Source organism: Hyperoodon ampullatus (assembly GCF_949752795.1).
Source record: "Hyperoodon ampullatus genome assembly, chromosome: 4".
Taxonomy (NCBI): domain Eukaryota; kingdom Metazoa; phylum Chordata; class Mammalia; order Artiodactyla; family Ziphiidae; genus Hyperoodon; species Hyperoodon ampullatus.
The window spans coordinates 37,315,573-37,375,953 of record NC_136917.1 but is presented as its reverse complement, the minus strand read 5'-3'; the positions used below and the strand labels follow the sequence as shown (position 1 = coordinate 37,375,953).

At 53.8% G+C, this 60,381-nt stretch overlaps 4 protein-coding genes across 11 annotated transcripts in view; 2 read left to right on the top strand and 2 right to left on the bottom strand.

The window, feature by feature from the left end:
- Positions 1-10,788: 10,788 nt before the first annotated feature.
- Positions 10,789-32,457, top strand: FCHO1 (FCH and mu domain containing endocytic adaptor 1; the record flags this gene model as incomplete). Of its 8 annotated transcripts, none has more annotated exons than XM_079702753.1 (26): positions 10,789-10,815; positions 15,389-15,480; positions 16,768-16,842; positions 17,970-18,111; positions 19,324-19,437; positions 19,679-19,783; positions 20,827-20,925; positions 21,018-21,114; positions 22,201-22,245; positions 22,360-22,438; positions 23,177-23,201; positions 23,593-23,677; positions 24,146-24,318; positions 24,401-24,425; positions 24,734-24,785; positions 25,352-25,443; positions 25,832-26,107; positions 27,983-28,095; positions 28,202-28,289; positions 28,445-28,553; positions 29,273-29,428; positions 29,746-29,878; positions 30,320-30,519; positions 31,145-31,200; positions 31,714-31,878; positions 32,435-32,457. In XM_079702753.1, 26 exons carry the CDS (start codon positions 10,789-10,791, stop codon positions 32,455-32,457), a joined length of 2,646 nt encoding a protein of 881 aa, XP_079558879.1. The 8 variants fall into 8 exon arrangements, with proteins under 8 accessions (XP_079558879.1, XP_079558881.1, XP_079558878.1 ...); XM_079702755.1 differs by having other exon boundaries at positions 19,285-19,437; positions 25,949-26,107; XM_079702752.1 differs by having other exon boundaries at positions 19,285-19,437; positions 30,341-30,519.
- Positions 32,458-48,243: 15,786 nt separating this feature from the next.
- On the top strand, positions 48,244-51,667 carry B3GNT3 (UDP-GlcNAc:betaGal beta-1,3-N-acetylglucosaminyltransferase 3; the record flags this gene model as incomplete). The annotated part of the gene is given in 8 exon segments (XM_079701513.1): positions 48,244-48,309; positions 49,355-49,490; positions 49,492-49,585; positions 49,587-49,632; positions 49,635-49,762; positions 49,766-49,891; positions 49,895-49,972; positions 51,410-51,667. Coding segments are annotated over 7 exon segments (816 nt in total). The 5' UTR covers positions 48,244-48,309; positions 49,355-49,404.
- A 2,854-nt stretch (positions 51,668-54,521) lies between these two features.
- Positions 54,522-55,737, bottom strand: INSL3 (insulin like 3; the record flags this gene model as incomplete). The annotated part of the gene is made up of 2 exons (XM_079702851.1): positions 54,522-54,733; positions 55,548-55,737. The coding sequence occupies 2 exons, from the start codon at positions 55,735-55,737 to the stop codon at positions 54,522-54,524; spliced, it is 402 nt and encodes a 133-aa protein (XP_079558977.1).
- A 3,792-nt stretch (positions 55,738-59,529) lies between these two features.
- The window catches only part of JAK3 (Janus kinase 3), a gene marked incomplete at both ends in the record, with an annotated part of 14,430 nt that continues 13,578 nt past the window's right edge, over positions 59,530-60,381 (bottom strand). Inside the window, one exon of the mRNA XM_079701512.1 lies at positions 59,530-59,637. Within this exon, the coding sequence (XP_079557638.1) occupies positions 59,530-59,637 (108 nt within the window). The remainder of the gene's footprint in view (positions 59,638-60,381) is intronic.

The following is a 60,381-nucleotide window of genomic DNA, read 5'->3' as shown; positions in this document are numbered from 1 at the left end:
TTCCACTCTCCTTTCATTGGCCAAAGCAAGTGACATGACTCTGCCTAATTCAGAAGCTGAAAGGTATACTCCTCCCTTGTACGTGGAAGGAGGAGAATCAGAAATAGTGGTGAAAATCAATGAATAACCACTGACACATCCCCCCAAAGAGATAGTTTTGTCCTGGCAGGAGGTTGGCAAGCTCATTCTGTAAAAAAAAAAAACAACCACAGATGATTTTTTTTGGTGGTGTGGGCCATAGAGTCTGTCCAGACCTCAACTCTGCTGTTATAGCTGAACAAATGGAAATAAATGGCTGAATTCCAATAAAACCTTATTTACGGAAAGAACCCAGTGGGCTGGATTTGGCTTATGGGCTGTGGTTTGCCAACTCCTGGTCTAGGGCATTACTCTGACTCTTTCCCATCTGCCTCCCAGAACAATTTGGGGCCTGGAGTTCCCCGCCCCCTCTTTCTCCTCTCTCTTTCTCTTTCCTCTCTGTGCCTCTCTTCTTCCTCTCCCCCAGTCCCTCCTGACAGCTGTCTGGCCCAGCCTCTGCGGAGCATGCGCTAAAAATATCCCGTCAGTAGCCGAAACACCTGGGGACCCTGGAGCATGCGGCAGGAGCCAGATGTGCGATCTTGACCTGGGCACCCACTCTCTGCGCTGCCTGCTCGTCGGCAGCCCCTCCCCGATACTCAGCCAGAGCCCGATCCGCAACCGTCCCCTGATTTCTCTGTGTTGCTTCTACATCCACATCCCGCCTCCAGGCCTTTGCACCCGCGGTGTCCACTCCCTGGAATGCCACCATCCAGCCATTCATCAGTCAGCACCTACTGGATGTTGCCCTCGCGGGGCAAACAGTGTCAAGTAGGGGAGTCAGACACATAGGTGGGGACAACAACCCACGATGACGGGTGTGGTGGGTGGCACGGGGCGCCAGAGGAGCCCCCCAGGCCTGGGGGTCGGGGAAAGCTTCCTGAGGATACAAAGGATTAAGCCAATGTTAGGGGATGACAGCATGGCTGGTGCAGGGACCCGCAGAGGCAGAGGCTTGGTCTTTTAGAGGAACCGAGAGGAGACAGAAAATTGAAGCTCCCGGAACACTGGCAGGCCGGGGGCGGGGCCGGCCCTACAGCTGCGTGGACACCCCACTGAGCAGTTGGGACTTCCCCTTCAAAAGACTGGGAGTCAGGGAGAGAAGGGTCCAAGCTGGGGAGCTGTGAGCATGCCAGGGTTGGCGCTTGGAGTTGGCAGGGGTTCCCGAGGGGATAGAGATGGGTCTGAGGGGACCGGGTCCCTCGTGGGTTGTGGCCAGGGCACTTTTCTGGAAAGATGTGGACTCTTTGAAGGCCACGATGGAGGAGGAAAGGGTAGCCTTTCTCTGAAAGAGCAACGCAAAGCCTCTATATCTTCCCAACCCCACCTGCTAGGGGCCCTTCTCCAGGAAGCCCTCCCTGTTCTTCTTCTGGTCCCCACGTCCAGCCCAGGCCCTTCTCTGGCTCTTCCTGACCCACTCCCTTTAAAATGCCACCCTGACCACCAGTGAGTCACCCTCTTGTGCTGCCTTCTGGTCTGTAAGCTGGGTTGCTGCTGGGACAGGACAAGGTCGGCACCCGCCTACACAGTATGTGCCGTTCCCCTCCCTGGCACATAGTAGGTGCTCAGGAAATGTTGGTTGTGTCCCAGCTTGGCATCACTGGGAATGTGACCTTGGAAACGTTACTTAACCTGTCTGGACCCCACCGACCCCCCACCCCACACACAATCTCAGAAAACTGGCCTGAACCTCCAGGTACCCTCGGGCTATACTGGAGGTGACTGTACACCTGAGTTTCCTTCCCCAACCCCAGACAGGCCTGTTCTGCATCCTGTCTTCCCCATCCTCACAGCATCTTTTGGGATCCAAGGTCAGGCCAGGCGAGAGCTTAGGCATCAGTGCACCTGGGTCAAGCCCTGCCTCTGACATGTCTTCACTCTCTGACTTCAGAGAGTAGCCTCTTGTCCACCAGCCTTGGTCCCTTCACCTGTAAAACAAGAATCAAAGCCCCCTTCCCAACCTTGCCCCTGGCCCAGGCTTGAGGGAGGCTTGTATGGGGATATGAATGCAGTTCAGACCCCACCTGGCTGGTGTGGGTGGTGCCGGGCCCCCATGGATCTCCCAGCTTCTGGCAGGGAGAGGGCCAAGCCTAACACAATACCCCAGCCCTGGGGGTTATCACTGGGCTGAAAGGAAGCCAGACCAGAGCTTCCATGCAGGAACTGAGAGCTAAGTTACCAGTCAGATGGGGAACTGGGAAGAGAGCACTCCAGCTGGAGGGAACAGCAGGTGCAAAGGCCCTGAAGTGGGACTGATGGTGGTGGGACTGCTGCAAGGGGCGCGTGGCCAGACTGGGCTGGCCTGGAGGGCTTGGCGTGTGTGTGGGGGGGGGGGGTCTTTACTGAGGGTGCTGGGCAGGGTTTGGAGCTGGAGAGGCAGGTGATCAGTTTCTGTTTGAAAACCGCTCTGTGGGTACAAGTTAACATCCTGAAGCCACTATGCCTGTGCCCCTGAATGGAATAATTAAGCGAATGGAGAGCGGTTGGTGGGAGCCAGGTTTCTCACTACTGGAGTGGGAGGTTACAGACAGGCAAGGGAGGAGGCTAGGAGGATCCATTTGGTAATGGATTAGGTATAGACATATCTGTATGAACTCATGTTTAACTTAATATAGATACAGTTACATATGGAAATATTTACAGATCTGTGTATATACACAGGTTAGTATACAAACATATATGTCCTTGCTCTGTCAGCCGCCTAGAAGCAACTACACCCCAGGAGTGATGAGCAAACCTACTACCCAGATCTTGGTTTCTAACAGTATTCTCCAATAAAAGACACCAGGGCTGCTCCTTGGAGAAAGGCTGATTCTAGGACTGGGGCAGGAAATATACCAGATGAGCTTGGAGCATTTTGTAGTGACAACGTAAGGGAAGTGCTAAAAGAAAACAAACCAAGGATGCGATGGATGGGGGCATGTCAAAGGGACATGAGAGCCAACTGAATGAGCTTCCGGGGGCCAAAGCTGGAAAAATTTGAGTAAGAAAATCAATAAATTAGTATTGGATTATAACCCAAAATGTAGAATAAATATCCATGAGTCCGTACTGATATGAATGACTGAATAGATAAATAAATGGGGAGAAGAGATATATTTCCCATCAGAGGAATTCCAAATAATTTTTGCCCTCGAGGTGGGGGAGAGTGAATCCTTATCCCTTAGGTGTGAGCTGTAAATAGTGACTTCCTTCCAAAGGGTACATCAGGGAAAGGAGGAAGAGACTAACTTGACAGTGGAGACACCTGACAGATGCTACCTCAGCCAGGTGATCTCAACATCAGAGTGAAAATTCACGTTGATGGCATGTGCCCCGGGAGTTTCACCTCTGTGATCCTCTCCAAACCTATCACCCCAGTCTAACCCAGAGAAAAACATCAGACAAATACCAATTGTGGCAAGCATATTATGGCATATAAATGTATCAAATCCACATGTTGTGCATATGAAATTTATACAACGTTATATGTCAAATATAGTTCAACTTAAAAAAATTTTTTTAAATCCTGATTGAGGGGCATCCTACAAAACACCTGACTAGTTCTCAAAACTGTCAAGGTCATCAATACCAAGAAATTCTGAGAAACTACTTAGCCCAGAGGAGCCTGAGAGACATGATGACGATCCCTAACAGGATCCTGGGACAGAAAAAGGACATTAGGGGAAACTGAGGAAATCTGAATAATGTATGTATTTTAGTTAATAATAATGTCTCAATATTTGTTCACTAATTGTGATAAATGTACCATATTAATGTAAGATGTTAATAGGGGAAATTGGGTGTAGGACACATAGGAACTCTCTGTATTAGCTTCACAATAATTCTGTAAATCAAAAACTGCTCTAAAATTAAAAGTTTATTAACAAAAAAACCCTGTAGTTGCCATGGGGAACAGGGACTGTCGGGGGAGGAGGTGGAGGCAACAAGAGGCCCAAGCAGAAGCCCAGGCAGCATCCAGGCTGGTGATGACTGGGCCCAGGCCACTGCAGGGTACAGGAAAGTTAGCAAATTGGGAGTGTTTCAGAGACACAGGGCCAGCAGGACCAGTGTGGATGATGAAGGGAAGAGAAGGCTCTCAGGGACTCCCAGGCCTCTGGCCAGCCTCCTGAGCGGCCTTTCTAAGCTGGGGAGGCTGGTGGAGGAGCAGGCCTGTGGGCAGGCAGATCAACCAGGAGTGGAGGTTTGAACGGAGGACCGGCAGGTGCTGTATAAATCTCATTTTATGAGGACTCACTTGAGGGCGGCTGGACCCTTTCAGACTTGTGACATGACAACATTCTTTTTTTTTTTTTGCGGTATGCGGGCCTCTCACTGTTGTGGCCTCTCCCGTTGCGGAGCACAGGCTCCGGACGTGCAGGCCCAGCAGCCATGGCTCACGGGCCCAGCCGCTCCGCGGCATGTGGGATCCTCCCGGACCGGGGCACAAACCCGTGTCCCCTGCTTCGGCAGGCAGACTCTCAACCACTGCGCCACCAGGGAAGCCCCATGACAACATTCTTAACGATGGTTCTCCCCACCTCTGGGACCAGATCCTGAGGCTGCCCTTATAAGGCTGTGGACTTGCTATGTGGCCTGCAGGAGCCTTCTCTGAGCCTCAGTTTCCCCACCTGTAAAATGAGGATCAATAATGTCCCGCTCACAGTCTTGTAGAGGGAATCAAATGAGTCCTTCTCAATGCTTGACACACATTGGGAGCTCAATAATCTATAGTCACCCTTCCCACCCAGTCTCAGGTGAAAGGAGCGGGACCTGTCGCTTTAAATTATGGAGATTTAAAAAAAAAAAAAGGAGCCGCTTCTCCGACTCAGCCAATCAGCGCGCTGTGCTGGAGGGGCTGGCCTCCTAAATGGTCCAATGGTTGGCGGCGGGCTCTCAGAGCCCGCCCCTGCCTCCAGGCCGCCGCGGAGGTGGGGACTCTCCCGGCCACGCCCCAAAGGCGGAGCCAGCTGGCGGCCGCGCCGCACCGCGGAGGGAGGGGAGAGGAGGGGCGGGGCGGGCTCGCGTGTCAGCGACCGAGCCGCAGGTGGCGGCGGGCGCGGGGCTCGACCCGAGCTCGGGAGGTAAGTGCTGTTCACCGAGACCCCCCCGAAGACCCCTGGTCCGCGCAGCCCCCCATTCGCACCGCGCCTGGCAGCCCGGCGGCCCCGGGGGTCAAAGGCGCGGCGGGGTGTGAGGGATGGAGAACAGGGGGTGGGGGGGCTGCGCAATGGGCGCCCCGTCCTTCCCCTCGCTCGCCCGTGATAATCGGGGATCCGCGAAGGGAGCTAGAGACCCCTCCCAAATCCTCCATCTCCTGGCCTAGAACTGGAGCGTGCAGCGGGGCAGCTATGAAGCGAGACCCCTCCCCAGATCCCTTTATTCTAAGCCTGGATCTGGGTCTAGGTTCCGGGGCAAAGATGCGGACGCCACTCTCCCTCCAGCCTGGGACCCAGGACAGCCGAAACGGGTCCCAATTTCCCCGTTCCCGGCTCTGGCCTGTAGACCCCTGGGGACCAAGACGAGGAACCCCTTTTCTCTGCTATGAACCCCGATCTAGGCCTGGCCGAGGAGCTGGGGGTCCCCTGGTCCCTCCTCTAGAGTGTCCTTTTCCAGCCCCCTGAGCACAAGGATGGGCGGTGGAGGGGCCTTTCACTGGCGTCCTCTGCAGGGACCCCAAGTTTGGAATTCTAGCGAGGGGTCAGTGTGGGGTCCCTTGCCTGGCAGGCCAGGCCGGGCCAGGCTTAGAGAGACTTAGAGCATGGACTTGGTGGTGGTCCCTGCTTCAGTGGGGTTGGGCAGCGAGCATCTGTTCCCAGGGATTAAAATAAATCGTAAATTAGGATCTTGCTGGAGGCTGGCTGCAAGTGGAGTGCGGAGGAGTGTTGGGGGGTGGGTGGCCCCTCCATCTGCCTCGGATCCCAGAATTCGCCTGCCCCAGCCGCAGTGGGGACCTGGAGGTGGCTTTGGATGGACCTGACTCACTGGTGACCTTGGGCAGGTGACAGACCTCCCTGAGCCTTGATTTTTTTTTATTTTATTTGAAAGTGGGCTTTGGAGCCTGTATTCTACAGATTCTGAAAACCACCCACCCCATCTTTTGCCACATGTAACTCCACCCTTTTGCTAAAGATGTTGGTGGTTGGAGGAGAGAGAGCAGTAGGTTTGGAGATCTCCCCATATGCCTTGCTGGCCTCTGAGCCTCAGTTTACTGCACTGCAAAATGGGTTGATGGTCACATTCTGGCATTGCTGAAAGGGTTGCTCTGCCAGACAATAAAACATATTGCCAAGCTGCCATCATCAGAACAGGAGCTCCTCCACCCTGGTCGCACCCGCTGGACTTCCCGGGGCACACCCTGACCCACATGCCTTCACCCACACCAGGGGCAAAGCCGGTACCTGGGCAGGATCCTGGGCAGGAGGAGGTGGGAGGCACTGGGCCAGTCTATCCCCTATCCCTTGGGGCTCTTTCCCTGTGGTGGGGCTGGGAGTCCAATGCTCTCAGGTTCAAATCCAGCTCTCCTGTGCATGGCTTTGCCCCTCTGCACCTTGATGTGTTCTTCTGTGAAATGGGCTGAATCCCCATTGGAAGATCAGAGCAGACTGTGAGAATGGGAGTGCTGCAAATGCAGACATGATCATTATAATACTACAATCATTATCATACAATATTATAATCATTATAATATTGTAATTATAATACTAATTACAAAATTAGTGAGCATAAATGGGGTCAACAGCTGACTCGGGTTGGGGCAGGGGTAGGAGAGAGGGGAGTCTGCAAGGGTATTGGCTGCTGTGTCTCCAGAGCTCGGTAGTCAGGTACACAGTTGGTGCTCAATAAGTGTTTTCCAAGTGAAGTGTTGGAGAGGGAAGAGACCAGGGCGGGAGGACTGAAAAATTCCTGAGCATGAGCTCAGATGCTGTTCACAACCCCGTCACTGTGTGACATGGGGCTGGTGCCTCAGTTGCCTCATTGGGGTAATGGCTGAGTTGAGACACTGCTTCCAAGTGCCACTGTGAGAATCAAGCCAGATTGTGTACATGGGCACAGCCCTGGTGGTCAGCCTTAGAGCGGAGGAAGCACATGACAGAGCTGGTCCTTGAAACAGCATAGCCAAGCGGCCAGTCACAGGAAAGGAAGAGAAAAACCCCAAACTGGCCCTACTGTGAGCAAATTGGAGTCCAAGGGGGAACAAAATGACAGATCCTGTTTCGCAGAACCTTAGAGGCCCAGAGAGGTGAGGGGCAGCCCAGGGCCACCAAGTGAGAGGTCAGGAGCTCCAGACAACCCATCAGGAACATGAGCCCTGCCTTCTTTGCTGACTTGGTTCCTGTCTTGTTTTATCTGCTCCGAGACCTGCTCTAATGCTGAACCGGCAAGAAGCCCCAAGGTTTTGGGAATTGGTGCTGGGGAGGGTGAATCTCTGGACAGCACCCAGAGCCTGTGTCAGCCACCTCCCAGAAGGACTCTTCCCCACTTCCAGCAGCCAGAGGATGGGGACATCCAGGTCCACTGACAACCTGCTCTGTGACCTTGGGCAAGTCCCTGTCCATCTCTGGGCTTTGCCCTGGCTCTGTGGAGGCTGGGAGACCTGGGTTCACGCAGGGCTGACTTCATCAGACACAGTGACCACCATGTCTCAGGCACAATATTTTAGGGATCTGTAAAGGTGTTTTAACTTCTTTTAAAATCAGAAGGGGAAAAAAAACAAGCTTTGGGGTTAAAGAAAACATTTAATATATGGTATTAATATATTCATCTCTATGCCAAATGTAATTGTAAAATATAGTTTACATTCTCTTTTTTTATTGGAGGAAGGGGCCCATGAAAGCAAAAGTGCCTCTGGCCTATGAACGTCCTCATGCGGCCCTGGGTTCGAGTCTTGGTGCTCCCATTCATGGGCTGTGCAACCTTGGGCAGGTGGACTCCCCTCTCTGAGTCTTGGGCTCCCCCCCAGTGAAGCAGGCATCATTGGCCTACCTCCCAATGGTGAGGTGTGGAATGTTTAGCCCAGGGTTGGTGCTCAGTTTGTGGGTACTATTATTTCACAATCGTTGTGAAGGTTATTTGCTCGGTAATAATAGCCCCGGCTAGGGGCCTCAGCTTACCCACCCAGGACCTGCACGGTGCCAGGGAGGTCCCATGGGTGCTGTCTGGAGGGGGAGGGGAGGTGGCGGTTGGGCTGTGGGCGGGGCAGGGTGAGCTTCCTGTCCCCCAGGCACAGGGGCCTCTGCTTGGTGCTAACGGAAGTGGCAGGGGCCACGTGGCTCTCTCCTGGTGCCTTCCCCAGCTGACAGGGGCTCTGGCCCCATTCACTGTCTGGTGAGTTTGAGCCCAGGCCAGGAGGCCCCCAATGCCCCCCGTTGCCCTGCCCAGGAGCAGAAGGGAAACCCTTCTCCCTGGCCCGGGTTTCAGGAGAAACAGTAGGTGTCACTTCCTGGGCCGGGCTGGGGCCTGCGCAGGGCCACCCTTTGCTCTGCCACCCTGACCCCCATTACGACTCTTGAGTGGCGGGAGGGATGGCAGGGTGGTTGGGGGAAGATGGAGATCCAGAGCCAAGTGTGGAAGTTTCGAACAGGAGTTCTTTTGCAGACAGGTCAGGGACAAAATCATAGTGACCTGGGGCCAGTGAGTGACCTCTCTGTGGCTCAATTTCCTCATCTGTAAAGTTGGGATTGAGCCTTGTGGTGTGGTTGTGAAGGCTGAATGAATGTGTGGTACCTGTGAAGAGCTGGGCACAGCGCCGCACACACACTCGTGCTCAGTGTATGTGTTGGGGGAGGGGCAATCTAATGGGAGTTGTAAAAACAGTAGCATCATGCTTGGTTTCTGGGGAACTTGGGCCCGGTGGCTCCTAGGATCCTCTAGAGCAGCACTGTCTAGCAGAACTTCATCTGTGCTTTCCAGTTGGGTGGCCACCGGCCCCATGTGGCTCCTGAGCCCTGGAAACAAGACTGGCACAACTGAGGAACTAGGGGTTTAACTGTATATAATTTTATTTAGTTTAAAATTAAGTTGCCACGTGGGACTAGTGGTTCCTTTATCAGTTAGCATAACTAAGGGATTTGGAGATGCTCAGGGTCTAGGTCATAGCCAGAAACTAAGAAATGAGGTGGGAATTTAGGGCTTTTCCCCCTTGGGATGTCAGCTTAGCATGTCCCCAGCTAGACTGGGTTTCCTCAGGGGCTACACTAGGAGCTAGAGTTTCTCAGGGGCCCCAGCATCACCCAGCACAGGGTGGTGGTTGGGAATGTTTGTTGAATCAAATAATTGTTTGCCTGGTGAATACCTATTCATGCTTTAAAACCCCAACTTCCATGCCCCCTCCTTTAGTCCAGGTCCCCCAGTCCTTGTTCCTCCATTTGGTTCAGCTTTGACCCTGCAGGACTGGGGTATCTGTGTTCAGCTCTGTTTTCCTAGACTGAGGGCTCCTCAGGGAGCAGGCCCAGGGCTGAATCATCTCATGGACCCTGGTATTGTCCAGGCCAGGTAGGCACATGGTGGGTGCTGGGTGACTTACAGAAGTCAAGTGACCAGGGGCTAGCTGATAATGGGTCGAATTAAACTCACTTTCAAGATTAGAAAACTGAGGCTCAGAAAAGGGCAGCTTTGTCCAAGGTCCTTGCTCAGTCCTTTCCTGGTGAGGCCCAGGGAGTTTTCCCATCCTGCGGTCACCAGCCCCGTCCCTGCTGCTACTGTGCCTCCTGGGCTCCCAGCTGCTGCTGAGCTGCCCGTGGGGTCATGAAATATGGATGAGGCTTGCGGGCTCCAGTGACAAGCCCAACCTCAAGAACATGCCAAGGACACCAAGTGTCCCTCCCTCGCCTGGTGGCTTGGCCCTGCCCCCTCTGCAGGGAGGCCTGGGGTCCTCCAGCAAGACCCCTTCTAGGCATTCCCTCTTGTTTTGCAGATGGGGAAACTGAGGCACAGAGCTGGACAGTGACTCAGATACCAGGTGAACATACTGGCTTCCAGGGGGTAGGGTTGGGACTCATGGGGCCACCAGTGTCAGCTGGGTCACCATGGTGAGGGATGAGCTTTCCATCACAGGAGTGTGCATGACATGGGGACTGTTGTAGAGGGATTCAGGAGACCCCAAGGGAACCTTAGGGACACTTCAAGGACCCCGACTGCCATGTGGCCGATCACAGTCCCAGTGTCCACCTCTCACCAGACCCTCTTCCCACAGGAGCTGCCCATCGTGGGGCTGAGTGCTCAGGTTGGGACTCAGCTGGCCCGAGTGCAAATCCACTGTCTCCTGGCTGTGTGACCTTGGCAAGTAGCTTCCCCTCTGGGCAGGGCTCAGTTTTTCCATCTGTGAAATGGCCTAGAGCTTTTCTACCCATCCCCGACCGTGAACTCCTATTCATGCTTAAAAACCCCAACCCCTATGCCCCTTCCTCTAGTCTAGGCTCCCCTAGCCCATATCTCTTCATTTAATCTGACCCCCCAGGGCTTGGGCATCTGTATCCAGCTCTGTCCCCCTAGGCTGGGAGCTACTTGAGGACCATGCCCAGAGCTGTATCATTTCAGGGGCCCTGGCATACTCCCAGCCTTGGGATTTTTGGTTCATTCTCCATCCTCTTTCTCCCTCCTCCACAAGGAGAGCAGTTGGAAATTCCCTTCCTCAGGCCCGAGCTGGCTATGACTACAGCTCAAACTTGCCTCTCTCTTCAGACAGGCACCAGACGGGAGCCTTCGGGGGTCTCCATAGAGGCCATCAGGATGTCGTATTTTGGGGAGTATTTTTGGGTAAGTAAGATCCGCTGTTACTTTGGTGGGGGCTCCTGGAAGGGCTGTGGGTGCTTTTATGGAGATGGAGGGACCTGGGGGCTTGTGGGCAGAGTCTTGGGCAGATGGAGGGTCTGCAGGGGGTAGAAGTTAAGGTGGGAAAAGTCAGGCTGGGTTTGAATCTATACCCCCAGATGTCATAGGCCTTGTGATCTCGGGCAAGTCACAGGTTGAACGGGAAGACTGAGGCCCAGAGTAGGAATCTCTCACCTGAAGTTGCCCAGTGAGAAAGTGCAGAGTCAGGGCTCAAACCCAGGGTCAGACTGAACTTTCAGGATCCAGGATCATTCCAGCCAGGGAATTTCCACATCTTGCCCATCCTGGAGAGTTGGGGGGTTTTCTTCACTTGACCCCTAGGGACCCGCTCACCTGTCTGCCCTCCAGGCTGGGGACCACATACTGTGACTCAAGGAGCCAAGTGAGACAGACTTGTTTTTATTCACTCCCTCCCTCCCTCCCTGTCACCACCACCCCACACCCAGCCAACTCTGGGAGATGCTGGAGCCCCCAAGAGATTCCATCCAAGCCCTGACCCTGAGAAGCCCCCAGTCTGGGGGACACAGAGCCAGTAAGATACACCCAGCCTTGTAGGGTCAGGGCTGAACCCAGCCTTGGGTATGCCCAGAGGAGGAGCAAGGACACAGAGCTGTGTTTGCCATGGGCTTTGAAGGCTGGTTTTCCAGGATGTCAAAAAGACATTCTGGGCAGGGGGAACAGCCTGGGCAGAAATCCAGAGGTGTGACACTGGGTGGCCAGTTGAGGGCACAAGGACTCCTCCCGCAGAGCTAGGCTAATGGGGAGCCACAGAGGATGTGTGAACAGGAGAATCAGGGAAGGACCAGGGCAGAAAGCCCCTTCCTCAGTTGCAGGCCCAGAGCTTGCAGAGGAAGCCCAGTTGCTAGGCAACTGGTTGCCCATGGCAACAGGCCATTCTCCCTCCCCAGCTGGGGCTCCTCTTACTAGCACTTGCTTTCTTAGAGGGGCTGCATCCCCTTGCCAATTGCGGGATGGGGTGGGGACGGATCTCCACCTCCTTCCCAAGGGTCAGAGTCCCTGGATTTGCCTCTGAACGGCTGTGTGACCCCATCAAAGGGCTGCCACTCTCTGAGGCCCTGGTGGCGTTCTGTGTAAGTGTGTGTGTGGGGGGGGGGTGTTGAGCCGTTTGAGGATCGGTGGTCGCCCAAGTATTGGAACCCTGACAGCGGCACCTACATTTATTTTAAATTTCACTTAATGGCACGCAGCACCTACATTTCTTTTAAATTCTTTTTCATTGTATGAGGTATGCAAGTTCGCTGCAGAAAATTCAGACCAGCAAAGAGAAAATAGAAGCCACCCCCAACTCCTCCTTCCAAAGATAGCCTGGTACACAGTGGATAAGAGCTTTGAGTTTGGGATTTGAATTGGGCTCTTCTGGGAGCCCTTGGGCAGGTGGCTTTGTATCTCAAAGCCTCAGGTTCTGCATCTGGGAAAGAGGGATGAAACTCCTGCTTCCCCAGGACTAAGGTAGTACCCTTAGAATGTCTGTTTCTTTTAATTAATGTTTCTTTTTTAATCTATTGTTAGTATTGGTGACTCTTTGCTGGGTGACGCTGGGGCCCTGACTGGCCTGAAGGAGGCTCCAGTCAGGGGAAATCAAGCCAGACAGGGATGCCCCAGTCTTGTTGGACCAAGTTAGGTCTGGAGGCATGGACGGCACTGGGGAGCCACGGGGGAAGTGTGAGCAGGAGAGGGACATGATCAAGCTGTATTAGAAAGATCTCTCTGGGGCTGGCGTGGGAGCAAGATTGGAGTCCAGAAGTTCTGAAAGAAGACACAGGCCCGACACAGCCCCTCCCAGGACCCTCGGCTGCCAGCCCAGCCTGAGGGAGCCAGACACTGCTGGGGGCTTTGCCAGGTCTGGGAAACAGGCCAGCAGTTGGCTCTGAGTCAGCTCCAGATGCTGGCCTGGGCAGTGGTGCCTGGTGCAGCCTCACCCGAGGATCCCCTGGGCAGGGTGGGCGGGGGCCTGCTGGGGCTGTTTGCTGAGCCCTCAGCACTGTGCAGGAGGCCCTGTGTCTTGTACCAGCCTCATCTCACCAAGACCTTTGGGAGGTGAGTGCTGTCATTGTCCCCATTTGTCAGATGAGAAAACTGAGACCCAGAGAGGTGAAGTCACTGGCTCAGAGTGACCCAGTGCATAAAAGGAGGATTTGACACTTGAGCCTTGAAAATACGATTCTAGGGAATTCCCTGGCGGTCCAGTGGTTAGGACTGTGTGCTTTCACTGCCGAGGGTGCAGGTTCAATCCCTGGTCAGGGAACTAAGATCCCGTAAGCCGAGGCCAAAGATAAAATTAAATAAAAAAAAAAAAAGAAATATAATTCTAGACATGAGAAGAGAGAAAATATATTCCTGGGGAGCTGGAGGGATCAACAATGAATGTTGGGAAGTGGGGGTCTGAGGAGAGTCTAAGAATGTTCCTGAAGGAGGAGGGCCTGGCAGTGATCCTTGAGAGGTGGAAGAATTTGGATGGGTTGAAAAAGTTGCAGGCTAGTGAGCCAGGTGACAGTAACAGCCCCAGCAAAGATACCGTGGTGGGAAAGAACAGCATGTCTGCACCATTTGCTGTTTGCTGGCGAGGCCAAGAGGCTGTCCTGGGTCTTCCCAGTCTTGGCCTCCATTTTTCCATTTGCACAGCAAGAGGGATTATCTGATGGTGACTTCTGGCTTTATCCTTCAAGCTTCCAGGTAACTGGGAGGGTGAACCCCTCAGGTTGGAGGAGGATGGCGGAAACCATCATTTCCAGAGGGTCTGTGAAGTGCTCCCAAAGGGGTCACTTTAGTGATTTGTGTTGGGAATTAAATAACATTGGTTCCCTCCACGAGCTTCCTCTTTCAGTCTAATTACAAGGCCCCATTTGGTGCTAAAATATCTCTACTTCCCTCCGACCCCAGCTGATCACCCTTTTTAACTGACAGCTCAGTGTTCAGACATGTTGCCTTTCACGTGTGACAGGTTCTGGCTGGCATTAAAACATAGTCGTTGCCTTATTTTTTCCCGTCCCCTTCATTATGGCAAGGGGTCCGGGCTTTCCACTTAGAATAGTGGTAGGGACTTCCCTGACAGTCCAGTGGTTAAGACTTCATGCTTCCACTGCAGGGGGCATGGATTCGATCCCTGGTCGGGGAGCTAAGATCCCACATGTTGTGTGGTGTGGCCTAAAAATAAGAAAAAATTTTAAAAAAGAAAAAGAAAAAAGAGAATAGTGGTAAGCATTGCCCTTTTAAATCAATATATTTGGAGAAGAAACGAGCAACCTTAAAGCAAAATGATAACTAAGTAATACCATGAATCAGCAAAAACTGGGGTTGCCTTTGGGGCTTCAGGGGACCGTGATGTGGATCATCTTGGTGTTTACTTCATCCCCATATGAGAGGTAGGTGACTCCCTGCCCCCATCTTAATGAGGAGCCACTACAAGTTCAGAGAGAGTCAGTGACTGATCTGGATCACACAGCACAGCCCTGGCCTCTCCCACCATGGTGACCCCAGAACTAGGAGGAAAGAGGTTTGGTGCAAGGCATCAGCAGGCACCAGGGTAGAGGCTCTGTTCCCACCAGTCCCAGGTAAGAGCAAAATAACTTTTGTCCACCTATTCAACAATCTGAAATGCCCTTTCTGTGCCCCACCCTGTACTGGATATTGCTGGGTCCTGAGAGAGGTGTCAGACCTGCATCCTGCTTTGTGGAGTCCTTAGAGAGGGAGTTTTCATGTTGAAGAGAACAGAAAACACAACTACAGTGACTTAAGCAACAGGGGTCATATTAGTTCATAAAATTGAAAAGTTGTGCAGTAGTGTGGCTTTCAGGGTTGGTTTGATCCAGCAACTCTACTTGACACACTTTTTATTCAGACCCTCTCAGGTTCAGCTTCTTTCCAAAGTTCATGGTTTCCACTTGGTTTCCAGTATCTCCTGTGACCACATAATCATTTATGGAAAGATAGAGAGAAAAACAGGGGAAGAGACTGATAGAGAAAGGAACAAACAGAGGCAGAGATACACACACACACAAAGACAGAAAGATAGTGACAGAGAGAGACAACCAGTGAATGAGAATGTCTCTCCCTCAACTATGGGAAAAAAATCCCAGGATTCTTTCTTTTTTTTAATTTTAATTTTATTTATTTTTAAATTTTGTTTGTTTATTTATTTATTTATTTATTTATTTGTCACACCTTGCGGCTTGTGGGATCTTAGTTCCTTGACCAGGGTTGGAACCCGGGCCCCCTGACGTGGAAGCGCAGAGTCCTAACCACTGGACCGCCAGGGGATTCTCCCAGGCTTCTTTCTGATTGGACCAAATTAAGGCCCATGAACCAATCCTTGTGACCAAGGGGAAATGCAACAGGCTGACTGGCTCAGGCCTGAACCAATCCCTACAACCAAGAGGATGGACTTCTTCTGGTTAGCTCCTCAGCCCAGCCCCTGTTGCTAGGTGACCTTGATGTCCTCTCCATCCCCTTTCTCAATCTCCACCCCCATTCCCTGCAGGGAGAGAAGAACCATGGCTTTGAGGTCCTGTACCACAGTGTGAAGCAGGGACCCATCTCCACCAAGGAGCTGGCCGACTTCATCCGGGAGAGGTGAGGTCCCCAAGCCCCACCCACCCCATGGCCATGTCCCACAGTCCACACAGCCATGCTCATCTTGTGCCCCAACCCTGGTGCCCCCTTTTCCCTTGCCCATTCCATCCTCCCACCACACCACACCCTGCCAGAAAGGATCCAGGCCCCTGGGGTCTCCAGGAACCAAATGGGCTTGAAGACCCTCCAAACCAACGGTTCTCAACACTGTCAGCCCCATGGCCCATCTTAAATGACAATCACCAGGTTCTAACGCCTCCCGCTGAAGAGACGCTAATATGACCTACTTACAAGGAGAATTTTGAAAACTCAATCTTGGGCCCTGGGTATGATAAAAGAAAAATCATGTATGATGAAATAATCTACATCTCAGCATGTCAATGCTCCAACGTCTGAGAAAACATAATAAACTCAAATTGCAAGGCAGCCTCTGCTCCCCAGCTTCTCAGCAGCTGAACGCCCGTTAAATCTGGGCAGAAAGTCCAAAGGATTATTAACCAGGTTTTTCTCTTTGTGGCTGTCTCGTGGGACCTGTCGCAGCCATACAGGACAGGGGCCACTCTTTATTTTATGGGCCTTCAGACCCTGGATCCATCCACTGTTGCTTATGCTACCCCATGGGTGCCTCTCTCAGAAAATACCCCAATGGGCTTCCCTGGTGGTGCAGTGGTTGAGAGTCCGCCTGCCGATGCAGGGGACATGGGTTCGTGCCCCGGTCCGGGAAGATCCCACATGCCGCGGAGCGGCTGGGCCAGTGAGCCATGGCCGCTGAGCCTGCGCGTCCGGAGCCTGTGCTCCGCAACGGGAGAGGCCACAGCAGTGAGAGGCCCGCGTACCACAAAAAAAAAAAAAAAAGAAAATACCCCAATGGGTAACTGGTTTTAACTGGGCACACTGCTACCCCAAACAAAACTGAGGTTCTATTAGGATGAAAATGTGAGTGGATATTAGGTAGGCATTTAGCAGTGTCTGTCTAGAGGGAAAAAGGAAATATGAGTTTGTCTTCTGCAATTAAATGAGACAAAGCATATAAAACATTTATATTATGTGCTTAAAAATATGTTTATTTGCTGTTGCTACTGCTGCTACTACTACCGATGTTTTACTTAAGGATTAAAACCTCTCCCATGAATTTCCAGAACACCTCCCCCTGTCAGGGGACTGTATCATTCTCCTGGAGAGACATTGCTCAGATGTTTGAGATGGGGAAACTGAGGCCCAGGGGTGTGGGGCCTTTTCCAAGTGTGCTCAGAACCTTCCCCATCCTTGCCTTGTCCTCCTACCCAGGGCCACCATCGAAGAGACCTACTCGAAGGCAATGGCAAAACTTTCCAAGCTGGCCAGCAATGGGACCTCGGTGGGGTGAGTGGGCTCTGGGTGGGGCAGGAGTGGCCAAGGGTGTGGTGCACTGGGGGGGGCAACAGGAGCCTGCCGTTGGGTGGACATCTCTTCACGCTTGTGATATGTGGACCAGGGAGTCATCCTCCTGCTTATGGGGCTAATTGGACCGAGGAATATAGTTCATTCATTCACTAGTTCATTCATTCATTCACTGGATATTTACTGAGCACCTACTGTGTGCCAGGCACTGTTCAAGGCACCAGGGGGCCCGGGGCAATCAAGACAGATAAAGCCTCCCGTCACCTTCATGCCCTGTTCATAGGTGTACATCTGGGATGTGTGACGAGATGGTTGTACAAACATGAACAAAATCCTTTCCCAGGGAGAAAAGTGCTAGGAAGAGAACAAAATAGGAGCATTAGAGGCTGGACACTATCTCTGGAGCCAAGACCTCAATAATGCAAAGGAATCAGCCATGGGGGTGTCTGCGGGACAGAGACCCAGGCAGGTGGCTCAGCTAGTACAAAGGCCCTGAGACAGCAATGCACCATACATGTTCAAGGAAGAGCAAAGAGGCTGGCATGGCTGCAGGGCCTGGACAAAGTGGAGATGAAGTAGGGGAGAAATAGAGGGAAGGGGCCACAGGGCCCCAACACACAGGTGACTCTTAAACCAGGATGTGATGTGGTTCCATTGGCATTGCAAAGTTCCCTGTGGCTCCTGTGGGGCAAAGGTTCTGTCGGGGGCCGAAATGGCGGCAGCAGAGAGCGAAGGCAGTGGCGAGGCCAGAGGGGTCTTCTGTCGAGGTGGGAAAGCCCCGCAAACTTGATTTGGGCAGGTTGAGTCTCAGCTTCCTGTGAGTATCAGGCGGGGCCTGGAGTCCAGACAGAGGACTACGGGGCCTCGGCCTGGGTTTAAATTCCAGTTCTGATATTCATTTGCTGAGGGCCCTTGGGTGAGTTATGGAGCCTCCCATGCCTCAGTTTCCCCATCTGCCACAGGCCCACCTCACACAACTGCAGTGGGGATTAAATGAATTCATATGTGTTCATGCTTAGCAGGGCCCGGCACACATTAGATGCTGTATGAGGGGTCCCTGGGGGGCTGGGCCTGCTGGGCCCGGGATGTGTGACCCCACCTGTTTCCAGGACCTTCGCCCCACTCTGGGAGGTCTTCCGAGTCTCCTCAGACAAGCTGGCGCTCTGCCACCTGGAGCTGACACGGAAGCTGCAGGACCTCATCAAGGACGTGCTCCGCTACAGCGAGGAACAGCTTAAGGCACACAAGAAGGTGTGTGCTGTGGGTACCACAAGGCTGGTGGATGGGGGATGCCAGCGGCTCCCAGGATCCCAGGACTTCTGGGGCCTTGGAACCTCCAGCCCCTGGTGTGTGCCTCTGAGAATTCTGTTAATTCCACGACATCAAACTCAGAATCTCACAGACCTGAGCATTGGTGAATTTCAGTCTCAAAATTCAAGAGCAGGGATCTGCAAACTACGGCCCGCGGGCCACATCCAGCCCACCACCTGTTTTTGTGCAGCCCTCGAGCTAAGAATAGTTTCTCCATTTTTAAGTGGTTGAAAAAAAAATCAAAAGAAGAATATTTTGTGATGTGTGAAAATGACCCCTGATCTAGAGCATCAGGGGCTACAGATCTTGTTATTTGACGTTTCTAGACTCTGGAAGAGCCAGACCTTAGACTCTCGGGATCCCAAAATGTTTGAAGCTTATAATTCTAGAGTTATAAAGGCTTTGCATTTACAGATCCCTGGAATCTGCAGGGGTTTTTGTTCGTTGGTTTGTTTTGTTTTGTTTTCTGGCCGTACCTTGCGGCATTCGGGATCCTAGTTCCCTGACCAGGGATCGAACCTGCGCTCCCTGCAGCGGAAGTGCGGAGTCTTGACCACTGGACCGCCAGGGAAGTCTTGAGTCTGCGGTTTTTAACCCCTGTTAAAAAAGGGAGTTGGTAGTACTTCATACTGTACAGTTAAAAATGGTTAAGATGGCAGCTTTTATGTTATATGTATTTTACCACAGTTTTTTAAAAATTGAGGAACAAGGAAGTTTTCTACAGGCTGATATGGAACAATCTTGGGAATGAATTATTAAGTGGAAAAAGCAGTGAGTTTAACAGTATGGACTGTTGCCATTTCTCATAAAAAATGGGCACATTTGATGGTCCACGTGCCAGTTATTTCTGGAGAAGTATCATGGTAATGGAGGTTTTTACCTGAACTTATCCCTTAAAACTTTCTGAAATGTGAATTATGTGTAAATATTACCTATTTAAAGAGTTAAAAATTTTGAAATTCATAGAATACTCAGAAAAAGTATTCTCTAGGACCTGGAATCCCACAGAGTTTGGGAAGCTGGGAATTTCACGGCATACACCTGGGGTCTCCTCAGGTCCTGCACCCCAGCAGGGGCTTCAGGTAGCCCGCATGCTCTTCTCCACCCCCACAGTGCAAAGAGGAAGCAGTGGGCACCCTGGACGCTGTGCAGGTCCTTGCAGGCGTCAGCCAGCTCCTGCCCAAGTCCCGCGAGAACTACCTGAACCGTTGCATGGACCAGGAGCGGCTGCGGAGGGAGAGCACCAGCCAGAAGGAGATGGACAAGGTGGGCACACAGCTGCAGGTCCCCAGCCACCACTGGCCCACCCAGGTCAGAGGAATTTGCTGAGGGGTGACGGAGCTGCCTGCTGGGAGAGTGAAAACATATCACAGAGGGGTGGTCATTGAACCTGCATGAACCACATACATGCTGGGCACCCCAAGGAGTCTACGTGCTGGGGGATGGGGCCGGGGGAAGTGCCCTGAGTGTCACCCTCTCAACTCCGTCCCCTCCCTGTGACTCCTAGGCAGAGACCAAGACCAAGAAGGCAGCAGAGAGCCTGCGGCGTTCAGTGGAGAAGTACAACTCAGCCCGTGCTGACTTCGAGCAGAAGATGCTGGACTCAGCTCTGGTAAGAACCAGGCATCTGTACCTTGGAGACCTACACATTCCTGGGCCCAGGATGCTCTGGCCCCAAAAGTCCAGAACCTTCCAAACCCTCGACTCCAGAAGACTTAGAATCACAGGCTTAAAGCCGTAGAATTCTAGAGCCACTTAGCTATTGTTACTGTTATTATTATTTCAAAAAACAAATCAGTTTTGTGCCTTAGTTTCCCCACCTGTAAAATCGGGGCAGTAATAGTACCTGACTCATAGAATTGTTGTGAAGATTAAATGAGTCACCATATGTGAAGTTTTCAGACTAGTACCAGGTGCATAGAAACCACTCTATGAAGTATTAGTATTATTATTTTTATTATCACTGATGAGGTTTTTGAAGAAGACAGTGTAGGGTTTAGAAGCCAAGAGTCTCCTGACATGTCATGGTAGCTGAAAAGCCTGGATTCCTGGTCCAGCCTCCATCTCTCACCAGCTCTGCAACCTTTGGCAAGGCACTGCACCTCTCTGGGTCTCTGTCTACCCAAATGTTTGAAAAGCAGATTGGGATCTCAGGATTAAGAATCAGATTTTTTTTCTGATTTTGCAGTGATAGAAAGTTGCAAGTGATAGAAATCTTCATTCAAACTGACAAGGAGACGTATAGGCTCAGGGAACTGAAAAGTTCAGGGGGCAGAGCTTCAGGTATGGCTGGATCCAGGTGCTCCAATGGCATTGGCAGGAAGTTGTGCCTCTCTGCTTCTCAAGTCTGTTTTTCTCCCTGAGGGCTTTACTCCCAGGCAGACATACCCTCCCGGATGTGTGTGTGTGTGTGTGTGTGTGTGTGTGTGTGTGTGTGTAGCAAAGTAGCCACCAGCAGCCCCCACATGCATCCACCAACACATTGACGCAGGGTATGAAAGTGTTTTTTGCCATGGTTCCAGCAAAAGTCCCAGAGCTCTTCCCCAAACCAATCACTGAGGCCAGGGGATTGGAACATCCTGATTGGTCAGGCTGGGTCACATAGCCACTCCTTGTGGCCCCACCTTCCCATTTGCCCCTCCCCTCCTGCCTCAGCGCTTCCAAGCCATGGAGGAGACCCACCTGCGGCAAATGAAGGCACTGCTGGGCTCTTATGCTCACTCAGTGGAGGACACCCATGTGCAGATTGGACAGGTGAGTGGGGCCGGGGGTGGGGAATGAAGCTGGGGTTCTGGGCAAGAGGGCCTTGGCCCTGCCTGATTACACACTCTGTCCGCCTGGCCCAGGTACATGAGGAGTTTAAGCAGAACATAGAAAACATCAGCGTGGAGATGCTGCTGAGGAAGTTTGCAGAGAGCAAGGGCACAGGCCAGGAGAAGCCTGGTGAGTGTGGGCATCTGTGGGGGTTGGGCTGTGGAGCTGTAGGGAAGGAATGAGAGGGAGGAGAATGAACCTCTCTGGGCTTCGTTTTCCTCATCAGAAAAATGGGCTGATGACAAATCTAAGTCAGCAGCCCACAGACGAAGAGGATCTGCTGCCTGATCTTATGTGTAAATCTCTTACACCTGGATACCAGAGGGGCCTTGAATGCCAAGCTCAGCCTTTCAGACTTTTCCCTGAGGGCCCAAGGGAGCCACTGAGGGTTGTTGAGCAAAAGACCAATTTGAAAATGTCCAGATACAGAGTTGAGGAAGAATTGAGAGCAAAAGTTTTGGGGGTCACATCTGGGTTTGTGTCTGTTCTTTGTCGCTCATTGTGTGACCTTGGACGTCTGTCTTGCCTTCTCTGAGTCTCAGTTTCCTCATCTGTAAAGTGGGGATGATAATAACCCCCACCTAATGGTGTTGTGAATGTTCGGTAATCTGATGCAGATAAAGGGCAAAGTATGTACCTGGCACATAGTAGGCACTCAGTAGATGCTGGTACACAGTTTACATCCCTAGCTCTAGTCAACCACTAGGGTCTGTCTTTTCTCCCTCCTATCTCTATAGCTCAGCACCAGCTCAGGCCACCTCTCCTTGTGTGGGCCCCCACTCTTGCCCTTCACTGGTCCCAGGTTTGTCATGCCCTGCTCCTGCTCACATAACCTCTATGGCTCCCCATCACCCTTGAGAGAGAGTCCCAGGTCATCATCCTGGCACCTGAGACTCAGCCCACCTCACAGACTTATGGTCCATCCCCTGAACCACCCAAGTTCCACCCAGAAATGCTGGAGGTAGAAGAAATAACTCAGGCAGCGCCCCCTCCAGTCTATCCCAAGGTGGCAACCATCCAAGGCAGGACCAGAACACTTGGCCCATCCCACTCATGACCATCTCTGGGGCTGGTTCAGCATCTTGGCTCAGGGCCTGGACCCTGACTGGTCTTGAGCTCAAATCCAGGTGCCACTGTGTGGCCAAAGGTATGCTGCTACCCTTGCCAGGCCCAGTCTCCCTGCCCAGCTGAGTTTCTCAATCTTTTCTGTTTCAGGGCCTTTGGACTTTGAGGCGTACAGTGCGGCTGCCCTGCAGGAAGGCAAGTACGTCTGGGCCTGGACGCCCAGGCTGGACCACAGGGATGAGGGAGACAGAGCTGAATGGGAAGGGGAACCCCCCAGGGCTCAGCTGCATCCCCCTCATCTGTCCTCAGCAATGAAACGTTTGCGGGGAGCCAAGGCCTTTCGCCTCCCAGGACTGAGCCGGCGGGAGCGGGAGCCACCTGCAGCTGTGTGAGGAAACACCCCAACCCAGCCCTGGCCCAGGCTAACCCAAGATCCCTCCCCCTGCCCAGGGTATCCCCGAAGGTCCCTGCTTAGGGTAGCCCAGGAGAATCGTATTCCAAGCCAGCCCAGGAGTCCCTCTACCCAGGTTAGGCCAGGAGCTCCTCTGTTCCAGACTGGCTCAATATTACCACTGCCCAAGCTAGTCCAGAATTCTCCTTTTGCCAAGACTAGACCAGGTCCTGCCTGTTCCCCCTTCCCCGGCTGGCCCAGGATTTCTCCCTTTGTCAAGGCTAGCCTTACTGTTTCCCCACCTAATCTAGCCTGGCAATTCTTGCTTTGTTAAGATGAGCCCAAGAGTCCCCCTGCCCAGACCAGTATCACTTTCTTCCCTATGCCCATGGTCTCCCTGGCTAGCCCACGATTACCCTTGCCCAGGCTAGCCCAGGATTCTTTTCTTTGCCAAGGCTAGCCCCGTTATTTCCCTGCCAAGGTGAGCCCTACATTCAGACTAACTCCAGGGTTCCTCCCCTCCCAAGTTGACCGAGAACACCCCATGCTCAGCTAACTCCAGATTCACCAACCCAGCCCCAAGCAAGCCCCAAGTTCCCACCACCTGCAGGGCTAGTTCAGGACAACATAGCAGCCCAGGGGTTGGCCCCAGGTTCCGTGTCCGGTGTTGGGGGCGGAGGGGAGGGCCAGAGGAGGTGGGGGAGCTGACACTGACACCTCCTTCTGCATTCCCAGAGATTCCCTGGAGCCCGATTCAGGGGTGAGTGCCATGGGAGGGGCCAGGCCGGGCTGCAAGTGGGAGGGGTCCATCCCACATTGGCCCCGCCGCCCAGGCCTGGAAGCCAAGCCTGGAGCTCAAGGGGCAAGAGGTAGCACAGCTTAGGGACCAGTTTCAAATCCCGCTGTGGCTGCAAACTCCCATGGACCACGTGGGAGGGACCAATGTCCCCTCTTAGCCTCGATTTGCCCCTCAGGACAGGTTGCGGCATGCTCTGTTCCTCCAAGAACCTGCCCACAAACTGCAAGAAGATCGTTATTGCCATTGGGGTTGTTTCTCGGTCTGAGTCAGGGCCCACAGGTGGAGGGGGGCATGGCAGGGTGAGATGGGAGGTTTGGTACCAGAGAGACTAACTCACCACTTGTGCCCCCAGACATGTCCAGAGGTGGATGAAGAAGGTTTCACTGTCCGGCCTGATGTGACCCAGAACAATATCCTCCTGGCGCCTTCTGGGGGCGGTTGTTGGCACAGCAAGGACAAAGCTCTGTCCACAGTGATCCGCCCACCATTAGCAGCCCTCTCTGTGTACATCCTGAGGGGAGCCTCCAGCTGTGAACCAAGCAGATTCAAATGCAGACACTCGCCCTGCGCCCTGTGGGGTCAGGGCTGAACAAGAGGGAGAGAGGGGAGCTTGGTTACCCCAGAGGGGGAGCCAAGGGGACTTCCTGGAGGAGGGGGTCGCCGGTGTTGGGGTTTAGCAGCTGAATAGGAGTTTACTAGTTAGGACAGGGCATGCTTGTATGAAGGCTTGTGGGGGGAGGAGAATGGCAAATACATGGTGTCGAGGCAAGGGAGGCAAGTGGTGAGAGATGGAATTGTGCAGCGCCTCGAAGGGATGTGAGCAGAAAGAGATGGATTTGAGGGCTGACTGGAGGGAAACCCCGTGTTGGAATCCACTTGGCCCCTTGACTGCAGTGCACGCACAGCGGAGCCCTCCCGCTTCTCATCCAGCGACTCCGATTTTGACGATGAGGAGCCCCGCAAATTCTACGTGCACATCAAGCCCGCCCCGGCCCGGGCCCCAACCTGCAGCCCCGAGGCAGCCGCAGCACAGCTTAGGGCCACAGCTGGCAGCCTCATCCTCCCTCCTGGCCCAGGGGTGAGGCGTGGGGAGGTGCTGTGTGGGGGGCAGGTGGGGCTGGCTTGATGCCACCCACCTGATGCCACCTCTTTGTCCACAGGGCACCATGAAACGCCATTCTTCACGTGAGTAGCCTGTTAAGGGGTCTTCAGTTTTACGAACTCTGCTGTGTAACTTGGGGCAGGCTGCTTACCCTTTTATAAAATGGGGTCATTATGAGAATTAAATGAGAGCCAAAAGGGATTGCTGGGGCTGGGAAAGAAGCCAAAAGCTGGAGACAAGTTGGCTCAGGTTCGAACCCCTCTCTGCCTGATTTGCTGGTCACCTTGGGCAGCTGACTAGACAGCTCCAAACCTTGGTCTCCTTGGTGTGTGGAGTGGGAAGCAGTGCAGGCTGGGTGACAGAAAGGCTCAAGGAGGTACATCTCTTGCAGGGGACACTTCTGGGAAACTACAGAGGCCTCGATCTGCCCCAAGGGCTGGCAGGTGGGTTCCATGGGAGGTGGGGCATTGGGCCCACTTGAGTGGGCAGGTGAGGGCCATCCCTGCCTCTCTCCTCCTCCCCGGCTGCCTCCCCATGTCTCTGACTCTCCTTCTCTTATCCTGGCGGGGAGTTAAGGGCGTGCCATCTTTGAGGGACCACTTAGTCATTCACTTGATGAACATTTATTGAGCACCTTATGTGTACTTGTGCTATCCTGGGTTCTGGAGATAAATGACCAAGACAGGTCCTCCTTCTCAGAGTCACATTCTAGAGGCTCAGATTTTTTAAATAGTAAATAAGTTAGAGCATATTCGATGCTTCCAAGTGCTGTGAAGAAACTAAAGCAGGCAATGTGATGGAAAATAGGAGTGGGTGACTTTAGTTGGGGCCGTGGTGGAGGGGCAGCAGGGGTGGTGGGGAGGACTTTGAGCTGAGCCCTGAGGACGAGCAGGAGGTGGCCGTAGGGAGATCCAGGGGAACAGAGCTCAAGACCAAGAACAGCAAGTACAAAGGTCCTGAAGTGGGAGGAAGCATGGAAACACCCCTCTTGTCCATTCCCTGTCCCCAGCTATGCAGAGAAGCTGCAATCGGATGAGCAGGTTTCCAAGAACCTCTTTGGGCCTCCCCTAGAGTCCGCCTTTGACCATGAAGATTTTACAGGTGACGGGGCTGGGGCTTCGGGGACATGGGCGGCCAGCAGGAGGAAGGGTGGGGCCACTGCAAGGATAGGAGGCTCAGGACCCTGGGCCAGGCCGGAGGGAGGACGTGGGGGTCCTTTGTGGGTCAAAGTGGGGGTGGGCGAGGCCATGGCACGAATGGGCGGAGCCGGCGAGAAGGTGTGGCCTTCGTGGGAGTGAGGATGACAATGAGTGGATAGGCGGGCATCAGTGGAGGTGAAAGTAGCCAGAGAGCATGGCCTGGGGTGGAGGCGGGGTGGGGGAGACATCGAATGGGGGCGGGCCTTCCTCGACATGGGCGTGGCCTGCGGGAGGATGGACGGGACTCCGTGTGAGGGGTCTGGAGCTGGCTGCCCCCTTCCCTCCCCCAGGCTCTAGCAGTCTCGGCTTCACCTCCAGCCCCTCGCCTTTCTCTTCCTCGTCGCCCGAGAACGTGGAGGACTCCGGCCTGGACTCACCGTCCCACGCGGCACCTGGCCCCTCCCCAGATTCCTGGGTTCCCCGCCCGGGCACCCCACAGAGCCCACCTACCTGTAGGGTGCCGCCCCGAGAGTCGAGGGGAACGCAGCCCCTGCTGCCATCGGACTCACCACAGCCCCTTGCACCATCCCCGGGTCCCTGGGGGGTGGAGGCTGTGGCTGGAGGAGGTGAGTTCCTCCACCCCTAGTCTGAGAGTTATTTGAGTCCTGGGGGAGGATTGAGCACCTAATGTGGCCAGGGTCTGAACAGGGTGCTGGGGACACAGCTGGGACCCAGGCAGGCAGAAACCCTCACCCTTGCAGAGACAATAGTGATATGGATATTTAACAAGGCAGGAGGTGGCAGGTGCCTGGTGAGGACTCAGAAGGGTAGGGCTTCCCTGAGGAGGGAACATCTGAGCTGGGATTTGATAGAGGTGAGGACGCAGCCGTATGGACATGGGGGGGGAAGGGCATTCCCAGCAGAGGGCACAGCCTGTGCAAAGGTCCTGGGGTGGAAGCAGGCAAGACCCTTTGAGGAACAGTTAGGAGGCCAGTGTGGGTGGAACAGAGTGATGACAGGGAGAAGGAGGGAGTGGAGGGGGAGATGTTGGCAGGGAGATGGGATCAGGTGGGGGCTGGTGGTCCCAGGGAGAAATGTGAGTTTTACCCCTAGCAGGGTCAGAGCCACAGGAGGGAGGGCTGTGAGCAAAGAAGGGGTGGGACCTGCTCGGATTGCAGGCTCTCTCTGACCGCTTGGTAGGCAAGGATGAGAGCCAGAGACGAGGGAGGTGAGTCCAGGTAAGTGGTGATGGGGTAACAGTGGGGAGAAGGCCAGCAGACAGTCACGGGGCCCAGAGAACAGAGGAATCAGGGCAGAGGGCCTGAGGGCAGCTGAAAGGAGAGGGAAGGGCAGAAAGAGCAGGGAAGATGGGGCGGAAGAAGCTGGGGTGGGGGCGTGTCAAGGCTGGGCCTTTAGATGGCAGGTGGATGGGGGAGGCCCGTCTGGAGCACCCTGTGGACAGCTGCATGAAGACATCATCAAGCTGAAGTGGGATAGAAGGCTGCCCAGGGAGAGGGTAGGAGAGCGCCCGGGGTGGAGCAGGGGCAGGGCTAGAGGGGGGAGGAAGGAGGGGATTGCCTACTGGTTGGCTCCTGGGGGCCTGAGTCAGAGGGACTGTGGGCTGTGACCACATGAGGTCCCCAGCAGTGGTGACGGGGTGGCGGGGGGTGGGATGGGGGGCTTGGTACCATCCTTGGTTAAAGAAAGAGCCTGATTGGAGCTGGTTCAAGGGAGGGCTCAGGGGAGTGAGTGTAGACCATGAGTGTAGACAGATAAAGTTGTCTGCGCTTCACTGTAGAACTAAGGTTCTCAGCTGGGCCAGTTATGCCCCTCAGGGGACACTTGGCAATATCACCACTGTTACTTGATTGTCACCACTTGGGGGCGGGGTATACCTGACGTCTGAGGGGTGGAGGCCAGGGAGGCTGTTCAACACCCTACAGTATGCAGGGCGGCCCCAGCATCATGAAGGATCCAACCCTGTTGAGAACCTTGGCACAGCCTGGGGTGTAGGTAGGAGGAGAGATGGACGAGTAAGCGTTTGTAGATGGAGCAAAGCAGGGACACTAGTGAAGCAAGAGAGTGAGGGGAACCTAGTTGTTACACCATGATTAGTTAATTTAGAAGGGTGTGACTCAGACACAAGCCAGGGTGGGAGGCTACCCTTGGAACTGCCGAATGTTGGGTAAAATGCCTCTGCCAAATCCCCACCCCCCTGTAGAGTGCCTACCTCCTGAGCATCCAGCTCTTGCTTGCATACCCCCAGTGATGGGGAGCTCACCCCTTATTGAGCCACCAGTGTAGTGTCTGGGAGACTCAGGGTTGCAGATGGTGTCTGCAGTCCTGTCCAGCACCTTCTCTGTAGCCCTAGGACTCCCAACCATCAGGGTGTCTCCTCCTATAAGCCCAACTCCCAGTTTGGGGCTGAGTTCCTCCCCTGGGGAGGTTGGAGAGGCCCAGGCAGCAGCTCAGCCATGTCTGTTCTTATGCTCATTCCCCAGACTTGATGCCTGTACCTGCTGACCTTGCAGCCAGGGAAGGCCTGGCAGCCCCACCCCGGAGACCTCGCTCCAGGAAAGCATCCTATCCCCTCATGCGCAGCAACGGGGACCTGGTAGGGTGAGGGGGGGTGGCAGGAGCTGGGCTGGGGGTCGCCTCCAGGGTGAGCATCGGGGCACTGCTGCTTGGGTGTTCACAGGCCGGCCTATCTTTCCTTCCAGTCTCGTTCCCTGAGCCCCTCCCCACTGGGCTCTTCAGCCCCCAGCACCATCCCAGAACGGCCCAGCTTCTCATCCCAGGCAGGACATGGTACGTGGGTCCTCTCTGGGCCTCAGTTTCACCTTCTCTGGTCCGGGTGTGTGGCTTAGTGATACAGTGGAGGCTGTGTCGGCAGCGGGTGGGTTCTGGAGCCTGAGACCTGTGCTCACTCTGCCTGTCCCTCGTTCCCTCCCTGCCACCCCCAGGAGTCTCCCGGGGCCCAAGCCCTGTGGTCCTGGGCTCCCAGGATGCCCTGCCCGTGGCCACTGCCTTCACTGAGTATGTCCACGCCTGCTTCCGTGGCCACAACCCCAGGTACACAGTGGTGGGGCACAGTGCAGATGGTGACAGGCAAACAGGGCTCCCTGGGGGCTGTGCATCTAGGTTCCAGCAGAGACAGCTTTCAAATGGGTTTCATGACCTGCTTTACCGTGGAACAGCTTCGAACACTGAGCTGAACAACCAGACCCATCCTGAGGGCTGTAGGGACCATGGAAGGCGTTTGAGCAGGGCTAGGCATTGATGTAGCCATGGTTTAGAGGAACTCCTCTGAGGCTGCTGTGGGCATCAAACTGAAGGGAGCAGGACCAGAGGCCAGGCCCGTGGAGGGGGCAGGTTACGGGTGAGTTGAGGGACCAGGGATAATCTGGGGGCGGTGCCCAGCCGAAAAGACCTTAAGACCAAGCCACAAAGAGGAGGAGAGTATTGGACCGGAAACCCAAGCTGAGGACAGTTACAAAACTGAATGTTTTGCTTTGAGCTTCCTGGTGACCTGGGGAAAAGAGAACTGGAGAAGGGGGTGTTCCTGTCTCCTTCAGCCCAGTGTGGATTCTTCCTGGTATCTGGATTGCTGTCCAGGCAGGGACACAAGAGGTGGAGGCTGGGGCTGGGAGGCTGGCCATGATCAGAGCCTTGCTGATTCTGAGGGACCTGGTGAGCCACAGGCTACAGTGAAACTAGGAGAGAGGGGAGCGTGAGGTGCCAGGCAGAGCCCTGAGCCAATGCCCAGTGCCTTCACCACCCGCCCCCACCAGCTGCCTGGCTCGAGTAACTGGGGAGCTGACCATGACCTTCCCTGCTGGTATCGTGCGTGTGTTCAGCGGAACCCCACCCCCACCGGTCCTCAGCTTCCGCCTCGTGCACACAGCCTCCATTGAGCACTTCCATCCCAATGCTGACCTGCTCTTCAGGTACTGTTGAGGAAAGGGAGAAAAGTTAGGGGGTTCCAGGGACTGGTGGGGGCCAGGAGCACCCCGGCTCTGAATTCCTGTTCTGCCTCCCGGGATTTGCTGTGTGACCCTGGGCAAGCTGCTCTCCCTCTCTGAAACTCACTCTCCTTCTGTCTTTTGCTTCCCACCCTCGCCCTTCCCTGGGAGTTATGCTTTATTGGTCCCAAGGTTAGCCTGGGAATCTGCATCTTTAGGAAGCCCTTGGTGTAGGTGGGATGCTGGAGGCCCTTGGGACGGCATCTCCCAAGGCCTGGGGTGATTATTCCTGGTCTCTGCAGTGACCCCTCCCAGAGTGACCCTGAGACCAAAGACTTCTGGCTCAACATGGCGGCTCTGACTGAGACCCTGCAGCGTCAGGCAGAACAGAATCCAGCTGCTTCCTACTACAACATAGTGCTGCTGCGGTACCAGGTGGGCCAGGTGGATGGTGGGGGCAGAGGGGGCAGGGAGGGGATGGGTGGGTGGGGACAGGGTGAGCAGGCAGCAGAAATGGAGGCTGATAGTAATGAGCGTGGGGTGAGCTGTAGGCGGGGTGGGCAGTGTAGGGGGGCCTGGCCTCCACTAGTGCAGATGGCCCCATCATGCAGATTAGAAGAGGTCCGATCCCAGGACCTGGCAGCTGGCACCTGTCCCCAAGACTTTGTTAGAAGGGGGCACTTGTCTGCCCTCTGCTGGAGACGTGTTGTAACACAGCCTCTCATCCACGAAGAGCCCCTGGGGTGTCCTAGGCAGTGCAGTCAGGTCGGTTGAATGGCGGGTGGTATGGCAGGGGCAGTGTGGCTGAATAGTGTGCGGTGTGGCAGGACAGGATGGCTCAAGCCGTGTCCTCTCTCCTGTTCTCCCTTCCCCTAGTTCTCCCGCCCCGGTCCCCAGTCCGTGCCTCTGCAGCTGAGCACCCACTGGCAGTGCGGGGCGACCCTCACTCAGGTCTCGGTGGAGTACAGCTACCGGCATGGTGCCACGGCCGTGCCCACGCCACTCACCAATGTCCAGATCCTGCTGCCCGTAGGGGAGCCTGTGACCAACGTCCGCCTGCAGCCGGCTGCCACCTGGTGAGGGCGTGCGGGAGGCCTGGGGAAGCTCAGCAGTGCCCCCAGAACCTAGCAGAGCTCCCTTTGATATGCCAACTGAAGGGTCCACCCTAGGCCTGACCATTCACTGTGGGCTCACCTTGCTTGGAGCTAAGGGTGATATTACTAGCAATAATAATGTCTGACACCAAGAGCTTCCTACACGTCAGGCTCGTTCCATGCATTCTGCACACACTGACAGGCTCAAGGGGTTGGCCACCGTCATCCCCACTTATGGAGGGGGAGCTGAGACACACAGAGGCTAAGTCACCTAGGTCACACCAGGATTGCAACCCAGCCACCCACTCGTGGTCCCTGGCTTTTAGTCCCTGCACAATGTTGCCTTTGTTTTGTACAAAAGGTAGAACCTGTCACCAAGAAGCCAAATTTATAGGGCCGAATGCATCATCCAAAAGTGCTGCAAGGCTGTAGAGCCTTCAGGAACCAGCTGCTCCATACCCCACCCCCATTTCACACATGGGAAAACTGAGGCCAGGAAGGAGACCCGGCTTTCTCGGGTCATGTAGCCAAGAGGCAACTGAGCTGGGACCCTGGGCTCCCAATGTCCTTTCTGGTGGAGACCGGACCAAGCTTCTCTTGATGCCAGGAATCTGGAGGAGAAGCGGCTCCTATGGAAGCTTCCAGATGTGTCCGAGACAGGGGGTGAGTTATGATTGTGCTTAAGGTCTTGGGGGTCTCAAATGGGAGAGGCTTATTTCAACTAGGGGAGAGGGAATTCCCTGGCAGTCCAGTGGTTAGGACTCCACTTTCACTGCCGAGGGCGCGGGTTCTATCCCTCATTGGTTAACTAAGATCCCGCAAGCTGCGCAACACAGCTAAAAAAATTTTAAAAACAAACTAGGGGAGGATTTGGGATGTGCTAGGAGCAGGGCAGTGTAGGCATCAAGGAAAGCTTGAAAGGGCTTTGACGAAGCTGGAGGAGAAGGCATCCCAAGGGGTGGGCACAAGAGCTGCAAAGGCCCTGAGGCAAGATTCCTTTGCAAACCACACACAGCCCCGTGGGGCCAAAGGAAAAGGGTGCAGGACACAAGAGGAAGTCAAAGGGAACAGACAGAGCCACAGACCAAAAGGCTCGGGTGCAGGGCTGAGGAGGAGCCCAGGTCACAGCAGGACTGGGGTCGGGGACAGGACACAGCTGACCTCAGACCTCCCCAGGCTCTGGCCACCTGTCTGCCAGCTGGGAGCCATGCTCGGGGCCCAGCACACCCAGCCCTGTGGCTGCTCAGTTCACCAGCGAGGGGGCCACTCTGTCCGGCGTGGACCTGGAGCTGGTGGGGAGCGGCTACCGCATGTCACTGGTAAAGAGAAGGTTCGCCACAGGTACGCCCTCGCCCTGCCGCTGCATCCCCGGAGCCAAGACCAGGCCGGGCTCTGAGCCCCACTCCCTGCTTCTGCCAGTGTGTGGGGGTGGGGGAGGTATTTGGGGTGTTTGGAAAGGATAGGTGGGTGTTGGGGCCTGGAGACCCAAGATGGGCGGCACAGGTGGAGAGGGGTGGTTGGGGCCCCAGTGAGAGGGATCAAGAAGTGTCCCCTACGGGACTTCCCTGGCGGTCCAGTGGTTAAGACTCCAAGCTTCCACTGCAGGGGGCATGGGTTCGATCCCTGGTCGGGGAGCTAAGATCCTATATACCGCGGGTGCAGCCAAAAAAAAAAGAAGTGTCCCCTGGCCGGCATCCTTGCAAGAACCCAAGGCAGGGAGCCAGAAGCCCCTCTGGCGCACCCATCCCCACCCCCATTCTCCCGTCCCCACAAGGGGCTGCTGGGGTCCATGGGGCAGTGGGAACAGTGAGTTACAGGGGTGTTTTGAAGAGGATTGGGGGATCCCAGGGTAGGGGCAAGGGCCCCCCCTGCACCCCTCACAACGCTGCCTCCACAGGGATGTACCTGGTGAGCTGCTGAGCCTGCAGAGGCCGACCAGCACCACTGGCCCCAGCTCTGCACTGCGTCCTGGTGCTCACTGACTGCTCCCTGGCCCTCCTGCTAGAGCCGAGGGTCCCCCACCCTGGCCTCCCCTGACGCCCTGACTCCATGGAGAGGATCCCAACGCTCAGTCTGGCTGAACCTGAGATCCACTCCTGCTCATGCCAACTCTCATGCAGGTCCTTGGCCTTTTAATGTTCTTTAAATAAACACTCTATTTTCTAATAAAATAAATAACAAGCCTTTTCCTGCTCCAGGAAGTTTCCTTCACGTCTCCAGAGAGGAGGGGAAGAAAAGACAGATGGGTGGGAGAAATCTAATATCCTTAATAATTCTTATCCCTACCCCTCCACCCCCACCTAGCCTGTGTGGGGCGATACTGGGGGAGAAAAAGCCAGACGTGAACACCCCCAGCGCCATGGACCCCTCCAGTCCTGTGGGCTGGTGGAAGAGAACAAGGACCAGAGGAACCTAGAGGGGTATGCCAGAAAGACTTCCTAAGCAGAAGGCATTATAAATGGGGCTTTGAGGTTTGAGTAGGAGTTTGCAGGCTGGATATGGGCATGCCAGGCAAAAGGATGGTGAGTTGTGAGTTCTGTGAGAAAGCAATTAGTCCACAAACACTGATTGAGCACCTACTGTATGCCAGGCTGTAGAGACACAGCTATGAGCAAGAGAAAGCTCTTAGAAGCCGTGAGGCTGTGAAGTCAGCAGGTGTGGGTTTAGAGCCTGCCAGGCCCCCAGTGGCTGCGTGTCTGAACCAGTGACTTGACCTCCCCAGGCCTCATCTGTAACCCACCTCACTGGCTGGTTGTGAAGAGGTCACATACCTTGAAGAGTACCTGGTACAGAATAAGTACCCCAGAAGTGCTGGTATTCTTTTATTTATTGGGGGTCCTGGGGTGGAGGGTGGTCCTAAGTGCAGGTGTGCAAGGGGTAGCCCGAGGTGGGCCCAGGACAGGTGTGGTAATCAGCATGCTGTGGTGGAGAGCAGGGCTGAGCTTGATGGAAAGTCCTGGGTCCCAGTGGACATGTGGGTATGCTGGGTGCCTGACCCTGAAGACCATGCAGATTCCAGCGACCAAGCCAGGACCAGATGGAGCTCAGGAAGCAGAAAGCAGGATTTGGCCTGTGTGCTCTGATCCTCCCACCCTGTCCTCCAAAGTCAGGGTGTGTGTGGTGGTGGTGGGGGGGCCGGCTGTGCCTCAGTTTCCTCCTCTGTAAAATGGGGGAAATTCTCTAGTTGGGAGAGGTCTGGGGAGCATCCTCAATTCAGAGCAAGTACACGATCAACACTGTCTGTATGAAGGGCAATTACTCTAGTCCCTGCAGCAAATGGGGGCATTTCAGGCAGTGATGTCACCAGCACACACACTTCACTGCCTCCAACAGCTAGGATTTTGGAGCCACTGGAGGTGGGTCCTTTCCCTTTCCGGCCCTCAGCTCCTCAGCTGCAAGTTCATAGTCCACACTCGCCCTATGGGGCTCTGCGGTTCCCTGAGCTCATGGGCCCCATAAAGAAGCTAGAATCAAACATCTGAGCCTATGGGATTGTCCCCTCCATCCAGGTCTTTGCACACATGCGTGCATGAGTGCGTGCATGCTCAGTGGCTTTGAGCCTTCCTAGACGGTCCCTTTGCTGGTCCTGTGGCTGAATGGCTAGGGTGCCATATCCATACTGTAGGCCACTGAGTGAGGAGATACTGTTTGCCACGGCTCTGAGCATTATCTGGGTTTGGGTTCTGGCCCATCTGATAAGAGACAGGAAAATGGCACCTCCTGGTGGCTTTCATTTGCTTTCTTTGGGTCACCAGTGAGGCTGGGCAACCTTTAAAACACAGAAGGCCTTTCTGGGTGCGGCCTCTTAAGTGCCCGGACATTCAGAGCTGGTGTAACATGTGCCTACCTGGGAGGGTGAGTCCCAGGAGGGAAGGTGGTAACCCCATTTAAGTGGCCAACCCCAGGCAGGTGGGTTGTCATTTGGTGGTTTACAACACCCTGGTCTCCTATACCTGGGATGCCCCAAAACCTCAGTTTGGGGCACAAAGCAATTAGGTGACCAGCCAGAGGCCACACCCAGTAGGTGAATGGTCTAATTGAGATTTTTTTTTTTTTTTTTTTTTTTGCTGTACGCGGGCCTCTCAGTGTTATGGCCTCTCCTGTTGCGGAGCACAGGCTCCGGACGCGCAGGCTCAGCGGCCATGGCTCACGGGCCCAGCCGCTCCGTGGCATGTGGGATCTTCCCGGACCGGGGCACGAACCCGTGTCCCCTGCATCGGCAGGTGGACTCTCAACCACAGCGCCACCAGGGAAGCCCTGAGATAATTTTTTAATTGAGGTGACATTCACATAATGGAAAGTTAATGATTTGAAGTAAACAATTCAGTGGCCCAAACACAATGTTGTCAACCATCCCCTCTATCTAGTTCCAGAACATTCCCATCACCCCAAAAGGAAACCCATTCTCATTAGCTGTCACTCCCCATTCCCCATCTCCCTCCAGCCCCTGGTAACCACTAATCTGCTTTCTGACTATGGATTTGCCTATTCTGGACATTTCATATAAATGGGATCATATGCAATGTGGTCTTTCTAGTCTGGCTTCTTTCACTCAGCATATTTTGAGGTTCCTCCTCATTGCAGCATGTGTCAGTGCTTCATTCCTCGCTATGGCTGAATAATATTCCACATTTTGTTCATCCACTCATCTGTTGATGGACACTTGGGTTGTTTCCACCTTTTGGTGATTGCGACTAGTGCTGCTCTAAACATGGTGTACACCTATTTGAACACCTGGTTTTGATTCTTTTGGATGGATACCTAGGAGTAGAATTCTGGTCATATGATAATTCTAGTCTGTATTTGAACCCAGGCCCTCCAGCGCCAGACTCTGCCCTGACGCTTTTGAAGCCACTCTGGCAGTATAGCAGACTCAAACTTCTGACCGGGCAGATCTCAGTTTCCACGTTGCAAGCAGGTCTCGGGTGTGACCCAGCTCCCAGGGCCCTCACGTTCCCCGGGAGATGACACAGGAAGGGGCCCTTGCCTGATGTGGAGGTACATGGGCGGAGCCACGCCCACCAGATCCGGTGTTTGATTCCGGCTCTTTTATGGGGCTCATGAACGCAGGAAACCCAAGGGGACCCCGTAGGATAGGAGAAGACCTTAAGCGCAGGAAACCTCAATGGGCTCCAAAGTTCAAGGGTTTGCCGCCGCGAGAAAGTGTATGAGCCAGGGCCTCTGAGGCCTGAAGTGCCCCCATTTGATGCAGACATTTAATGTAATCGCCCTTCAACCGCTGTAGTGTACATCATGCAGTTGCTCTGTGCTGACCTTGCTCCCCAGACCTGTCCCAGCTAGAGGAACCGGGGTTTAGTTCCTCCACTTTACAGACGAGGAAACTGAGGCACAGCCAGAACCTGCCCCTTTTCCTCCACGGGAAGAAATCGCGATGGGAGAGGAAACGGGATGACTTGAACCATCACCTGGCTCACACCTGTGGACCTGGATCTTCCCCCTCCCCAGAGCTCCCAACTCTAACGTGTCAACACCAGAAACTTCTAGAGACTCAGACGCAGCACACAGCAGGGTTTGAATCTTCACCAGCTCCAATCCCAAGAATCTTCCTATCTGACTTCTGAAAATGCCAGCCCACGGCATCCAGACGTCTGGTGTCTCAGGATAGGTTATCGGGTTCTGAAACATTCTAACCTCTTGAAGAGCCACTAGGTTCAACTTACCTCCCTGCCCCTCTTTTAATCATTTCTTCATCGAACACACGTTGGACCAACCCTGCCCGGGGCCCTGTGCCGAAGAAGGCGCTGTTTGCACACCTCCAGCCGCGGGGAGCTCACTCTCTGACTGTGGGCAGGACTCAAGTAGGGTCGTGAGCCGGGATAGGGGCGGGGGAGGCTAGAAGCAGCCTGGGTGGTGCCATGCGGTCAGTGGAGGGGAAGGGGCGGGGCCGGGGAGGGAAGAAGGGAGGGGCCGGCAGGAGAACTTGTACTGGGCCCTGCAGAAACGGCCCAGCTGGAAGTGGGGGCTCCGGCGGGAGGCAGGCAGGAAGCAGCGAAGCCGGGAAGGGCGGGGGCTCGTGCTCAGGTGAAACGCTTCCTCTTGCTCGCGAGCCAAGAGGAGCAGGGATAGGGGTCGGAGGCTGGACGGCTGTCTGGGGGTGAGTATTGGGGGCCTCGGAGGATCTAGCGGAACCCTGGTGGGGGGCGGAGTTGGGGCTCTAGGGAAGCCCCTGCAGGTCCCTGGGGTCGGGTATCTGCCGCGTTTACCCTGAACAGGCAGGGAGATCCTGGAGCCCCGGGTCTCAATAGCCCTGTTGCCCTCACCCATGGGTAATAGTACTCGCCTGCGTGCCAAGGCCGGCTCAGTCTTGGCCGGGAAGGAAGCCTCACCCACGCCTGGGGAATGGGGGGAGACCGAGGCCACGTGGAGCTGTGGCATCCCTGATCCTGGACAATGTCCCGTCGCAGTCGTGGACACAGTGAAGCGACCCTGGACCCCCACCTCCCATCCTCCTCCTAGGATAGGGTGGGATCGGAACCCAGGAGTGGAGGGAGCTTTGTATGCGCTGGCCGTTACTATTACTGTTATCGTTATTGTTGAGATTGTTAGCATACTGATTGAGAGGGTATAGGCAGGAACAACACCCGGGTTCCCAGGTTGGGTTTATTATTGTTTCTTGAGGGAACCACTGCTGAACCCCAGCGCTGCCAGGCACTGGACCAGGTTCCGGCCTGGGCACCCCAGTTCACAGTTTCCTCTGGGATCCATTCAGGTCCCTGCTCAGCCAGTGCCTGGCTGTGTTGCTTGCTTTTGGTTGCTCCTGGTCTCTGAATGCACCTCAGTGTCCCCTCTGGGAGGTAGCAAAATGACCTGGCTTCCATGAGGATGCCTGAGGGGTTAGGCAGTGGAAGCTGTTATGATGGGGGCGCTTCTGGCCACTGAAAGACCTCAAGTGAGTGACTGTAGGTCTCTGAGCCTCAGTTTTACTATGTGTCAAGTGGGGCTCATGATACGGAACTGTGATGAAGGTGAAATAAGTCAGTAAGTGCAATGGCCACTCAGTGGGGCCCACAGAATGTCAGCCATCACCATAAGTATATTACAGTTACGTCATTAGCCACCTTTCCAGGTTCTCAACCAACTTTCCCTCTGGGTCAGATTTTTTTTATCATGGCCACTTTTCAGATGGGGAAACTGAGGACCCATCCCCCTCCCCCCAAACCCTCTACGCCAACCCTCCCCTCCCCCCTCTCCCTACCCCCTACCCTCACCTCCCACCCCCTGGGGCCAGGGCCTCCCTGTTGTCCAGATCTGGAATTCAGGGCCCAGAGGAAGTTTGATGGATTTGAGGCTGGCCCTGGGGCCACCACTTTCTCCCACTGCCCTTTCAGTTCCCAAGGCGGCCACCATGACAGACAGGGCTGAAGAGTCCAGAGGAAGAGGTGTGGCCCCTGCGTCAGGTCACTGGGCCCCCACCTCTTAGCAGCCTAGGTGAGCAGCTCATGTTTGCCCAGCCCAGCCTGGACACCCTCCCTTCCCCTCTCCCTCGCCCCCAGGGTGCAGAGAGTGATTCATGCCAGGTACTCTGGGTGTGGGGGAACTGAGAAGGGGCGTTGGAGCTTCTCTGCTCCAAGCCAGAGCTTGGGGAATCCAGACAAGCCTGCTTAGCCCAGGGACCCTGGGGCTGGGCTGGGTTAGCCCAGGAGGAGGAGATAAGACATCACTGAGTGTCTTCTCTTCCTGCCAACAGCCTCTGAGGCCCAGAGTGAGTCAATAACTTGCCCCCCATCCCCCATGAGCCAGGGAGGATGCCCATTGTGGTCCCTCCGCCTGATGGGAGTCTGGCTCAGCTTGATTGCCCCCCGTGATAGGGGAACTCACTACCAAGATAGCAGACTAAAGGAGGTCCCACCGGGTGGTGGTTAAAGGCAGGGATTGGGCTACCATTTGACCTCCCTTGAATGGGTTCCTAGACCTCTCTGTGTCTCAGTTTCCCCATCAATAAAAATGAGGCTAACATAGCCCTACCTCCCAGCACAAGTGTGGAGTGTCGATGAGCTGATGGTGGAAAGGCTGCATGCAGGATATGGCATGTTAACTCTAATCCTGATTATGTGACTCATTGGTGATATTTATCTTTGCATGAAAGAAATTATGTCGGACAAAGCCTGGATTAGGGTCCTGACCAGGTGTGGAGGTCCTCCAGAAGGTTCCCAGAGGTTCAATTTGCACATCAGCCCTGGATCATGGGAAGATTCTGAGGTTGAACTGCGATGCACAGCCTGCCTCCCTAGCCTGTTTCCCCATCTAGGAAATGAGCCCAGAGATGCCGTTTGAGGCTCAGCTGGGGGCAGGGCTGGCATTTAATCAGGGGCCTATGTCCAGCCTCAGAATCCTTCCTGGACCCATCCTAGGTACCCCGGGCAGTTTCTGCAGTGGGGGAGGGCAGGCTCATCCAATGAGTCATCCATTAGGAGCCCTGGGACCTGGAAACAGAGGACTCAAGGGTCCAAAGTGTGTGTGTCACCCTGCCCCCTCCCACCCTTTCTTCCACGCCCAGGGGTTCACCAAAGTGAATGTTGGACGTATATTTGCATAAAACCCACTTACACACATGGTAAGCAGAGTTGGCCCATAATGAGGCTTTCTTACGAATTATCTTTACTGGGCTTTCTCTTCTTTTATTTTCCTGTTTACAAAAGCAACTCATGGTCCTTGTAAAAAGGGACCAGCCCGTCATTACTGGAAGGCCAAACTGGTACGAACCTGTGAGGGATCACCCGCAGGTCCAGCTCGTCAGTGTTCAAATTCCAGCAACCTGGCCTCTGGTAGGTGGGTGCCTTCTCTGTGCCTACCTTGCCCCCGCTGGGAACTGGAACAGGGGACCTCCTTGGGAGGCCCAGTGAGAGCCACGGGGGCCCATCCGCAGGCCAGTGGTTCGCACCCTCTCCTGCAAGCACCCCTGGCTCCCGTCCTTGGGTCTTCATTCCTGGAACTTACCCTTTTCTGGAAAATTGTCTCCTTCGCTGCCTCTGTTCCCCATTAGCCCATTGGCTCCCCAAACATGGTGGTTTGTCTCCATCAACTTGGTTGGGTGCCCAGAACCTAGACCAGGGCATGGTACACACCGGGCGTTCAGCTCAGAGCAGTGACCAGTGTGCAAGTGATAGCGGTAGCTGCTGCTGCGATACTAATATCGTCATTGTTGGCACTTCGTATATGTGTGACTTGGAGAAAAGGTGACCGCTTAGTCCTCTAGCCTTTCCCAGGGCTAGGGGGTTATACACACAAATGGGGTCCTCCTGTCACCCCCCACCCCTCACCTCTCCTTTTGGCAGCCCCAGAATATTCCAGGCCCCCATCCCCATCCAGATCCCAGCTGAGCGTCAGTGGGGAGTACAGGAGCAATTGAAGCCACAGCGGAGCTGATACTTAGCACCTGCTGGGGGCGAACCGTGAGTGGGCAGCTGACGCCAGGCAGCTTTCCAGATGAGGCTGCTGAGGCCTGGAGCGGGCAGGGGGCAGCTACCTACCCCGCGCCCACAGATGACCAGTAGCCGGGTCAGGCCTTCCTTCCCCGGGGGCCACGGTGGCTGTCTCAGGAACATCAGCTCTCTTGGTCCTCACGGCTGCTGGGTGAGTGGGGGGAACGAGCCCTCATGTTCCTGATTCAAGAACTGAGCCCCAGTGACTGGGCTGTTTGGGAGCACCCAGGCCTGGGGGTCCCCGGAGCTGGGGTAAGGAGGGCGGCGCATGGGTATGTGTCTGACAGGCCTGGAGAGGGACCCAAGATTCACCCTCTTCAAGCCTCAGTTTCCTCATCTGGAAATTGGGAGCGTCGTGTGGGGATTCACCTTGATGTGATGGAGGCCTCCAAGTCAGTGTCAGGCAAGCCCCCACTGTCTGTGAAATAGTGCAGGGTGGGGATGGGGGGGCTGGTCCAGGCCCCCCAAGGGTGCTAATGGGTAGGGCCTTGCCACCTGGATTGTGTGACATTCTCACTTCCCCATGTGTCTCAGCTTCTCTGCCTTCCTGGCCTCCCAAGGGGAGGTGAGGGGGACAGAGGTGCCTGGAGCCATACGTGCCTGGGTCCTTGACAGACCTTGACTGTCACTTGGGGGTGTAGGCAGAGGTTGGGGGACTAGAGCACTGTCACCAGCGGGGGTCCCTAATTAATTCTGCTGAGTGGTCAGCCCCTTCCGTACATCTAGTGTCTCATTAATATTCAGTGAGTTATTAATATTTAGTACTGAGTGTATATATGCAACGAATCATGACTGTTCAGTGACTGTCTATTCAGGGTGGTTTAGTGGCTCATTCATATCATATTCATTGTGGTAATATGCATATTCATTAATGCATCACAAATGTGCCTGGCAACTATTAATTGTTGCCTTATAACTATTTCATATATTATAAATACTGGGTGCCTCCTGCATATTTAACAGATCATTAATATTCAGCACTTCACTAATATTCAGTGCTTCTTGCTCATTAAATGCATCCTGAATATTTTAGTGCCGTGAATATTTGGCCCTTTAGCACGTTAGGACTATTCAGAGTCAGGAATATTCAGTGCCTCTTGGTCCTGCCCCCTTGGCTCCAAGGATGTGCTTGCTGCCTTATCAGGACTGAATCACCTGCATCCCCAAGGTCCCAGGTAGGGGACGGTGGCAGCTGCTGCCTAGAATGGGGTTAGCCTGAAGTGAGGCACAAGGAAATAACCAATATGTGAGTCATTGTTAGCATTTTTCCTCATGCAGCAAACAGCAGTGAGCACCAACTGGGGACGCAGCTGTGAGGGTCAAGATGCTGGGCCCCACCCCTCTGGAGCTCCAGGCTGGCTGGGGAGATGGACAGGAGGGAAGTGAGCAGTTTTGTCTAATGGCGGTGAGAGCAGCAGAGGAAAGCAGAGCCGGGGTGCGGTGTTCTAGCTGGGAGGTTGGGGCGTCTCTAAGGAGGTGATGTTGGGCGGAAGCCTGAAGATCAAGGAGAAACAGGGGGAAGAGCAGGAGAGAGGGGCATCCAAGGTGGAAGGAAAGGCAGGTGCAAAGGTCCTGTGGCAGGGCTGAGCCCGGGTGTTTGAAGGAGCTGTGAAGAGGCTGGCGTGGCAAGAGTGGAGGAAAGGGGGCAGTGGACATGGGGTGGGAGGAGAAGGAGATTGAGAGCACCCCAGGGTGGGGGCTTTTGGGTTGCAGCCAACGAAAACAAGTGGTTTTGCTGGGTGCGCTGCAGAAAGCAGGCTCTAAGTGATGGTGAAGTTGCAACAGTGCATGGAGGGCAAACAGCCCCGAGCAGGACTGGCCGGTATTGCAGTGAGGGGACTGGGTGATGGGCCCTGAGAGTCAGCCCGGACATCACTGCTGTGACTCTGTACACCGTGGCACTACGGTCTGTAGGGAGGAACATGGAGGAGGCCCTGCCACGTGCAGGCACTATATGGATGTGTTCATCCATCAAATGCCTGATGGATCTTCCTGGTTTACATGGCATCGTGTCCCGAAGGCTCTCGCCCAGACACCATATCTGGGTCACCTGCTGCCCCAAAACGTCCCCTTGTGAAAGGCTCAGAGACTTCTCACATTTTGTTCTCCCTGGTCTATCCTTCTCTGTCCCCCACATCCAGGCTCTAAATTTTGTTTCTTTTTTTTTTGGCCATGCCACACTGCATATGGGATCTCAGTTCCCCAACCTGGGATCGAACCCCTGCTGCCTGCAGTGGAAGTGCGGAGTCTTAACCACTGGACTGCCAGGGAGGTCCCAGGCTCTAAATATTGATGACTCCCTTCATCCTATTTGCTGAACTCACCCACGTCCCTGTACCCTGCCAGCCAGCCCCTATCCAGGTCCCCAAATTCTTCTTCCTGGTTGCTGCCCTGGCCTCTAACTCCTGCCCTGATCGCCTTTTCCCCTTCAGTGGCCCCACAGGGGACTTCTTCAAAGCATAACTCCATCTTGTCCCTCCCCTGCTCACACACCGTCCATGGATCCCCATTGCTCCTTACTTGCAACATAAGAGCTGCTTTGTGGTCTGCCCCATTTCCTGATCCTCCCCCTGCCATCATCTGGCAACCCTGCCTTTATCTCCCTCCTCCTCCACTTCTCCAACCACACCGCCTCCTCTCTCTCCCTTTGATAACCTAAAGGCCCACCTCAGGGCCTTTGCACTTGCTGTGCCCTCTGCTTAGAATGCCCTTCCCCTGGGGCTCTGCCCAGGTGATTTCCCTTCATCCTTCAGGATGTCCCCAGGCTGCTCAGGTCCCTCCCCTGCCAGGGATCCCTCCTTCTTCAACAGCATTTATTGCAGCTGCGACTAAACAAATCACTCCCTCATGTATTAATATCATAAAAGAAGGGCTGGCTTGGCCATGGCTGTGTCCCCTGCACCCTGCACACAGTAGGTGCTTAGTAAATACTCTATGGCCCACAAGTCAGTGCAACAAGTAAAACGGTTGGATTCGTACATGTTCATAGACACTCCTGCTTTATGCTGAGCCTCAATAACCCCATCTGTAAGTGGGGGCACTAAAGGAGCCAGGACAATGAACCAAGGTCACTGAGGTTGTCATCGCATAGTCAATGTATGCCAAGCCCTTTAATACTCAATAGAAAGTGACCCATTGTGTGTCTGTGGGGCAGGGAGTATTCTCAGCACTTCCATGTGCTAATGAGGAAATAGACTCCCAAGGGGAAGTGACTCACCAAGGTCAACTCAGAGCAAAGAGGTACCATTCAACAAGGAATCTGACCTCTGCTCCCTGCTCACACACCTCCATGGCTCGCCCATGCCCCCAGGAAACAGCCCCACTACTCAGCCTGGCATTCAAGGTCTTTACAGGGTCTGGCTCCACCTCTTAGCCTCAGAAATCAACCCCTTTCCAAATTCTGCTTTTCAGCAAAATAAACTACACATGATTCCTTGAATAGGCTTTGTTTTCTTTCCCTTCCTTGCTTTTGTATTTGCTCTCTTTGCTACCTGAACTCCCTTTGGTGAACTCATATGCATCCTTCAAAACCTCAACTTCAATATCCTGATCCATTCTTCTGGCCCAGCCCTGATCCCACAGGTGTCTGGATTTGTCTCCCCCAGATTGAGGGCTTCTGGGGGGCCAGGCCCAGGGTTGAGGCTTCTCAATTCCTCCAGAACCTATTTGTTGAACGAATGAATAGTTTTCATATATGTGTTTTGAGATAAGAGCCACTGAGACCCTTCTCAGAGCTGAAGGACTTGGAGATAATGTGGATTTCTGTGGTAATGTGAGTCACCCACTGGGCCACCTTGGGACAACTCTCTGAGCTTCACTTCTCCAGCTATGAAATGGGGGTGGGGATTCCCCCAGAGTTATTCAGACCCCACAAACTTCAGAGTGAGCAGCTTTTTGGGCTTCCACAAGCCCAATCCTTCCAGAACTGGAGAGGGTAGACAGGAGAATCTTGTGTGGGGTCAGGGAATCGAAAGCAGACCTGAGAGGAACTTCTCACCAGCCATACAGCCCCACCAGCAAAGTCCCCAGAGCTGCCGCACAGTCGCTTAGGAGGAAGTAATACCAAGAGGCTTCCTGTCCTTGGCTAAGTGGAGCCCGTAAGCCCCAGCTTTTCCCACGGTAGGTGTGAGGTCCCAGCCCATTTAGAAAGTAAGGCCTGTAAGGAGAGGTTGGGGACTACCTGGGATACAGCCCACTGAGACACCCAGCAAGGTATCCTGGACCAGTGAATCCCCAGCACTCTCAGCCTGGCTGAAAGCGGGGCCTGGAGTTTCTTTTTTATGCCAGTCTGGATGTGGGATGTTGCGAGTTTGGAAACATTTGCTACTTGAAGTTTTAAGGGGCCATGAGTTAGAGGTGGAGGTAGCCTTGGTGGCTGGAAAAGGGAAGGGGATCTGGGATGCATTAATAGAGGTCTAGTAAAAGGGGAAGGGGACGTGAGCCTCCATCCCCTCCACCCCCAACTTGAGCTCTCAGACCTCAATCAGGAGCCTTATGGGGGCTGGGAGGGTGACGTCGCTGTAAGATTCCTCCATTTAAAGAAACCAGAGACCTGGCAAGAAAAAGTTGGGAATGCAGGTAGCCAACAAAGATGAAGTGTTTATATGCAAAGGGATCTTACAAATAAACAAGAAAGAAAATGCAAGGAAAAGAAGGGCATTAATGGATTTAATTAAAACCAAATGGCCACCCCCAAGAGCTTCTATTTTGCCCAGATACCCTGATCCCAGTGATATGAGCCATTTAGTCATTTTACCTCTTCTCACACCTTCCCCCTCCCCAATGTCCAGGTTTGGCTGAGTTGTAAATATTCCTATTTGTTGAGGTATCTTTCTTTGTTTTGGAGCTCTTGTTTGGCACTAAACACATTCCCAGCTAACAGATCCTTGGCCATTTAGGTTTGATTTTCTATTTAAATAGCAATAAATCTCATAAATACTCCATCTAATGAACTTAACTAAACCTATATCAAGCTTCTTTGTTCAGTCCTTCATTCTCCTCTTTGGATCCTTCCTCCTTTTGAGTTCTCTGTTCTGGTTTCTGTGTTTATTTAGACCAGGATTTCTCAATCTTGAAATTGCTGGATCATCTTCTGTCATGGGGCCATCCTGTGCCCTATAGGATGTTAATTTAAGCAGCATCTCTGGCCTCCACCTGCTCGATGCCATTAGCAGTCCCATATCTCCACCCTGCCCCAATCATGATAACCAGAAATGTCTCTAGACATTGCCCAGTAAGTATCCTGTGGGAGCAGAATAATCCCTAATTGAAAACTGATTTAGACTCTAAACTGCAGATGGGGTAGGGGGTGAATCACCCTCTAAATTTTCATGGGATTCTGAATGAGGGTGTCTCTTAGCCAGAAGTTAGGGTCCCAGGCACACCCTTGTCTTCCAGCATCTGTGGGTCTCTGGCCACCAGTGTCACCGAAGAGAATGTTGTGACATCTCTGGTCTTATTTTTGGTGACTTGGGCTTTCTACTGCAGCTCTTGAGTTTTTTCCTGTCCTCGGAGCTCAGGGATCTGCCAGGTTCACCTGGGAACGCTCCTTTCTTGTGGTCCACTCTGGACTCGGGCCCCTTTTCAGCTCAGGAAAATGTCCTTCTAGGATTCTGTTCATTCTTGCAACATTTTTCAGTTCACAGTCTCCTCTCAAGATTATGATTTGCCTTTTTGGGTCTCCCAGACCTGCCCTCTGGATGGTGAACCACTCGCTGAGGCTGGCCGCTAACCCAGGGATGCCATGGAAACAAGACAGGCTCTGTGCCACCTGCAGACAGGGTCCCCAGCTGCTCAGACTCCACCAGCTCATTCCCACCTCAGGGTCTTTGCACCTGCTGTTCCCTCCCTGGGGATCTTTCCCTCACAACCTCAGCCATGATGGCTCCTCTGTGCCATTCACATCCCAGCTTAAATGTCATCCAGACCTCAAAATCCACGCCCGCCACCCAACCCCATTTCCTCCCGTGGCATTCATCCCCTTGCATCTCTTCACCAAGGTTTTTATTTAGTGTTTGTTCCCCCTCAAGCATGTGGGTCCCAGAGTGGCCGAGACATTGAGGTATCCCGTGCCTGTTCACCACTGTGTCCCCACCCCTGGGAGGTGCCTGGCACACAGGAGAAGCACAGTAAATATTGGCTCGAATGAATGAATGTATAAATTCATTCTGAGAGTCAATATATATATATATTTTGGCCACGCCATGCGACTTCCGGGATCTTAGTTCCCCGACCAGGGATCGAACCCGTACCCCCTGCAATGGAAGCACGGAGTCCTAACCACCGGACCTCCAGGGAAGTCCCAAGAGTCAATATTTTTTCAGATGCTGTGGCATCCCAGCATTCGTTCGTTCATTCATTCATTCAACACATTTACTGAGCGCCTACTATGCACCAAGCACAGTTCTAGGGGCTGGGGATAAAATGACGAATAAGACTTATTGCATGGAGCTTGTATTCTGGTGGGGAAGATGGATGAGAAGCAGTACATTTTTTAAGGTTTTTTAAAATTAATTAATTAATTTATTTTTGGCTGCGTTGGGTCTTCGTTGCTGTGCACGGGCTTTCTCTAGTTGTGGCGAGCGGGGGCTACTCTTTGTTGCGGTGCGTGGGCTTCTCACTGCGGTGGCTTCTCTTGTTGTGGGGCTCTAGGCGCGCGGGCTTCAAAAGTTGTGGCACACGGGCTCAGTAGTTGTGGCTCGTGGGCTCTAGAGCGCAGGCTCAGTGGTTGTGGCGCACGGGCTTAGTTGCTCCGCGGCATGTGGGATCTCCCCAGACCAAGGCTCGAACCCGTGTCCCCTGCACGGGCAGGTGGGTTCCTAACCACTGCGCCACCAGGGAAGCCCCATTTTTTAAGTTTTTATTTTAGGAGGTGAAAAGTGCTGTGGAAGAAAGAAAAAGTAGGCTAGGGTGGGGGATCAGGGCTGCCAGTGAGATGGTGTGTCCTGAGGAGGTGTTCCTGAGAAGGGGACATTTGAGCAAAGACAAGAGGAGGGGGAGGAGGGAGTTGTATAGAAATCTGGAGAATCAGGCAGAGGCAACAACCTGTGCAAAGGTCCTGAGGCAGGACCGTGCTCAGCATGTTTGAGGTTAAAATCCCAACCACACTCTTACATGGGGCTAATTCCCATTTTACTTTGAAGCTCAGAGAGGTCAAGCTTCTTTCCCAAGGTCACACAGCAGAACCTGTGGAGTGGGATCTGAGCCCCATTTCGGGGAGACACCTGGCTGGAGAGGCCTTGGCCAGGCAGTGTGCAGAGACAGTGATGGGCACGTTGGGGAAATGGCCTCATGGGTCAGGGAAGGAGCCTCTGTCCCCAGCACCAGCACCCATTTGTGGCTCTAGATAAAATGGGAAACTACTCTCTTCTTGCTCCCAGGCAATTGTTGGGTGGGGTTGCTTGGAGCTCGAGGGGCCTACCAGAATCCACTGACTACCCCCACAGTGTTTCAGGTGCCAGAGGGGAGAGCGAGGAGACCCCCGACGAGCACAGACATCCTGAGGCAATCTGAGGTAAGTGCTGGGGTTCACATATTCATTCAACAAATACTTGTTGAATACCCACTAGGTACTTGTTGAATACCCACAGTGAGAGTACCGCAAAAAAAAAAAAAAAAAAAAGATTACCTGAGACCAGATTAAAGGAGTGCAGGCCCTGCACACACCCTAATCCTTATCAGCAACCCTGCCCTCGAACCATTGCCAAATCCTCCTAGGTTGTGACACACAGTTTTAAGGGGCAGGAGCCTTCTGCTTCCCCCTTTTCCCTGGCAAAGCAATAAAGCTCTTCTTTTCTTTCTTTCTTTTTTTTTTTTTTTTTTGCGGTACGCGGGCCTCTCACTGCTGTGGCCTCTCTCATTGCGGAGCACAGGCTCCGGACATGCAGGCTCAGTGGCCATGGCTCACGGGCCCAGCCGCTCCGCGGCATGTGGGATCTTCCTGGACCGGGGCACGAACCTGTGTCCCCTGCATCGGCAGGCGGACTCTCAACCTCTGCGCCACCAGGGAAGCCCTCTTCTTTTCTACTTCACCCCCCCTGCCCAAAAAAAGTGTGCCAGAGAGAAACTTAATGAATTTACTTTTATTCATAAATTCATTCATTCAGACACTCTCTGCTTCCTCCGTGTGTTTGCCTCATGCTGGGCAATGCCAGGACCCTCAAGAAGCCCCCAGTCTTGGGAAGAAAAAGTCAGAGATCATGATGAAACCTCAGATTGGGACTTGAACCCACGTGCTGGGACTCGAACCCAGCCTAAACCCAGACTGACATTTGGACTCGAACCCGGCCAAACCCCACAGTCTTCCAACTGAGATCACACACCATATCAGGTGAGAAAGGCACCAGGGTATGGGGTTATCAGTTTTTATAGGGGTGGGTAATTTTATAGGCTAATGAGTGGGAGGAGTATTCCAGCTATTTTGGGAAAGTGCGGGGATTTCCAGGAATTGGGCCACCGCCCACTTTTTGATCCTTATGGTCGGTCTTGGAACTGTCATGGTGCCTATAGTGTCATTTAGCTTGCTGATGTGTTACAGTGAGTGTATACTGAGGCTCAGGGTCTAGTGGAAGTTGACTTATCTGCCATCCTGGATCCATTTGGTTCTAATCAGTTTATGTCATGTCTGTGGGCTATGTCATTCTTTCAGAGGCTGTGCCCTGCCCCCTTCCCTCCTGTTTCAATGACCTAGCCAGAGAGGGAGACAGGGCTAAATAGGAAACCAGGACCCTTCCTGAGAGGTCCAAGAGGACTACCCAGAGAATGGATTATTTGAGATGGGTTTTAAAGGAGGAAGAGGAGTTTGCCAAGGAAGATAGCTTTGTTTGAGACATGCTGGGCCTGAGGGTTCTGTGAAGAGCCAGGGCCCATGCTCAGCTCACAGGACCATTAAAAATAGTCAAGAAGAATGAGTGACGGTTATATCAGAATCCCAGAAGCTCAGAGCTTCCTGGAGGAGTAAGTGAAAAGGGAAGCAGGAAGGATCCCAGCAGCTCTCAACTGCTAAATAGGGAGTTCTCTGCCTCTCTCCGGGAGGCTCCTGGGCCATCTCTGAGAGAAGGACATAAAGAGGATCAGCTTGGATGTGGGGGGTGGGATTCTGGGCACACTGAATCTGGGAGGCTCACCTTGGCATCTCCATGCCTGTTTTCTCTGTAAATATTGATCCCCGGTAGGGCCTGGGCAACAGTCAGAGCCAACATGGGGTACTGGAGGAGGTGGGAGCCGGGGGAATCTCTGGGAGTGAATTTCAGTATTTTTCCAACTTGAGCAACTATAGGGCTGCAACCAGGTGTTGGGGTCCACAGGTAGCTCTGGAAAAGTGCTTGGCCCATCTGGCATCTTCAGGCATCTTCAGTGAGTGTTATTGTCTGCAGGAGCTGCCCAGGGGTCTCTTCGGACCAATCCCAAACTCAGACGGACCAGAATGAGGTGTTCTCGGCCCCTGTGGACAGAGATGGGCCTGGCTGTGGCTCTGGGCACCTTCACCCTCCTCTTCCTCTTCAGTCTGCAGGTCACCACCCACCTGCCCAGGCCTGAAGGAGCCACCAGGCACCCCCGTGGCTCTGGTCTGGCCCTCACCACCCTCCCGCCCACCGCCCACCCCACTGCCTGGCCAACACCTCCATAGCCGCCCCGCCGGACTTCACCAGGCAGTCACGCACATCCGCAACTTCCTGCTGTACAAACACTGCCGAGACGTCGTGCTGCTCCAGGACGTGCCGCCTGACAAGTGCGTGCAGCCAGTCTTTCTGCTGCTGGTGATCAAGTCCTCGCCCAGCAATTAGAGGCACCGGGAGCTGGTGCGGCGCAGGTGGGGCCGTGAGCGCCAGGTCCACAGCATCCAGCTGCGCCGCCTCTTCCTCGTGGGCACGGACCCCAACCCGCTGGAGGCGCGCAAGTTCAACCGGCTGTAGGCCATGGAGGCGCGGATGCACGGTGACATCCTGCAGTGGGATTTCTACGACTCATTCTTCAACCTCACGCTCAAACAGGTGGGCTGGGGGAGGGAGGGTGTCACCTGATTGGGGTGCCCAAAGTTGCTACCACCTCCTCTGAGGAGCTCTGGGGACCAGAAACTCCCATCAACCTCCCCCCCAACCCATCTACTGTCCTCATGGTGATCCGAAGTCTTCTTTGTCCAAGGGAGGCAGGGAGAAAGGACTTACAAGCCTGACTTTCCAAGCCTTGATGACCTGGGCTCAAATCGAGACTCTGCTTCTTATCTGCTGTTTGCCATGGATGATCATTCACCTCTCTGTGCGTCAGTTTCCTCATCAGGGAAATGGGATATTAATTGAACTCACCCACCTCTGAGGGCTGCTGTGAGGATTACATGAGATGATATTCATAAGGTGCTCAGATAACATTTGGCAATGGCACATGGGGAGAGCTGGACAGAACACATCTTATTTCTTTGTTCTGGTTCTGTCTCCCCATGAGGCCCAGGTCTGTGTGGAAGATACTCAACAAAGACCTTTCTGATGGAAAAGAAACCATGAGAGGTAGACAGAAACTTGCCCATGCTCAGAGGAGGAATTGAAGGCTCCAAGGACGTACCCAGGATGTGGAGGGTGGGGATGGAGTAAGCTGAGTAGAGATACAAGTTGAAAGGGGCCCAGTGCAGGTTCCTGCTCATAGTAAGCACAGACAGGTCTGGGTTCAAGACTTTGAACAACAGACCTTCTCTGTTGTATGACCTTGCTCAAGGCACTTTCTCTGGAGAGCCTCTATTTCCTCATCTGTAAATGGGATTGAAGACCACACCTGCCTCTTAAAATTGTATTAAGGATTCAAGGTAGGGCAGGCACTGAGTACAGTGCCTAGCATGCAGCCAAAGTTATGGAGGTAACTGAAGCCGAGGTGGGTAGAGGGCCCAGAACCTCTTAACATGCCACGTTCTTAACGCAGAACACAAAAGCATGTGATAAACATCAACTTGACAAACATGAATCCAGTGCCTACAAAGTGTTGACCCCATAATGGGTGCCGAAGAGATGGCACATAGGAGAGACACAGCTCCCACCCAGGCGGACCCCAGAGTCTGATGGGGGAGGTAGATGTTATATAACAATCATACAAGTAATTATTTAATGGTAGTGCTTGGCAAGGCAGAGTCAGAAGGAATAGCAATAAATGTAAATATGACAATTTTCAAGCACTTCTTGCTGCTTTACAGAGCATCATCTCTGTAGATCCCCAACACTCCTGGATGCAGGTCCCATGATGTGTCCTGTCTGGGAAGTTGGAAACTGAAGCACAGAGAGGGACAGTTGGTTGCAAAGGACCACAGAGTGAGTTCTTTAACCCAGAATAGCCTAACTGGAAAACACATCCTTGCCTGGCCTCGCTGGGCTGGGGTGGCTGACAGGGACCCAAAGCTGATGGCCCCAGGCACCAAGCCCATGTGCCCTGTCCACCCCCCCTTGCAGGTGTTCTTCCTACAGTGGCAGAAGACACGGTGCACATGCCAGTTTTATGCCAGTTTTATGCTCAACTGGGATGATGACGTCTTTGCCCACCCAGACAACGTGGTCACCTACCTGCAGGGCGACAACCCTGACCACCACCGCAGACAGGTGTCTGAGACAGGCTTCACAGGAATTGGGGCAGTGGCAAAGGGGGCCTCACAGCAGAGTGAGGACTGGAGACCAGGTCCTCAGGGAATAAAATGTTTTGCAAAGACTTAGAGGTCTTTTTTTTGTTGTTTTTTAAAGTGATTTATAAGTTTTAACTCAGATCAGTCTACATTCATCCTTAAAATCTCACTTCCAGAAGAAAATATACACCAGTAAAACAGAGCAAGGATGAAGTAGAGGCTATGGAAGCTTCTATCTGGCAGATCTCACATCATCCTCCCCTGCCCCCCACACATACCCTCCATGGCTCCCTATTGCCCTCAGCTTACATTCCCCCCTGCAGACTGATTCTCACTGCCAGCTTGATGGCAGGGTCCGGAGAGAGAGACACAGGGGTGATACTGCTCCTAGCTGCATGGGACGCTGGATCCACCTGCTTCTGGCAAGGCTCCTACTGAATCCCACCCCGCCACCACGCAGCCTCCCCTCTCTTCCGCGGGCTCACCTCCTCTCACTGGGACTACAGCTCTACTGTCCTCTGTCTCACTCCTTATGTCCCTTCTTTAAGTATTTATTGTGCACCTACTGTGTGCTACACGCCTTGCCCTGTACTCCTCCTCCCAGCCCCATGGAAAAGGTCAGGGGGCAGTGACCCACTTTATAGTGAGGACACAAACCTGTGAACAGTGAAACAGGAAGTTACCAGAAGTGGTAAGAACTTTGAGGAGAATTCAGATGAGGTAATTGGACACACAGTGATGGGGACGGGCACTAGCCAGGAAGGAAGTTGGGGTTGGGACTGCAGAGATGGGGCCTGAAGGAGGAGGTTATGGCCTTGGGGAGAATTGGGAGGAGGATGTTCCAGGGAGGATACAGCATATGCAAAGGCCCTGAGGTGAGACGATCTGAGAGCATTTAAATTGCAGCCAGGAAGCTGTGACTGGAGGTAAGGAGGAGATGGAGGGAAAGGGGACAGGAGATCACAGGGACTAGTCACATGGGGCCTTGTGGGTTTGGGTGAGGAGAGAAGGTGTTATTTTGAGGGTTACGGCATCTTTGGAGCAAGGAAATGACATGATTAATTTTATTTATTTATTTTTGGCTGCGTTGGGTCTTCGTTGCTGCACACGGGCTTTCTCTAGTTGTGGCGGGGGGGGGGCTACTCTTGGTTGCGGTGTGCAGGCTTCTCATTGCGGTGGCTTCTCTTGCTGCGGAGCACGGGCTCTAGCCGTGTGGGCTTCAGTAGTTGTGGCACGAGGTCAGTAGGTGTGGTGCACGGGCTTTGTTGCTCCACAGCATGTGGGATCTTCCTGGACCAGGGCTCGAACCCATGTCCCCTGCATTGGCAGGCGGATTCTTAACCACTGTGCCACCGGGGAAGTACCGACATTATTGATTTTTAAGTTTTAAGAAGCCCTGCAGCTGCATGGAGACTGTTGAAAAGGAAGGTGGAGGCTGAGGCAGCCTCCAAGCCAGAGGAGACAGGCCTGGATGAGGCAGGGGCTGCAGGGGTTTCTACCAGGTAGATCTGATCTCATCCTGCCCCTGCTCAAACACCTTCTGTTTCTCCCCTTTGCCCTTGGGAAAGAGTGCTGCTCCCCTGCTGCACCGGATTGAATAGTGTCTCACGAAAGTTCCCACCCACCTGGCACCTCAGAATATGGCCTTATTTGGAAGTAGAGTCTTTGCAGATGTAATTAAGGTAAGGATCAAGATAAGATCATCCTGGATTAGGGTGGGCTCTGAATCCAATGAGAGTGCTTTTAGCACAGACAGAAATGAACACACAGAGAGACCTGGAAAAGAAGACGATGTGAAAATGGGGGCAGAGCTTGGAGTGATGCAGCTACAAGCCAAGAATTGCCAGTAGCTCCCCAGAGTTGAGAGAGGCAGGGGGACAGAATCTTCCTCAGAGCCCTTCAAAAAGAATCAACCCTGCCAACACCTTGATTTCTGACTTCTGGCCTCTAAAACTGGGAGGGAATAAGTTTCTACTGTTCTAAGCCGCCCAGTCTGTGGCTGTTCCAGCAGCCTTAGGAAACTAATACACATGTGAACAGATCACATAGTCAAATGCCCGAGCATTTTTTTCAAGAGGGTCAAATCATACAATTCCTATCTCAGGATGAAAGGAGGATACAAGTGAAAAGAATGGTGAGAGTTGGATCACTAAATATCCACTGTGAGGGGAATTCCCTGGCAGTCCAGTGGTAAGGACTCCATGCTTATTGCAGGTGGCATGGGTTCAATCCCCGGTCAGGGAACTACGGTTCCACAAGCCCCACGGCACTGCCAAAAAAAAAAAAAAAAAAAAAATCCACTGTGACATTCAGACATTCATGTGTTGTGTTGGATGTTAAGTGAGGTTAAGGCCCCCCATGAGCCATGACAGAGGCCTGGATTCGAATCCTGAACTTGACCATTCCCTCCCTGTCTGACCTTGGCAAACAGCCAGCTCCCTTGGCCTCAGTTTCCCCCCTTTTTATTGCGATGCTTCTCCAATTGTTATTAAGTTTCTGGAAGTGTTGGTGGGTCCACGGCTGCCAGAGGACAATTCCACACAAAGGCTGACCCAGGCTTGTGCCTTTTTCTTGAGAAAATGCAAAAAGTTTCTTCAGATTCTGCAGGCATCTTATTTATTTACTATTGATAGGACAGCAAGAGGGGTGTCAAATGCAGGGAGCAGGGTAACTGGGCTCCTCTGAGGTGAGAACATTTGAGAACAGGTGGCTGGCATCTCCACAAAACCAAGGATCCTCCAAGCCAGGTTTGGGATCTGGTGTTTTCCCCAGCTGGCCCCCCAGAGGACAGGTGGCCTGGGTGAGGTGGTGAGCACCTTGTCCTAGGAGGTAATCAACAAAGTCCCCCCAGACATGGGGCTTCATGGTGCTGTGTGGCAGCAGGAGTTCACCAGACCGGACCCCTGTGGGTCTCGGGCTCCCCCAAGGCCACACCCCAGGAGGGTTCAGTGGGGACAGAGGGTCAGCAGGTCTTGCCGGGTGCAGCCACTGAGGCAGCAGTGACGGACAGGGTTGGTGGCAGCTGCCCGGCGACGGCGGTGGTGGGGATGGCGAGAGGCCTGGGGCAGGGGCTGTGGGGCGAGTACCAGCATGGGGTCCCCACTGGCCATCAGCCCGTGGAGGAGATGATGTCCTTCCAGCCACTGTAGCAGCTCACCTGGGGACAGGGAGGAATTCAGCATAGAGGGGGGACCCCAGAGGACCCCACTCACGCTGCACACACAGCCTCCACTCATCATGCACAGAAACAGAAAGCATTTATTGAGTGCCCAGTGTATACCAGGCACAGATTGAATCCCCCATCCGGACGTGTGGAGTCTCGACCCACACCACACTTAAGTCCCCAGCTAGGCACACTCCCACGTGTCACCTATGGTAAGAAGGCACAGACACTTCACAGAGCAGGTGAGAGAAGGGGTGACATACGACGTATACATGTACACACAGACGCAGGCGCACACCCTCATAGCCCCTCCCACTTCCCTGCGCACCTCTGCACACCCATCTGTACCCGGTCACACACACAGGACACACACGCATGTGACAGACGTTGTACACAAAGCTGTTTGATACTCCCTGCACCAGGGCCGGGACTAGGGTGAAGAGAGCCAGGCTCGGGCCTGGAGCCCACAATTTTAAGGGGGTGCCAAAAAACCTCAACAACCAAGATCAAACATATTGTAACGGAATATTTTAAAATTAAAATGAATGCAGAAATTCCTGAAGATCAAAATATTGAAACTGTAAATAAAGACAGATCTGATCTGGCTACGCACTTGTTCAGACTCGCTCGCGTCGTTCGCCGCGCACTGATTCCCGCTCCTGGCAGGGGGCGCATACCCCGTGGACTTGCACACACCCGCGCAGCCGGCAGGTGGACCCCAGAACATGCATGCAAACCCGTCTGCATGCACCTGCCCACGCCCGGCCCCAGAGACCCCACAGCACAGTCCTCGCCCACTCCTACTCACGGTCGCCGCCAGCCACAGGTCGCCCATCCTCGGGGGACCAGCGCGGGCCCCCGCACAGCCGCACCAGCGCGCGCACGAAGTGGTGGCCGCACAGCTTCTCGGGCGCTTCCTGGACGGGGACAGGGCGTAGGGCGAGCGCCAAGGCCGGGCCCAGCAGCACCAGCGCCCAGGTGAGCCGACGGGGGTCCATGGCTGCGGGAGGCACTGGGCCCCAGCGGGGATCCCCCTTATAGGAGCTGGCCCGCCCCAACTGGGAGCCTTGAAAGGGGGACAGAGCATTCCTGCAGGATGGTCCAGGGAGAAGGTCAAGGGCAGGGTCAGGGCAAGCATACTGGAAGCCCTGATAGTTGGGTTTCCTTTTTTTTATGATATGAGTGCCTGACAACCTTTGATTGCGGAGGCATCGGCTTCATAGATGGCTCCCCAATAAATGTGACTAGGTAAAGGGCCAGGCCACCTCCTCCCACTGAGGCACTTTTGTTTTACACATCTCGGCTGATTTCAGTCACTTACCACTTGGGCCACTTGGTTGCTTGTTTTGTTTTCTCTTCTTATGCTTTAAATTCCGACCTATGTTAAATTCACCAATGAAGAGTGAGCCCACGAACTCTTAGGCTCCCACCCTTGACCCCAATAAAAGCAGGACCCCAGACCCACACTTCTCTCTCTCTACCCAGGACCTTGCTCTGTGGCCCCGGGAGTGCTGTGTAATTTCCAGGTGTGCTGTGTAATTTATAAGTAATAAACCTTTATTTTCTCAAAGTTTCCTGATGGTTGTTGCTGAATGGCATCTTTCAATCATAATAAGAACTCAAGGGCCGGTCCAGCCACAACACTGATTTTTTTAAAATTAATTAATTTATTTATTTTTATTTTATTTTATTTTTTGGCTGCGTTGGGTCTCCGTTGCTGCGCGCGGGCTTTCTCTAGTTGTGGTGAGCAGCAGCTTTCTCTTCATTGCGGTGCACAGGTTTCTCATTGTAGTGGCTTCTCTTGTTGCAGAACATGGGCTCTAGGCGCGTGGGCTTCAGTAGTTGTGGCGCATGGACTCAGTAGTTGTGGCTCGCGGGCTGTAGAGGGCAGGCTCAGTAGTTGTGGTGCTCGGGCTTAGTTGCTCCGCAACATGTGGGATCTTCCTGGACCAGGGCTCGAATCTGTGTCCCCTGCATTGGCAGGCGGATTCTTAACCACTGTACCACTAGGGAAGCCCAGCATTGATTACTGATAGGCCGAGATCCATACAAAACAGCCATGGTCTCTCTCCCTGGGCCAGGGCCTTGGGCGTATCTCTCCCAGGGGGACCACTGGTTGAGGAGTCTTTATTTTATTTTATTTTATTTATTTATTTATTTGCAATATGCGGGCCTCTCACCGTTGTGGCCTCTCCCATTGCGGAGCACAGGCTCCGGACACGCAGGCTCAGCGGCCACGGCTCACAGGCCCAGCCGCTCCGCGGCATGTGGGATCTTCCCGGACCGGGGCACGAACCCGTGTCCCCTGCATCGGCAGGTGAACTCTCAACCACTGCGCCACCAGGGAAGCCCGAGGAGTCTTTATTTTTTAACCATTTTAAAGAGGAGAAATAGATAAACTGAGAAATAATCATTCCATGGGATGGTGGCAGTGGGCATCCAGCCAACTGAGACCAGGGCCATTCAGAATCTTGTTGTCCTTATTAGTGGACAAATAAGGAAACTGAGGCTCAGAGAGGGGACCCCCACACTTGCCCAAGGTCACAAGAGGATGGGCCCTGGGGCTGCGAGTCTTGGTCGGTTCTGCCTCTCCCACATCAGGGTCTCCTTGGGTTGGGCAGGGGATGGAGGGCCTCTACCGGGTGCCAGTCTGGGTGCCAGTTTTACCAAGGAGGGAAACTAAGGCAGAGAGGGAGGTTACTCAACCCAACGTGGGTGAGACCCTGAGCTGAAAACCTGGCCTTGCAGCCCCTCCCCCTTTTCACCAAAGCAGGCTACGACAGTAGGCACAGAGATCTCTGTCTGTGTCTCTCCCCTGCTCCCTCTGTCTCTCTCTTGAGTCTCTCTTGGCCTTTCTCTCTCGGTCTCTGTCACTCTTGAAATCTTTCCAGCAGTCCTGAGGAGCAAACGAGGGACTGGTTTGGGCCCTGCTAATGTTGGACCCTTCCCCATAGCCTAACCCTCCCAACCAGGCCTTGCCCTCTGGCCCCCACTAGAGCAGCCTGTTCCTTCCCCCCCCGAAGAGCCTGTAATCAGCTCCCCAGGACAGTGCCAAGGCCAGCAGCTGGGGCTGGGGGGAGGGCTTCTGTCCTCGAGAGCCCCATCCTCCTGTTCCTCCTCCCCCAGCCTGCCCTGAGGCTCCCATTGTGGCCCCCAGGGGTCTCTATCCCCCAGCCCTAAGCACATTCCTCCCCGGCTCACACTCCCCCAAGGATCCCCATTGCCCAAGCCCAGCAACAAACCATCCTTTTCACTGAATTTCTTTTTTTTTTTTTCTTTTTTTTTTTTTTTTAAAATCATTTATTTATTTATTTATGGCTGTGTTGGGTCTTTGTTTCTGTGCAAGGGCTTTCTCTAGTTGCGGCAAGTGGGGGCCACTCTTCATCACAGTGCGCGGGCCTCTCACTATCGTGACCTCTCTTGTTGCGGAGCACAAGCTCCAGAGGCGCAGGCTCAGTAGTTGTGGCTCACGGGCCTAGTTGCTCCGCGGTACGTGGGATCTTCCCAGACCAGGGCTCGAACCCGTGTCCCCTGCATTGGCAGGCAGATTCTCAACCACTGCGCCACCAGGGAAGCCCCACTGAATTTCTTTATTCATTCAACAAACACTCCCAGAGTCCCCTCTGTGCCCAGCCCAGCCCCCAAGGAGCCTCCACATCAGAAGAGATGGAGCTGGACGCAGACACCACCCCAGCCCTAGGGTCAGAAGTACAGGACTGACTGGGAGTGGTGGGAGAACGCTAGGGAACGCTGCAAGGAGGGGATAGCTGTGGTTCTGAGAGATGAATGAGAGTTTTCCAGGGAGGCAAAAAGTGGCAGAAAAACCTTACAGGCTGGTGTGAAGGAGTGGTGGGGTAAGCTTAACCTGCACAAGATGCCTTCTCACAAGCCTCCAGAAGTTGACTCTGTATAGCCAAAGGGCCAACACTATTGCCCATTATACAGAGGATGGAACTGAGGCCCAGAGAGAGGAAGCAACTCTCCCACCATCACACAGCAAATAAGTGGCAGAACCATGGGCTCCAACACCTGTGCTCTTAACCTCTGTACTCTGAGCCTCCTCCTTTCACCATGCTGTTCCCTCTGCCAAGAATGCCTTTCCTTCCTTCACCCGCTGAAAAACTCCTGTTAGGCTCCATTGTCATCAGTTGTGTGATCCTCTGGTCCAGACAGAAAGGGCCCCAGCATACAGGGAGGAAAACTGAAGCCCTGGGACACTCAGGTTCAGTTAGGGTGGACTGGGACATCAGCTTCTCCTGGTCTCTTACACAATTCTAAACAGTCACACAGGCTCCCCCCAAAAAGTGAATTTTCAGCCAGGGGAGCTCTCTTGTCCTTGGCTTCCTCCAGCTAAAGAGGTAGTGGGGAATAGAAGCCTGAGATCACATATTTAAAGCTATATAATGTCTCCTCTGGAAATGAGACAGGAAGCTCCAGGACAGACCCTCAGAGGTTGGGAAGATCGGGGGGACTTAACTCTGGTCCCTCAATTCTGGGGGGGCGCTCAGTAGACCCCACCATTGCATCTGTCTTGAATCTTTGCAAGTTCCCAATGCTACGAGGCTGCTGTTGCTCTACAAGCCAGGGGTGCTCCCCCAAGTGCAATGTCATTTGCCCCATGAGGGGGTCTCTGAAGTGGGAGGGCCAGAGAGGGGTAGGTCCCTGATCAAGGTCACACAGCCAGTCCATGGAGACCAGAACCCAGAGGTCTGTGTGCAGGAGATATAAAAAAGACAGAGAATGGGGTTCTCCCTCTAGACAAGCAGGTCAGGGTCTCCTGCCTCTGGACACTATTCCTGGCTTCCACTCCACAGTGCATCCAGCTGGGGGCCCAGGGCACTGAATGGTGGCCGGTCTTGTGGGCTAGGGGCCCAGCACAGCTTCATGAGCTCATGAACCTGAGGGGGTGGGAAGAGACAACAGGGTCACATGTGAGTGGTAGGAAGGACATGACTCCTGTTCACAGTTTTAAAATATAAATTAGACTCCATCCCTCCCTTGCTCCAAAGACTCCCATGGCTCCCTATGGATCTTAGAACAAAATTTCATCACCTCCCCTGCCTCCCTCCCTCTACCATCACCTCCATCACCTCCTCTCTTGTTCCATGCAGCCACATCTGCCCCCATCTCATTTTGTAAATACACCAAACTCATTCCCACCTCAGGGCCTTTGCACCTGCTGTGTGCTCCACTGAGAATGCCCTCTCCCAGCTTTCCCCATGGGTGAGATCCTCTTCCTCCTTCAACCCCTCTAAGAGGCCATCCCTGACCACACACACCCCCATCTCTTTCCAGACATTGATCACCACCAGAATGTTCTTGTTAGCTTCTGCTGGTTACAGGGAGGAGGGGTAGTATCTCTTCTGTCCCCTGCTGGATCCCCAGCACCCAGCACAGAGCCAGCACACAGTCGGCGCTCAATAAATGTTTGTGGCCTGAACAGATTAATTTGTGAATAACCAACCACACGTCAGACACTTCCACAAAAGCTGTGATGAGAAACTGTAAGAGTCATCATCATTTATTGAGCACCAACTATATGCCAGGCTCAGAGCTGAGCAATGGAGAGATGTTAGCTAATCTGATCCTCTCCCACCCTATAAGGCATTGTTATTCCCATTTTGGAGACAGGTAAACTGAGG